This window comes from Solanum lycopersicum, chromosome 5 (assembly GCF_036512215.1).
Source record: "Solanum lycopersicum chromosome 5, SLM_r2.1".
Taxonomy (NCBI): Eukaryota; Viridiplantae; Streptophyta; class Magnoliopsida; order Solanales; family Solanaceae; genus Solanum; species Solanum lycopersicum.
In genome coordinates, this window is record NC_090804.1 from 11033671 (window position 1) to 11105759 (window position 72089).

Here is a 72089-nt window from a genome sequence, read left to right on the forward strand (position 1 = left end):
TTGAGCTTTTATGTGTGGTGACTTGAGTTGATATGAGTAATGTTATTAAAATATGTTGAATGGAGTTGTGAAGTACTCCTATGAGTTGTGACTCATTATATACATGTTTTTTGTTCGGTTGCTAGTATTGAGTCTATCCCTTCCATCCAAAAGATTTTAGTGTCATTCGGGGACGAATGTTCCTAAGGGGGTGATAATGTAATACTTCGAAAGTCTATGACCTTAATTAGAGATTCACATGTTTATTTAAGGTTATTAGCACTTTCATAAGGCCTAAAATAATGTTAATAAACCATTTAGGAAGTTTTGGAGTCAAGACATCAAGAAACGTCCATGACGTCCGGAAGCTAGTCTAATTTAACTAGTGGAACGTCCTTAGGTTTTGGGAAGGTTTATAGGTGTTGTATGAGGTCCAAAACATGTAAAATGATTTCAAATAGGTAAAACCTAGTATAGAGAATGAAAACGTCCAGGTTTGACCCCCCAAGGGTCGCCTTAGGGGTCCATGAAAGGACCTCAAACTCGGCTTGGCAAGCGGCCCATGCAGCAGCCAAAATACGCATAGAGGGAGTGAGTCCGCGTCGTGGACTTGGGTGGCTTTTGGTAAAATCTCAAGTTTGCATCGCGGGTAGGTAGAAGACTTCACTGTCTCGAAAAATAAATTAGAAAATCATGCGAGAACAGCTCTGCGTCGCGAACATGTTTCCCGACGAATATTTGGAATTTGGATTTGAAGTTTGACTTCATTAAATGGTCAACTTAAGTGAAGGGTCTTTGGGTATTTCATGGGGCAGAGAGGTATATATATTTATTTGCAATCAGTTTTCCCTCACATTTACACACTTAAATCAAATCCCCAAATCAAAACCCAAAAGCTCTAACCTCTCTCTACTTTCTCTCTCTATTCATCCTCTATTGAAGGAAGAAGAAAGCTTGAAGAAGAAGGTCCATTTATGTAGAAATTCACTTCAATTTCTTGGATTAATGTTTATTAATGTATGAGTTCTTCATTCTTGGGATTCCTTTCCCAAATATGTCCTCTCAAAGTTGATAATTAAATTACCTAATTCCAAGAGTTTTTCTATTCCAATGGGTTTTCCTCTAAACTTCAAATTGATGATTGATCTTGATTAATTGTGATTGCCTATGAATAATTAGTTAAATATTGATGCTTATTTGATACTAATTTATTGAATTTCATGTCTATCATGTTCCTTACCCAATTCCAAAATCTTGGGTCTTGATTGTAAATCGATAGGAATTGAAGTATGAATTGATCATTAGACTTGTTTTATTTATTCTAATTGATTCATGAACTGCCTAGAGTTATGTATTGTTGGAATTGGATCTGATTCTTGAAGAATTCATTATGAACCCTATTTCCCTTAACCCTAGGTTATGAATTGATGTTAATTGAATAGTAATGATGCAATCGACCTAGTTCTTGTGTTAGTTATTATTATTTGATGTTACTACACCTATTGTTGGATGTAATTGGTTGATTGATGGTAAGACCATGATGATGGCTATTGAAGGAGATTGACTTAGTCTTTATGATCCTAACCTTTACTTCAATTATGATGGCTTGTGATTGATGATGTAGTTCAATTGAAGCATGACTTGTGATTAGCCTAAATAGGTATTGGTATGATGATGAATTGAAATATCTTGACTATGTGATTGTGAGATTATGTTTAAGATGAAATGATATAAGATTGTTTATGAAGTACTTATGTGCCTTATTATGACATGATGACGAGGTTATGCAAATTTCACATGTGTGAATTTTAAAGAAAGGACAATACTCATACAATTCCTATTGAGCTATGATGATGATTATACAAGGGATAAACCTTATGACCTAACTCTAAGATATGATCATTAATAAAGGTATTAAAGACATTTCAAAAGGGACTCTATCTTAGCACCGAGTGAACTTGTAGGTGAGGGGTGACGCCTTCCCAAGGAGGGAAGGTAGAGTTCACCAAGGTTCTCACGGGATGGATAGCCTCATAGTCCAAAAAAGGCATAGAATGATGTTTCGATAACATCCCCCAAATTCCATAACGATGTTTCCACCATAGGAATACTAGTTAGTGGATCCACCTAGATGCTATGTTTATATTTGGTGCTACTTTGGCCGGTAGACCACCTTCTATTGGTGTAAGGTTTTATAACATCGAATTCTACACTTAGATCTTGTAGTCTATATCGGTTAAGGCAAATGTTCCCAAAGTAAAATAAATAATGGACTATACACTAACTATGATGACTTGAGAGGTTTAACTTAGCCTCAGTAGGGGTATGGGACAATACCTATGCCTTACACTAGGTTGCCTTGAAGGAATCCTTAGGAGGTTGTTATTGTGTTATTATATTGTATATGCTATGAATATGATGACTTCACATGTTGATGATCCTATATGTTGTTAGTTTCATTTATAAACATGCTAAATTGGTCTATTTTGCTAAATTTGAGAAGGATTACTCTTGATGTTGTGTTATGTGAAGTTAGACTTTACTTATGGTCCTTTATTTGGTTTACCTTATTAACTAGGGGTATGGGGCTTTACTTGGTCATTGCACTTGTAGGCTAAATGTCGTGTTGTGGTTAAGGGACTTGATTATGTTATGATATTATGAACTCTTATATGTATTGACTTATCAATACTTGATGATGTTGGATTTGTATGGTATATGGACTTTACTTAAGAGTTATGTGTTAATTGGTTTATATGGGTTCTTGGATGTTTATAATACTTTTCAAAGTAAACTAGCATGTTTTGAATAAGTATCCTCTTTTGCATGATTTTACTTTTTTATATGCATACACACATACTTAGTACAAGTGTGTACTAACCCCATGTTTATGTTTACTACAAATTGTAGGGTTCGGCTGTTAAGCTAAGTTGAAGGCCATTGAAGACTACTTGTACATTTCCCAAGTGTTTTGGTAGGTCTTCACTTTTCGAGGACAATGCCATTATCAAGACACTAATGTTTTTTTAGTTTTAAGACATATATTCTTTCCTTTTCATTGGAGACATTTGTTGTAATAACCTATATGTGGCTTCTATCATTGATGTATGGGCTATGTTTAATTGTTATACTCTTGTTTAGATGGTTATGATATGAGACATCCGTTTTAAGACAATAATGTATCTTATATATATATATATATATATATATATATATATATATATATATATATATATATATATATATATATATATATATATACACACATATATGTATATGTGTGTGTGTGTGTGCGTGTACGCGCACGCAATAAAAGTAGAAGACTATTTAATCTTCCTATACGAAGGGTCTATGTATACTCGTTATAAATATTAGTGTACGTAGAGGTCTATGTAAATCTCAATGTAGAAGTTAATTAAAGGTTTTAAATTTTTCACATTTTTAACATATGAATGTAATGATGTAAGCTAAGAGGCTAGTCTTAGTCCTCAAAGAGGACGACGACGCTGGTTACATCTAGGGGGTGCTCCCCGGATGTGGGACGTATGTAAACCAAAAATACACATTAGTTTGATAGGTAAAATTACCAAAGTACCATTATTTTAGAATTAATTTACAAAAAACAGACATGTTGAGAAGTGAAAACTCGGTTAAGAAGATCTTATCTTCTTTCTAGGTAATAGACAAAAGATGAAGCTTAGTCAAATGTGTTAAAACTTTCAAGCAATATAATCATTAATCATCTATTTCATCAAAAGAAAAAGAAAATTCAAATGAGTACAAGAAATCGATAGGCGGAGAAAACATTTAACAATAACAATAATTGTGAACGACAAACAAGTAGAAAAATATCTCTACAACATTGAAGTTTTTATCTCATGAAATCAAACAAATGAAATACTAACGGGCTTAAAGAAATAACATCAACCAACCACTATCGTCATTACTCTCCTTTTAGAACCCATCGTGTTCCGACAAATTCTCTATTTGGCTGAAAATTCTAACATTGAAACTTATTTTACTGTCAAAGTCATAAGTATATAATCTTACCTCAGCATTAGTTTATAGAAAAGAGTTTAATACAACCGAACATATTTGTCCATATACAAGTAAGATTTTATAAATAAATCAAATTTACACTATCTAGGATCTCCTTTATCTCAATGTGCAAATATGATCTCTAAATCTTTGTCACCTACAACTCTATTCTAAAATCTTAGTGTCTTATTTATTGTACATTTCTTTATCATCTTAGTTATCAGTCTAGGCACATTTCATATTACACTTTTAAATTAGAATATTAATGTGACTGAATAATATACATCTTCAGTGAATTTGTTCATCGTGTCAATCACTTAAAAAACTATCATTAACAACCAGCCATTAGCTCTCACTGTAAGAACTACTACAATAAGCAGCAAAGGCAGGCTGAAATAGACTATGACAAAGGAAGACCGAAGTGTATTCTCTACACACGTCTTCCATCTTTTCAATAGTCCATAGATTCTCTACTCGAGTGTGTACTATTTTCATCTTCAGATGCAACTTTTATCCATTTTATTTTTACTTGATAAAACCTATGGTAAGATGCACATAGATATGTTGATGAATATGAGGCCTCAACAAAATTAAAAAGTTTTTGAGAGGGTAGAGTGAAGCTTTTCCACGCTAAGAAATAGTCTCCAGTCCTTTATGTTCTTTTGATGCCCCCATAATTCCAACATGCTTAGAAGATTAAGTAAAGATGTTGTTTCATAGTAGTTATTATGATAAAATATAAGTTTTGAATTGAACTTCACTTACTTTGGTGAGATATCCTATTGTTTTTAATTCAGCTTCCAAGGATTAAGTGCAAGTAAGGGATTTTGTAGTCTTTTTGCAACCCGTATGAGGTGATAGTCGCACGTATGGTAAGAAGATAGGTTCGCGTGTGTACGTGTAGTGTGGTGTGGTGTGTCATACTTAGGTCTATCCACCGTATTTGTTCCGTATATTTTTTTCTGCAATAGTCAATTGACATCAAATAAAAAAGCGAAATCGTGCTATTTGATAAACACATGTACTACTAATTTGATCACTCCTTTATGTAGGTGTGTATTCTCCTGTATCTTAGTTTGTAGAGAACTGTTGGGCGTACAAAGATAAAATTTTATCCTTTTTCACACCAATTTATGAATTGATTCCAATGTTATTGATTTAATTTGACAACGAAGTATCTCACTGAGTTAGGTCCATGACATGAATATGTTGGAATGTATGCGTCGACTTATATAGATGGGACCAGATCCTCAATACAATTAAGTCAGAAAGAAAAGAAAAAATGCAGAATCGTAAAGATCGACGAGCAACTTTACGTGGCAACCTCCTTGCTCAAGGGAGGAAAACGACGACCTGTTCTCAATAGAACTTTTCAAACCACTTTCACTAATCTTATACAAGAAAAAGTAAAAGTCAGCTACAACAAAAGATTAGTCTTCTAATCTCCCTACTAAGTAATACTCCCTATTACTTAGCTGAGCCTAAGAAGATAAAAGCTCTCAAAAGTAAAAGCCTAAGTTACCCGTAACTTAAGCCCTTACAATGATTCACAGAGTGTTGAAATGTTTCTATCACTGTTTAAATGAATCCGACAATTTAAGAACAATTACAAGCAAACAAAATACAACAAATACAAAAAACAATGAAAGCACTTCGATCAGCTTCCTTGCTATTCATGAGGCTTGTATTTCTCTCTTTGAATGAATGAAGTTTGTTGTTGTTTGTTTGATATATACCAAGAAAAGTTATTACCCATCAAACAAACAACCTAGTCGTCACTTATTGGTGATGTGCCCTGTTGTTTCACCACTTTCTTGACGAAGAGAGCTTTTACAGCTGTCCAGCACTTTGAAGCCTGGACGAGTTTCATAATCCACAGAGGACCTGGTCCCTGCATTTGTGAGAAAATCATCAAAACATCTAAGAGCATAAACACTTATCAATTTCCACCGTTTTGATGATGAAATACAACCTTCATAACTCCTCACGTGAGTGTACAATCATTAATTCATATGACCATAAACAATAAGCATTTATCATATGACCAATGAAGTCTCCTTCACTCTATCAAGTCCCTTTGTTGAGTTGAGCAGAGTTCTTCCTTGAAGATGACTGTCTCTTTCTAAGCTTATGAATTTTTAGAGATAACACACAAATATACCTCACACTGAGTTTATCATTCATTTCATTGTTAGTGATCCCAATAACAAGGATATGATTCTTTGTTATATGTTTAAGTTTGTTAAATCATCAAAACTTAATATCAGCTCCGAACTAACATTTTCCTCCTTTTTAATGATAACAGACTTATTCACTAGTTCCCCCTATCAACAAGAACTCTTGGGATTACTGGAGTTTCATCATCCCGAATTTTTTAAACTCACCAAAACATTAACATAGCATTTTCCCCCTTTTTGATGATGAAAAACTTCTTTTCCCCCCTATCAACAGGACCAGGTCCTCTTCAGGTAGCTAGCATTTATTCCCCCTATCAGCATAACCATATCTCTTCAAGTAGCTACCATTGATTTCCCCTATCAACATGACCATATCTTTTTCCATCAGTTATGACACCGTTGATCTCATATCTTACCTTAAAAACTTTTCCCTCTTTTGACATCATAAAAAGGGTTAAAGTAGTAAACCAAGTTGACAAAAATGCAGTTCAAGAAAATTCATGGCCACTTGGGCAACACTAAGCATGAGTAAAAAGGCATAAAGTAATGAGACAAGTCAGTAGAAATAAGAATTTTTTCATCCATAAACAAAAGAGTAACCATCAAAGCGTTGCAAAAACATGATTACAAATGAAAACCAAAACAATGCCTAAAAAGCGGAATGAGGACTGACATAGAGAGGTAGCAAGAGAAGGGATGACTTAGAGTCAAGGGATCAAATGAATAGAATTAGTAGAGCATATCCCTTAGCATGGTATTTTAAGAATTCTCTCATGAAGTTCACATTCTTTGTTGCCTCGCCTTAATGTTGAACCTTTACGGTTGCCATTTTCTCCTTTTTTTTGGGTACCTAGTCCCTCTAATAGTGTTGTTTCAGAAGCAAAGCCTTTAGGAAAACCATTTCAGTATCCCTGTTAGCAAGAGCAACTATCATAAAATCCAATGCAAGTCTGAGTTTGTCATAATAGAAAGATTGGTAACACAAACTCACTCAAGGCCTCTGAGATGAATAGAGCACTAGTTATGGAACCAAGAAGAAAATTTCATTTCTATTTTTTTAAAACAGACACCTTCTTTTTCAGATTACCTTGAGTTCGAAGAATATCAACTTATCCCTTTTTGAACATCCTCTTTTCCACTTCTTCATTTTTTTTCTTGGAGGACCAGGTCCCTCTTCCAATAAGAATAAAGGGGTTAAAAATTTGAAGTGTGTTTTGACAGAAAAGAAAAGGGAATTTCAAAACACCCTGATATTTGGAAGGTAAAATGATTCTTTTAGGGAAATAGAAAGAAATATGAAATATATAAAAGTGAAAGGAAGTATCATTTTGGTACTCAAAAGATGAGACAACAATCAGATTCTTAAATGATAGACATGCAATTGCAATGGCTCTCATGAATAATTCAATCTACAATGTTAAGAATACTAACCTTCGAGAAATAACCAAGTCCCTCTGTGTAGTTTGAATGTCATTGCCTAGATCTATCCTGACCTCCCTTTTCCTTCAACATTTTTCCATGTGTGTATTCCTACAAAAGGTATAAAACTGAACTTGCTAAAACATACATAACTGAAAAACAAGGAAACCTGCTCCCTTTGCATAGTCATGAAAGAGTTAATTGCTTCAGGCAGGATCTATTCAAGAAGGTTTTAGCATTTCCATCATCAACTTTATTAATTCACCTAGATTTTATGAGCTTCAAGATGTTTCCTGATCCACAAGAGTTTAACCCATCAAGTTGCACTTGCTACATTCTTGCCTAAGTTGATGAAAGAGCAACTGAATTTTTGCCTTTTATTTTCACTTGATTGAGAGATCATCCTATAACATAATCCACTCTTGAGGTACTCTTTCCATCAGCTTGATACCCAACACAATCAATCAACACCATATATTCCAAATCAAAAAGTTTGTTGATGGACAGAATAGGATCAGGTCCCCTGTCTTCTTCAAATATCTTCAGATCCTACTAGCGACCTTCAAAAGTGATTTCTTTGTACATGAGTAGAGTATTTGAACCCACTTCATTAGCATCCATCTTCAAGTTAGTGTCCAAGAACGTACGAATTTTTTAGGCAACTAAAATATGAAACCTTTTCAGCAACTTCTTTCAACAAGTACTAGGTCCCTTCCTATGTTCAAATAGCAATTGCCCTGATCATATTCTATCTTCTTCTCTTCAACTAAGCCACTATGAGTACATACTTATTATTGACAAGTTGTACCTTACGTAAGCCTAGGGTGAAGATGTCATCCACTTGATGCTCCATTTTGCAAGACTCCATGATGACATCGCCCTTCTTTCTCATTGTCTTGACATCAAGTATGCTAAGCTATTTGAGCAACTCAATGATGTATTATTCTTGACAAACAAAGGTATCTTTTGAGATTTGCTTGATCTACAGCTCCAAGAAGATATTCAATTCTTCCATTATGCTTATGAGTTAAATAGAAATAAACTCTTCACACAACACCTCAAAGATTGCCTCAAAGATGACATCATGAATATGTACCTGAATAATAAGCAATTGCTTTCATATTGAATTCAAAGAGAGGGGTTTTTGACAATTTTACCTCTCTTAAAGCCATTATTAAAGAGAAACTTGGAAACCTAATTAGCTTGTTGGGGAACCGACAGTCAGAATTTGCTTCTTTCAAATTGAGCTTGATCATCTTCTTCATTCTCACCTTTATAATTCACATTATCAGTTTGGACAACATCATCTTTGTTCAGCGATGTCTAGAGGACTGGGTCCCTCATCAGGTACATCATCTGCATTGGCTTCCTTGAGATTGTTGGGTTCATGAAGAGGATGTGCTTCAGCAAGCTTATTGTTTAGATCATCTCTCCAAATCTGAAACATCTCTTCCATCTCAAATTTTTCTTTGTTTTGCAACTTGCTTCTCATTTCTTCAAAACATATCAAAAAAATCACATGAACATCTTTTTCAATGCACACAAATTTGACACACCAGATAAGACTTGTTGGAGGAAGAGTATCCCACAAATACACTTTCAACATCATTGAGATTACACTTTTCAATATCACCATTTCGTTCACAAAACATGGACTATTAACCATTTCAGCTTGAAGGTCCTTTGGAATATTAACTACCTGCATATTTCACTTAAAGAGCAGTTTGATATTCTTCTCTTTCACACCATTGTCACAATGTTTGTCATCTGTAAACTTCATTTTGTGCAGACACTTGAATTACACCTCAGCATTCTAACCTTGAGCATTAAGTTCAGTGAGACTGTCACAATGAGTAGTAAATAAATCAGCAATATACATGTTCATGCATCTCTTTTCTATCAAGATCATCTCCCGAGAGAGCAAGTTATGGCCACACATTCTTTCTGATAAGAACTTAACTTTATTTCACTCATCACAGATCTGTGAAACACTTAAATATAGTACTTCCACTATTTGTAAACTACATATCCTAAATAGTGTGTTCCATAGATTTCCTAAACATATCTTTCCAAAAAAAATGCCCTTTCTTGCCAACGCCAAATAAGACATCTCCACCTTGAAGTGCCTGGAGAGAGAGGATGTTTTTTTTTTCTTTTCAGTTTTCCGAGCCATGTTCTTGGAACATCTCTTATTCATGAACTACCACTGACTGCTGCTACTTCCTCTCACCTCCATACCATATCACTTGTTATCCTTGGGAACTCACTTTATTTAGAGTTCCCAATAAGCAAATAATGGGTTGACAAGAAAATCTTTTTACCAGTGAGGCAGACTGATTTCTTCAACTTAGGACCATGAGTAGGAACAGGTCCCTTCTTCAGCCTATTCCGCTGTATGGAATAGTTTGACGAAATTTCTTCAATTTTTTTCAATATTGGATAATCTTTCGTAAGATGTCCATCTTGACCACAATTCACACATAACACATTATCAGCATCAAGAATAGATTTGTTGTGAGGATCGAATAAGGAATCTATCGTGTCATGTCCCAACCCTCTTCTATTGTTGTTGCCTCGACCAATCATATTTGTACGAATCTTAGAGGTATTTGTCCATTTGAGGGATTTTTCCAGTTCCTCTTTTACAAGGACCAGGTCCTCTCTAACTCAAGATTTCCTTTTAACGCCAATTTAGTCTTGATTTCAGCAGTGTGAAGCTTATTCTCAAGCTCCAACTTCAAGTTGATTTCCTCGTTCTTTCCTTTAAAAGTTGTATTAGTTACCCCTTTCATCTCTTCCTTCAATTCTAGATTTTCAGCTTCTAGAACAACCATTTGACTTTAAATATCAAATATTTGGGTAACTAATGCAATTTTTTCATCTTGAGAGATGTCTATACTGTTGTTTATGAGATCCTTCTCACTTGTCAGCTCACTTATCAAATCAAGTAATACAATAGCTAGCTTTCTCAACTTTCTAGTAGAAAATGTATTCAAGTTTTGCTTGAACTAAGATACAGTTACCTTTTCATCAGCATCTTCCTTGAAGAATTTTCCAAGACTTCCAGAGCTTTCTTCACCACCCGATCAGCATTATCCTTTCCCCACTTATGACGGATGACGTTTTCATTTTCTGTTCTATTGGAGTTTCATTCTTCTTGAAACCTTCTATGTCTTTTGACTATTCTTTGAAACCTTTTAGTCAAATAACTCATATCTTTTTTGTCTTCAGAAGTATCATTTTGAGAAACCTTTAATTCTACAGACTTCTCCTTTTTTCTGTCTATTTCATCATACTCTCTTCTACACTTACGAACCTCTTGAGTTAACCATCTTTTCTTCATGTTCCTTGTAGGAATGTGAGTACCATCAAGAACCAAGTCCCGCAGCTCACTATCCTTCACCATGATATAATTGTGTAGCCTGTTCTTCCACCATCGATAGCACTTAGGTTGAAATGAGGACATATGGTGGAGTTACCTTCTTCTATACTAGGTGAGGACTCCATTCCATCATTATCTGTTCTTATATTGTTAACCATAAAGAGAATCCAATGCTCTGATACCAATTATTGAAATGTATGTGTAAACTTATATAGATGGGACCAGGTCCTCAATACAATAAAGTCAGACAGTAAAGAACAAATGCAGAAATGTAAATATTGACAAGCAACTTTACGTGGAAACCTCGTTTCTCAAGGGAGGAAAACCATGACTTGTTCTCAACAGGACTTTTCAAATCACTTTCACTAATCTTCAACAAGCAAAAGTGAAGGTCGATTACAACAAGAGATTAGCCTGCTAATCTCCCCACTATTACCTCTCACTGTAACAACCATTCCATAAAGAAGCAAAGGCAGGCTGAAAAATACTATGACACAAGAAGACCAAAATGTATTCTCTACACACGTCTTCCATCTTTTCAATAGTCCACAGATTCTCTACTCAAGTGCGTACTAGTTTCATCTTCAGATGCAACTTTTATCCAATTTATTTTTACTTGATAAAACCTATGGTAAGATGCAAACAGATATGTTGATAAAATATGAGTCCTCAACAAAATCAGAAGTTTTTTGAGATGGTAGAGTGAAGCATTTCCACACTAAGAAATAGTCTCCAGTCCTTTATGTTCTTTTGATGCCCCACATAACTCCAACATGCTTAGGAGATTGAGTAAAGGTGTTGTTACATAGTAGTTATGATGATAAAATATAATTTTTAAATTGAACTTCACTTACTTTGGTGAGATATCCTATTGCTTTTAATTCAGCTTCCAAGGATTAAGTGCAAGTAAAGGATTTTGTAGTCTTTGTGCAAACCGTATAAGGTGAGAGTTTCATGTATGGTAAGAAGGGATGCTCGCGTCAGTACCTGTAGTGTGGTGTGGAGTGTCATAAATAGGTCTGTCTACCCATATTTTTCTGTACACTTTTTTTCTGCAGTAATCAATTGACATCAAATAAAAGACCAAAATCGTGCTATCCTACTTCTTTAGTCTTGCTGACAACTTTTCTCCTTGTCTAGCGGCTATTTGATATACATATGTACTACTAATTTGATAACTCTTTTATATAGGTGTGTATTCTCTTGTATATTAGTTTGTAGAGAACTGTTGGATATACAAAGATAAAATTTTATCCTTTTTCACACCAATTTACAAATTGATTCCGAAGTTATTGATTAAATTTGATAACGAAGTATCTCACTGAGTTATATCCATGATATTAATCTTTTGGAATTTATGCGTCGACTTATATAGATGGGACCAGGTCATCAACACAGTAAAGTAAGAAAGTAAAGCACAAATGCGGAAACGTAAAGATTGACAACCAACTTTACGTGGAAACCTCTTTGCTCAAGGGAAGAAAACCACGTCCTGTTCTCAACAGTACTTTTCAAACCACTTTCACTAATCATCAACAAGCAAAAGTTAAAGTCGGTTACAACAAAAGGTTAGTCTGGTAATATCTCCACTAAGTAATACTCCATATTACTTAGCTGAACATGAGAAGATAAAACACTGCTCTCAATAGTAAAAGCCTAATTTACCCGTAACCCAAGACCTTACAATAATTCACCCAAGGTTGAAACGTTTCTATCACAGTTGAAACGAATCCTACAATTTAAGAACAATTACAAGCAAATAAAATACAACAAACACAAAAAGCAATGAAAGCACTCGATCAGTTCTTGAGGCTTAAATTTCTCTCATTGAATGAATGAATGAAGTTTGTTGTTGTTTGTTTGATATATACCAAGAAAAGTTATTACCCATCAAACAAACAACCTGGTCTTCCCTTATTGGTGAAGTACCCTTATGCTTCACCAACTTTCCTACGAAGACAGCTTTTACAACTGTCCAGCACTTTGAAGCTTGATCGAGTTTCATACTCTACAGAGGACCAGGTCCCTGCATTTGTGAGAAGATCATCAAAACATCTAAGAGAATAATATCAATTTCCACTTTTTTGATTATGACATACAACCTGCATAACTCCTTATGTGAGTGTACAATCATTCAATCATATGACCATAAACAATAAGCAGTATTCATATGGCCAATGAACTCTCCTTCACTCTATCAAATCCCTTTTTTGAGTTGAGCAGATTTCTTCCTTAAAGATGGCTTACAGTTTGTAAGATAATGAATTTTTAGATAGGAGAAAATCCAAATTTAGTTTGCCGAATATTGAGTTTGTCTTATGTATTTAGAGATTATATCAAATACGCACAAACTCCTTGGGACCGCTCATTGGCTGAGAGTCTGCCATTCTGGAAGGACGAACACCTACCACATTAGAAGTGGAAGATTTTCTGACAACTCTCTTGTCGTCCTTTCATATACGCAGTCTTACAGGGACCAGGCCGGTCTCTTGCAAACTTCTTTATGAATTCTTGAAAGTCTTGTTGGCTGACTTTCTTCTTTGAGTGAATGTATTTAATATGGTGTTTGTCGTGTTGAAAATATCAAACATAAAGAGCCTTTATACGTTGGACAAACACTCTCGTCCATTCTGATTGGTGTAGTACAATAATGCCTCACCAATCTCTGACATGACAACTTTAAAGTTGTACCCCATTATAGATCCGGATGAGCGAACTCAGACAGGGACCAGGTCCCTTCATTTGTGAGGATCATCAAAACACCAAGAGTATAACATTTCCCACTTTTTAATAATAACACACAAATATACCTCACACTAAGTTTATCATTGATTTCACTGTCAGCAATCCCAATAACAAAGATCTTGTTCCTTATTAAATGTTTAAGTTTGTTAAGTCATCAAAACTTAATATCAGCTCCGAACTAAAAAAATCTTCCTATATAGTTTTTAGTAAGAAAGATGATATGCTTCAAAATATGTACATACTTAAAATCAAATTTAATTTATATTCTTTACTTTTAGATGTCTGCATTTTACATAAAAAATGGTGTTGCTCTGTTTTCCAAACATCTGTATTCCTCTTAAATAAAATAGTTCGGATAAAGAACAAACAAATATTCTCCACATTTCTTTCTTGCATAAAAAAATAGTTCACTTTGAACCTAAATTCATTTTCCCTCTTCTTCCACAGGTACGTTGACTACACTAGAAAGAGTCCAAAATGCAGCAATACGTAAATAGTGTAAATATCTAGTGCAAATAGTAAGAATACAGCTACAAATAAAATGATTGTCAACTATATATATTAAATCTCTATATACGTCTATGTGCATTTATCCTTCTTATATATGTCTATATGTGAACATCCACCTTATAAAAATATATTAAGCACGAGCCATATCTACCTAGTATTACAAACAAAGGACCAAAAAGTTACTAAACAACGAAGCTAAAAAAAAGACCAAAAAATATGTGGCTATGGTGGGTGCGCACACAACCTAGCCTAGGAAATTTTAGCAAAATACTAACTATACTACATTTTTCTTCCATCCTAGTGTCACTTATAATATATACTAGAAAGAGATGATCCATATTAAGTTTTTTTAAAAAATTTTAACGTCGAATTGAACAAAAGAAATTTGATGAATCTAAGGTGTTATTTGTTATGCAAAATATTGATTTTTCTATATTTGATCAGTTAATGTGATTCACAATAATAATTGAGGAACATATATTAATTTATTTGATAGTACATACTAAGGGGAGCCTAGTTTACAAAAGAGATCAATGTCAAAAATACATCTAAACTATTCACTTTTTTTAGTTTCATACCTTAACTATTGAGAGTGTGAGTTTCATACCTAAAGTATCACTTTTTTAGTTTGAGAAACATACCTCAGTGGTGTGTGTAATACACTCTCTCTCTTTATTTGAGAGGAAGTGATGGCGTGGTAAGAAAAATATTTTACATTTTATTTTATAAAGAAAATACTATTTTTTTATAATAGTTTTTAAATTTTTAATTTTAACTAATACTAACAACTTATTTAATTTTTGTCAAGGTTGAATGTTTTGTCCACGTGGAGTGCAATATGGAAATTCTTTAAAATAAAAGAGAGAGTGTATTACAATACCATGATGAGAGTGATATAAAGAGAGAAGTGTGTTTCTTAAACTAAAAAGTGATAGAGTTTAGGTATGAAACTCAAAAAAAGTATTATTTAGGCGTGTTTTTGACACTTAACCAAAAAATAGAGACCCGTTACACAAAAGAAGGTTGAGACTAAAGTAAATCACAATCACTTAAAATGATTAATAATCAAAATGAATAGAATTATGGTCAGTTTCAATCTTAATCTCACCTTCTATATTACATGTTAGAGATCTCAATCTTATGTATAAATATCTCAACCTTAACCTCAGGATGGAGCAAATTTTGTTATTTGTATATTATTGGCACCAACTATCTTACATAACTCAAGTTGATTAACAATACTTTTTTTTTCTGAAATCTCAAAATAAACTCATGAAGTAAAATCATAAGAAATGTTAGAAATTATCACCTTGAGAAACTTGGTCCTTTTATCAATCTACTTTCTTATATTGTTACTGAATAATTCTAATTGATTGCCTATGATGTAACCAAAGTATCATTAATAATGACATCACAAGAAACATAGTTAATCCAAGTCTTATATACCCGTTATAATATGAATACAATTGAAATAAAGACAAAAGAACAATAAATCAAATTGAGGTAATTAATAGAAACAAAAATAGATTAATGCCTATTGATTCTCCAAATTCGGGTGATAAAGACCTTTGAAGAACTGTGATGAAAAATAAGATTGATAGAAGAAATTTTGAGGTCATGTGTATTTAGATAAATTCACGTAGTTATTGTATTGGTCAGAATACCATAGGTACAAAACTTGTGAGTTCTTGTTCTTACTCCTTTAAAAGTCAAACCACGTGTCTACTACAAATTGATGTAAGAAACGTATGCAATCCATAAATACACATTAGTTTGACAAGTAAAATTATCAAAATGCCCTTAGTTAAAAATGAATTGAAAAAAAAAGACATGTTGAAAAATAAAAATTGTCTCTTCTAATATAGATTGATAAATATACACCCTCTATGCTTGTGTCACGTGACATTCCTTTCCGCTTCCTAAATTTTCCCTGTTCACAAGAAACATATGATCACTAGAAGTTATAAAATTTTAATAGTCTTCTTATACATACAACTGAAAATTTTTAGAGAAGTTCTATATGTTATATGTATACCGCGATTTTCTATGAAGTTTCAATATCATAAAAGAGGGTGAATCGATATTTAGAATTAGAGATTTTGATAAATGTTACAAATCCTCTCAAATATATGTAATAACATTTAGTGACGTTTATAAATGCATGTGACACTTGATTGTGAAATTATCACAACCCACCTCTAGAATTGGTGATGAGTCAAAGATTTTGGACTAGTTCAATATTCTAGTTCACAAAAGTATGTCCTCCTTGTCCATTTATGTTCTTTACTCATAAAAATGTATTTGTATTTCAATTATAAAAGAATAAGGATGGCATGGAGCTAAAAGAGAGAGAAAGAAGCCAAAAACATAAAAAAAATAGGGAGAAGGCGACGATAAGGATTGCCAAAGTTGATTCGGTGCGTCGCCGAATTGAATAAATGTTGTCAACTGTTATACTTTTAAAACCCCCAACTTCATATCAAGTTGGCGATGAAGATGAAAAATCTGTTGAGATTGCCAAAAGTGACAGACACTTGAAAGGTAACTCAGACTGGGTAAGCTAAATTGACGATGGAAATGACAATTTGGTGTATCACCGATCAATTTAGAGGCCTCGACTATGCTCACTGATTATACCCTAAGCAGGAATTCTGTGAACATATAAATAGATCTTTCAATAGAGAAAATGTAACCTTTATACTATTTTTATTTTTTGAGTACTCTAAAAACCGTTTCTATTCAGGAAGAACTTGTACGAAGATTTGAGAGAAGCTTCTTGAGATTGAAGGTCTTCAGGATTTGATTTTTAGGATTTCAGTTCAGGTAGCAATGATAAGTAATAATTTTGGTATTATTCTCTTACCTTTTATCATGAGTAGCTAAATCTCCTTATTCTTGAGGTTGTGCACTGTATGGATGATTAATTAACAATTAGTTGTTGTTTAATTACTCATTAAATGTTAATTTGATATTGGTTCAATTGTCTCTTTATGTTTTCATCTATAATTTGGTGGCGCAGACTCTTATTTATTTTGGATTTCTAACATTTCTTGTGAAAGATCTTTAGAGTGTAAAGAGTTGATTGATAATGAGTCAATTAACTTATTTTGATAGATGAAGAATGAAATAAGCTTGGTTGAATTAAATTCATAGATTGATTTTAGTTTTATACATATTAGGGTTTAATAAAACACACATGATTAATAAGTAGTTATCATTACCTTAAATCTAGCTTACACATTGACAATCAACTCCTTTATTGAAAAATTATAGTCCATACAAGCACACTCCTAAGAGTCTCCAATTTCGTGTGATAAATAGATGTTTTAAGCTTTGTGATTGAGAACTTGTTTCAATCAATCAAACGTTCTGAATTCGTATCTTAATTGTTACTTAATCCTCCCCCTTCCCCCTAATTTACTTTCATGCATAAATTATGTCTACCCCAACTCACTGTTGGATTTTAGAAATTTTCATGAATATGAGACTTTGTTGGACTAGTATTTTATTGTTGTTTACTAATACCTATTTCTTGTTTTTTTTAAATCTATAGGTGACTACATGAGTTCTCAAAGGAGTCATACTGTCAATTATGATGAGCAGTTTACTGATGAGGATCAATTGAGAGATGCGGGTCGAGCTAGCACCATATGTCTACCACCAACCATGGGAAACACCGCCTTTCATATCAACAGACCTATGTTACATTTAATTTCTTTAAATGAAATGACTCTATGGAGGAAAAGATCACGAAGATCCACACAATCATCTCAAAAACTTTATTGATATGTGTTGTTCTTTAACTTTGAAAACATAAGGCAAGAATCGATTCATATGAGGTTATTTTCTTTCTCACTCACGGGAGAGTTTACAACTTGGTTGGCTGAGTTTACGGATGGATCTATCACATCTTGTATTACATGTATATTCTTCCCACCTTCTCGAATGTTGCAACTCTCAGATGTGATAACAAACTTTCATCAAAATGTTGGTGAACCTCTTCATGAGGCTTGATTGCATTTTCGGAAATAGATACTCGAGTGTCCAATTTATGGTTTTCCAGATGCATTACTTTTGAAAGTTTTCTATAAGGTAATAGATCAAATAAACAAAAATATTGCCAATAATATTGTCGGCGGTACTACCATGACTCAAACTTTTGGTCTAATCACATTTGTTTTTCTTGATTGGATGGCGAAGACAAATCGAGTTTGGCATACTAGAGAGGTCAAAGTAGCAAAGGGTGTTGCTTCCTCTTCGTCTATTACCAATGAACAAAGGTTGAAGGATAAAGAGAGCGATGAAAACATTGGCAGGATGATAACACAAATGAACCTCTTGACTAAACATGTGACGAGAGGTGGTTCAAAAAGTGTGAATGCAGTAGAAAACAAGTGGAAGTAAAAGTTATTAAGTTGATAAATTTGAGGCGAAGTTTTTTTTCAATCAAACCAAGTGTGTGGGGAGGGGAGGGGTTCTTTTCCTACATTCCAAAGGGTTGTTTTAATTTATTATTTTGTTCCTGCTAGATTATTAAGGTGTATAGTTAGAATTTTTGATATTGTTATGTTCTTATAAACCTTAACTATCATTTATTTCCTTGCTTTTCATTATGCATTTTCTTTTCAAGATCAATTAGCCTATGATGCCTACTGGGTACCTGCTATTTTGGTACTCATGTTACATTTTGAATCTATTTTTCCTAATGCAGATCCGAGCGCCAACTTACAATGATAAATTTTATAATGCAATAGGGGCTTTCAAATATATAGGTTGACCTGATGGCATCCTAGTTTGACTCATCACCGTCTGTACATAGTTTTTTCTAGTCTTTTGTATCCAAGACAAATTTGTACTTGTTTTGTTTTTTTTGCAGATTGTACTCATTTTAGTAGCTTTGTACCTTCACACTAGGTTGTGCATTGGATTTGTATCTTTGCATATATCTATGTCATTTCATTGTTTCTATTATTTATTCCTTTTTATTGTTTTTGTCTTCTTGTCGTTTGTTGATTCTTCCCAAAATGCATGTTACTTGTCGTTGTGGATATGATATGGCTTAACTATCGGTTGGTTTTGGTAGTTGTCATCATGACTTAAGTTTTTGGGTCATAACCTGAACACTTTTTTCAGAGACTTAATACTTTTCTTATTTTTATTATGTTTAGATATTTTGTAGTTTGTTAGATAAATTTATTGTAAATAGCTCAATTTTGTAATTTAGATGTTGTTTTAACGATGTTTAGCTTTTGTATGTGTGTGTGTGTGTGTGTATATATATATATGTATGTATGTATGTATGTATGTATATATATATATATATATATATATATATATATATATATATATATGTATGTATGTATGTATGTATGTATGTATATATATATATACATACATACATACATACATACATATATATATATATATATATATATGTATGTATGTATGTATGTGTGTATATATATATATATATATATATATATATATATATATATATATATAGAGAGAGAGAGAGAGAGAGAGAGAGAGAGAGAGTCATATTTAATAGTCTTTCTGAGTTTCTTTTCCGACCTTGTAGTATATTTGAAACCATTTGCCATATTTCATTGTTGGGGGGGGGGGCATTCTTATGTTCTCATTTCTTCAACATTTATTATTTCAAGATATCGCTAATAATCTTGGGTTTTTGCTTGCCTAATAGGGGTTATGAGAAGGTGCCATTATAATTCGATTTCATATCCTGACATAAAAACATGAAAAATACAAGCAAAAACTACCTTTAAAAGTTATAAATTAAATTGTGTATCCCATTTATGACTTCTAAGTAGTTAATCTTATCAATTGAATAAAAAATGTTCTTATTGGTAAAAAAAATATCATCTAATTTAGTGGTATCTTGACTTTGTTTTAGACTTTGATGAGTAGAATTAACTAGATCATATTGCTTTCAATTTAGTAGTATCATCTAATTTAGTGGAAAACTTTCATCCTTGGTGGCTACTATTTATTTTTTTTATTAAGGATTTTTTTTGTAGAACTGAAAAGTGAATTGGTGTGGAATCAAAGATTCTCAATCCTAATTTCAAATTTCTCAGTTTTCAGTGAAAATTTTCTACAATTCATATTAATTACTGAAAGTACTTTTATTAGTATTTCTAGTTTTTTCTCAAATAATTAATATATTTTATTTATTCATTCAAAAAATCTATATAATTCATTTTCTCCCATATCATACTCTTTCTTTTCAAATGTTCTCCTTCTCGTTTCTCACCACCCGTAAGACAAAACCATCGCCGGCATAATTCTTGCTGGAAAGTATGGTCAGTACAGATCTGTACCAGATCTGGCCAATAAAGATCAAATTGAGCAACGTCCAACTATTTCTGGCGTCTTCCAGTGATTTTGGGGGATCTCCAGGAATCTGACAACATACACTCCAATAAATACCAGATATGGAAACATCCATCCAATTCTGGCGTCTTCCAACAATTTTTGGTGACTTGCGATGACATCCAACAATTCCGATGACTTCCAAATTTAGGTTTGTTGCTATTTTTAAACCTCTTGGTACTACCAAGTGTAACTCAATGTTCTCTTGATCTTTGTCTTTGTAGAATGTATTAGCGACTCTATGCATTAACCTACATTTATCCTATTTGGAATTCAGATGCATATTTGTTATTGAATGCCTGTGAATGTCAGAATCTTCCACTGAATTGTTTCCATAGTATAATATGAGTACAACTGGTGCTACTTTATCATTGTGTATTTACATAATTCTGTATTTCTTCTTGTCAGCTTAGTTTAGCCTTAGTGGCCCTAGTAAGAGATGATAAAATATGGTCTTATCAAAGGTTGGGGTCAGGGTCGGGAATGTGATTAAGGGGGATGCAAGGTTGATATTAGGGTCTTAAAACATAGGGAATTTTTTCATGAAGTCCTTTGAGTTAGTGAAAATCCTGAAGAAGAGGAAGATCAATATAGCTTACATTCAAGAGACTAGATGGATAGGTTCTAAAGCTTGGGATGTGGATGGGTTCATACTTGGTTACTCAAGAAGTCTGAGGCCTATAGGGAGCAAGTGGTAGATTTCAGAGGATAAAAAATAGATTTTTGGAGATCAAGCTAGTCATTTGAGGGCTAATATTGATGTAGTTAGTGCATATGCTCCACATTCAGTCTTAGACAAAGAGGTAAATACATGTTTTTGGGAAGGATTGGATGAGATTTTGGGAGGGTTTTTTGAATCATCGAGAAGGTTTTCATTGCCAGAGATTTCAATATACACATTGGTATCTCCTAGTGGTTTTGATGATGTATGGAGGCATTGGTTTTAGGCCTAGTAACTATGGTAGAACCTCGCTCATGGATTTTGCTAGAGCTTTTCAGTTGGTGATAGCTAAGTTGTGTATCAAAGAAGGTTGAACACTTGCTTACCTTTCGTAATGTGCTGGTTAATTCACATATCTATTGCTTGCTTATAGGGAAAGTCAATAGAGAACTTCATATAGATTGTGAAGTTATTTTGGGTGAAAATATTACTTCTCAACATAAGCTTTTGGTTATGGACATGGAGATTCAGCAATAAAAAATAAAGAAGAAGTTATATGTAAGGCATATGAATAAATAGGGGAGGGGGTTTGTCTGTAGGATAAAATAGCAAGCTAGTTGTAATAGGGAAAAGTTAGAGTGGTGTTTGGGGTGTTAAAGGGTAACTTTGGTGGACACCGAGGGTATTGATTGTGGAATGGAGAAGTTACAAAGTTGAAGCCAAAAATGGTTAAATGCGAGTCAACGACATGGATGAGGAAAAAAAGTGGGCAAATTGAGAAATATGTATAGTGGAAAGGACAAAGGCTAAGTAATCAGTTGCTATAGCTAAGACAAAATCTTTGTAAAGATGGTATGTTAAACTAGGAGACAAAGGTGGAGATAAAAATTTCTACATGTTTACGAAGGAAAGTGATAGAAGGCTTGAGACTTGACTTGGATCAAGTGAAGTATATCAAGGATGAAGAAGGCAAGGTTCTAATGAAGGAGATCCTTATTAAGAAATTATGGCTATCATACTTTCATAAATATTGAATAAACACGGTGACGAACATATTGCGTTGGGTGATTTGGAGATTTATAAGAGACATTTTGTGTTTATGGGTATTGTAGGCTTATTAAAGTTGAAGAGATGAAATTTGATATTACTAGGATGACCAACGGTAAAGAGAGAGGTGAAATGTGATATAAGTAGGAGTACCAATGGTAAAGAGACATGTCCATATGATATCCCAATAGAGTTTTGGAAGAGCATGGATAGATAGGTTAGGAATGGTTGACTAGCTTGTTCAATGTCTTTTTAAGACGGCTAAGATGCTCGATGAAAGGAGGTAAATTACAATGGTTCCATTGTAAAAGAAAAATTATGATATAAGAAATTACAACATATATAGGGATATAAAATTGTTAAGTCACATTACGAATGTATGGGAGAGATTAAGATGAGTGTCAGAAAGGGTGACTCTATCTCCAAGAATCATTTTGTAATCCTGACCAGGCGTTCGACCATAGAATCCACCCATATTGTAAGGAGGTTGATGAAAAAATATATATCAAGAAAAGAAGAGAGACTTATATATGGTGTTTATTGACCTTGAGATTGCCTATGATAAAGTACCGAGATACGTCTTGTGATGTCTTGAGAGAAGAAGTGTGTTGATGCCTTAATTTATAATGTTAAAGGATACATATGAAAAAGATAAATAAGGGTAAAAATGATTGGAGGAAAATCAACGCACTTTTGTGTGGAGATAGGGTTACATAAGGGATCAACTCTTAGTACATGTTTTTTACCTTAATGATGGATTTATTGATGTAAGACCTTACAAATGAGGTTCCATGGTGTAAGTTTGGATTGCATAGTACTAAGTGATGAGACACACAATGTAGTTAATTATAAGTTAGAGGTGTGCATGGACACTAAATTTGGAGACTAAAGGGTTCAAGTCGAGTAGGGCAAATACAGAATATTTGGAGAGAAAATTCAATAAGTGATGCTTGAGGTAGGTATGGAAGTGAGACTTGACATACGAAAAATCCTCATGAGAGATATAGTCAAGTATCTGGAGTCTGTAATCCAAGGGAGAGGTGATATCAATGATAATATCACATAACATATTAATATGGTGTGGATGAAATGGAGGCTTGCCAGCCACGATCCAAAAATCCCAGTCATGATGAAACCTACCAATAGTTTAAAGGATTAGACAAAAAACACAGTGGAATGAGAAGCAACTATAATATAAACAAAGCAGTAGTACAAGATCCAATCATATGACTTGGTGGACTATAGTAAAAAGCTACTATACAAGTAGATGTTCCAAAAGTGGATCAAAAGTACACATTTGTGTCAAATACAAAAGACTAGTCGAAAACTATATACATGCGAAGATAAGTAGAACTAAGACATCATCATCTCACCCTCTATCTCTGAGCATATGCTCTAAGAAGTCCCGAATACTCATTGTCAGACTTTAATCATTGTCAAGGCATTCTGACTAACCCAACAGAACCATCATGTCAAAACAAAAACTCGACTAGTAGAAGTGTACCGGGACTTAAAATGTGGTCGGTAGAAATGTGCGTAGGCCTTGACTCGTGGCTAGTAAACACATCATAGGGAGAAATCATAATCACCAAGGACCACTCCAGGTTAAACTTAAAGATCGATCCAATACAACCAACATAGCCAGAACTCGCAAAAGATTATAATGGGGACGAAACATACGAGAAATCGTGGATTAACGGTTACAAGAGCAGTTGCCGCTAAGCTAAAAGTTCATACTATCAAACCAAACTCGGCTATATCACTCTACAGAGAGCTAATCTGTCCAAAGAAATGTTAGAGAATTTCTAAGGAAAAAGAGTCCAAATTGCAAGTATAATACAACACTAGCCTACACCTAGGATAAGGAAAAGAAAAATCTACTAAACCATACAATCCACAATAGATAAACCACAAGGAATGACACAATCAATGCAACTAAAGTAGCATGCTTGATTCCTCGAAAATAAGGATTAGGCCAGCCTTCTAACGAATAAACATGATTCAAACTAGAAACCCATGCATAGACTAGTTAATGAACATGAATTTACTAGTACAACTCCATCTAATGATCATTAAGTTGTAGCCTACCTCAATTCGTACCGCACACACTCCAAATCCACTACACTGGAGCTTACCGCTTCCAAATTACATCTTATCACTACCATGGTGACAAATATATGATTAAAATATCAATATGGATGTTATTAAATCCAAATCGCAACAATTGAACACATGCCCAAAAAGGAGTCAAAATTGCTTTATTGGACTTGCATTAAGAAATATGAAAGTGAGTCCACTCATTAGTCTCATATATATTTAGAAAATTGTACCCCAAGAACGGGAACGTATTGAGCTTTTACAACAAGACAAAATAGTTCATGCAATAACGAGGAATATAATTCACTATTAAAGAGGGAAGGGAAGGTCTTCAAGACAAGAATTTACAGCAATGTAATTCCCTTACATCGTCTGGATGGTCCAAATATGTAGTTCCAGATATTCCCAAGAAAATGGAAGTAAATAAACTTAATTAGAGCTTCAAACCTTCCCCTGAGCTCTAGAATCTAGAAATACATTTTCATCTCCGTAGACAACAAATAGGGGTGACTTCACATTGTTTCCTGACACACCTATCTTTGTTTTAGGTAAATCCTCTCCCCGTTCAGGCGGATACCATAGACACAAAATAATTGAACTCACAGATTTGAACAATGATCAAATTTTCAAGACTCATCCTTTAAAGTGGATCAATTAAATGACTTTTATGATCGTGATAGTCAATATGGTGAGGCCAACCCTGACCTTTCTTCGTGAACATGGAAGCCCATCTGAAACGTGAATGGTCAAGGTCCCACTTCTCCATGAACGCGTAGTAGAGCATGTGAATGTGGTGAGTAGATCTCTTGGTCTGTAAGAATGCAGCTCTAAGACCGCATACGTGATGAATAAAATCATGGTGCACCAACAAAGGTTACCCAAGATTAAGTTGGATTTTGTGAAATGCCTTGATAGAGCCTCATGATTTGTTCAGAACCCCACGCACACAAACATACTATGCTACACCAGAAAACTCAACATTACAAACTTAAAGATGTCAAAATTTGTAACTAAGGTTGTCTTTACCAAAGGGGATCCTACACCCTAGATCTACATGTGGCTCAAAATAAGCCCAGAATCTCAGGGTATGCACCAAAGGTCTTTCTAGATCAAACTCAATGTTTTGAATAAAATTAAACCATAAGAATTGCATTTTAAGACCATATACCTAATGTTTTCACTGAAATCAACCATTCATATTTCAAAATCTCCAATACATAAAAACTCACATAAAATCAAACGCATGACTAGGTGACTAAACTGTCGATCTCATCAAGTCATAAATGACTTGGTTCGCTATAGAAAATCTCTAGATGCTGAAAATAAAGAATAAAGAGAAGATGAACTAGTGGGTCATTAAATTTCCACTACTTGAGTGATAAAATGGCACCACAATAACTCAAAGGTAAGTTATGCAGAGTAATGGTTAGAAGTACATTTTTATTGGGACTTAGTGTTGGCTAGTAAAGAACTCCCATATCTAGAAGATGCCTTTTAGAGGGATAAGGATATTGAGGAGGATGTGTTATCATACTAGGAGTGATAAGATTAGAAATAAGGATATATTCGGGAAATGGTCGTAGTGGCACTAGGAGTGGCTTCTATGGTGGATAAAAAAAGGAAAGCAAGACTCGGATGTTTTGAACATGTGAAGAGTAAATGCATAGACACACTAATGATAAGTAGTAATAGGTTGGTAATAGAGGGTACGGTAAGAGGTAGAGGCCGACAAAAGAAGTATCCAGGGGAGGTGATAAGTCAAGATATGATACAATTTTAGGTTATGTAGTATATGACCTTAGATAGGAGCGTGTGAAGGATGAGTTTTACGACAAAAGGTTAGTAGGTAGTGTAATGTTATCTTGCATAGGTTTTCTAGTGTTTGCTATGGTACTAGTCATATTATTTTAGTTCTTGTTTTTTTTATCATTGTTTATTATTGTTTTAAATAATATATCCTATTCTTTTGATTGTGTTTCAATTATTCACATTATTTTATTGTTATTTTGTCTCCTATATGGTAATCATTGCACTGTTTCCTTGTTATTTTATATATTCTCTTGAATGTCTCCTTCTTCGATATATCGGGATTTATTTCATTTAAGTCGAGGATCATTTGGAAACTGTATGCTTACCTTCATAAGGTGGTGGTGAGTTTTGCATTCATTCTACTTACCATAGACCTTAACTTGTGGAATTTCAATAGTTGTATTATTGTTGTTATTAGAAGACATCCTCCCGTCCCCGCTCTTAAGACTATTGCTACAGTTTGATCAAAACTAAAATCTTAAAATGCCTTCTTGTTAGACATTATGTATGGCCCCACTTCATCAAAATGAACTCAAAAAATAAACTAAAAAACACAAAAGTTTCAACTAACATAAGACAAAACAAGAAAACATGACAAAACCCAACATATGAGTATTTCTTAAATCAGGGTAAAATACTATTATAGAAAACATATGTTGTTGTTGGTGAACTGATGATTCAAAAGTAGATCTCTATTATTGTTAATAATCGAAAAATAGAACAATAACTTCTCTTTTGCGGGTTTTTTTAACCCAATCGTCCTTTGAGCGAACCTTTGTTTGACCTTCTATGGCATGGCTTGAAGTAAGGAATTGCTTACAATCGATGCATTAGTATAATAGAAGGAAGTGTCAGATGAAGTGTCTCACAATAGGGGCTAGGTTCCGACTACTCTCGCTTCTTCATGACCCTAAAAACTAATCACTTTTATCAATTTGGGTAAACAAAGCTACCTTATCATCAACCGATAAGTATATAAATCAAATAAGGCATATGATGACAATGAAGTCTCCTTTTGATGGGCACACTTTTTTTTACCTCCTACAAAATAATTTCACATAGATTTCACGAAAGAAACAACTGAATTCCTTTTCAATGTTGAAATCGTGTCAAACACAACCTTATAATATCATATATTTGCATGGAAGGTCCTTGAAATATTCTAGGCTTGTAGAGTATTCTAGAATGGGGTATTATTTGTAAACATGTACAAAATTACAAACAAATATTATTTTTATTTTAGCGACAAGTGACTAATATAAATATAGATTCATTCATCACTAAACGAATCAAGCAAATAATTCAAGTTCTCTCAAATATAAATCTCCCTCGCAAGAGAATTATGAGGGAAATTTGTATTGGAGAGATTTTAAATTATTTGGTTGATGTGTTTACATATGAGTGTCTCTGTATTTATATTTCTATATATAAGTTCATACATATTTACAAATAATTCTCCATTCTAGAATATTCGTCAAGTCTAGAATATTTCAAGGATTTTTCATACAAATCTATGGTATTCAAATGTTGTAATTGACATGAGTTCAACATTGAAAAGGACTATAGTTTGTATAGTTTCCTAGATAACTATGTAGAGGTGGAAGAAACGGTAGTTAAGAGGGAGTGGCAATTGCTCTTTGAGTCTCTCGCTTGTTTGTTTCCTGAAATAGTTCATGAGGATTTTACTTCCTAGCAATCTAGGATGAATCATAAAAGTATAAGGCGTTGATAGATATCTATCCGTTCTTAGAAAGTGGTTTGGTTCATGATGTAGCGATTAATTGCACGATAAAGGTCATAAACTATATGTTCTATGATTCTAAAAAGGTGTTGGGTACTTAATTTGCTTATCAGGTGGAAACAAAGAAGATCAATGCCCTTATATTGCTCAAGTTATTGGTCGGGCCGGATGTCTTCATGGCCCACGTCTGATAGCATAATAATGAATAAAGATCTGACATTCAAGCTAAGCATTGGTTTAACTTTGTGTGTTCATGCTTGATTCCTTCCGAAATGATACCAAAATAGCCATTCACAGGGAAATATTTTTTCCTTGTATCTTCAATCAGATCTTGATAAATCTAGGTGAAATTATTGGGGAGGAGATAAAAAAAGGTGTGCCCGTCAAAACGAGACTTCATTGTTAAAGAATGACAAAGTCTCATATTGGAGATTAATGAGTTGGTTGGAGTCCTTATAAGAATTGGGAAATCATCCTCCCTTTGACCTAGTTTTTTGGGCGTGAGATAAGCCTATGACCTAATTTAACATTGTATCATAGCAGAACCCCTCTCACCCAATATTGGGCCCCTCAAAAATCCAAAATGTACACGCACTAGATATTAAGCACTGCGTGTGAGGTGGGGTGTTAAAGAATGACAAAAGTTCCTCACTGGTGGTAAATGAGATGAGTTGATTCCTTATAAGGCTTTTGCAGTCTTCCTCCCTTTGAGCTAGCTTTTGGGGTCTTAGTTAAGCCTTAGACTTAATTTAATAGTATCTAGTTAATTGTGCAAAACTTTTTATTTTCTATATTGAGTAGTATAAATATGGATGTAGTTAATGATTGTAATAATTTAAAGTGGTCTTAATAGCCTATATAAAACTTGAGCATTCTCTAAGAAAGAATTCTCCTTCTATATTTTTTACAGATACATGTATCTCAAATAACTAGATACATGTATTAGAAAATCCTAAAAGACGTCCTGAAAAATTAAGAAACAATATTGAAAGATAAATTTCAACATGTGAATGCATTAATTCCAATAATCCCCCTTAATGCATATATTTGACAACCCTAATCCCTTCTCGAAGATGGAAAAACATTTCTTTCAAAAGTGTTTTAGTGAAGATGTCAGCAAGTTGTTCTTTTACCTGGAAATAATTACAATTGAATTAATATCTCCTTCTTGATTGAGTTTAGTTTTATAAATCCACTTTAGACATATAAATTCTCTTTCTTTGGGTATATCATACACACCCAAGTTATTTGTCTAAATCATCCGTATTTTTTCTGTTAAGGCCTTATTCCAAACATCATATTTATTGCCTCCTCATAATCTTCTTTCTCAACACAGAAAAAGTTGCATCTTTGATAAATGTCACTCAACATTTTTGTACGTCTTATATGTAGTTCTTCATCATCTGAATATGAGATTTCTCCCCATTGAGGGTCATCTTCCTCTTTCTCATCTTCTTTTTAACTTGATAAATCTTAAGATATGATAAAATTGTTCTCTACCTTAATATCAATATGCATCTGTGGAAGGTCTTGCACCATGTCTTTTTGCTTGAGAAGCTTTCAAACCTTGAAAATTCAAGTGATAAAATCTATTGTGTCAAAGTCATGAATCATCTACAACTTCATTTTTGAATGTTTTGTAATGAAACTACAAAGGAAATTCTCTTTTAATCATGTGTACTTCGATAATGCCTTGATTTGTCTTAATTTTATTATTAATCTTTCAATAAATATATCTAAACAAAAGAGTAACCATTTTTCATGAACTGACCAACACTAATCAAACTTTCGTGGGTATTATTATCAACTACATGTATCTATAGAACATATAAAAGGAAAATACTTACTTAGAGAGTGCTCAAGTTTTATATGGTCTATTTAAGGTTACTTGAGATGATTACAATCATCAACTACAACTCTATTTATAATAATCATAGTAATAAACAAAAAATTTTGCACAATTAACGAGATACATGTATTACAAAATCCTAAAAGACTTCTTGAAAAACTAAGAGACAATATTGAAATACTAAACATCAAAGTGTGAATGCATTAATTCCAACATTCATTGCCATTCATGTGTCTTATTTCTATTAAATGCTTGAATGTTAAGATAACATTGTTGTCCCACATTGATAAAAATGATTAGCTTTGACTTTGAGACTTATACCTTAAGGAGAAAGTTGGAGTTCTAGTGCAAATGCAAATGTGAGGACTAGTTTAAGGAGGCATCAGACATTAATGTTGCTCTGTTAGGTCCCCATGATGTACCATGGTTCTAGTTAGGTAGTCCATACTCCCTACCTTCATGTATGCTATATTTTATGAAATAGGGATAATATATAATTTTTTAGTTGGGGAGTTTATTTTTGTTATGATATTATGAGATTTATTGATGATGGTATCAAGTTCAGGCTTGGTTGTTGTTTTGAGATATTCTGGATACATTTGTATGCCTTTGGTTGCATGATTCGTAATTATTGTATGCCCTTATGGGCGATATTTCTACTTGATGTCTTTGATTCTATTGATGTATCGATTCCTCTCACTAGGCTTATTTTAATGGTATATGTAGTCAATCCTAATTTTCCTCTTATGAGAAGATTTCAGGAAATAAACAACTAAATTCCATTTCAATGTTTAAATTACGTCACTCGCAACCTTAAAATATCATAGATTTGCATGAAAGATCATTGAAATATTCTAGGCTTGTAGAGTATTCTAGAAAGTTGTATCATTTGTAAATATGTATGAACTAATAAAATAAATTTTATTTTCATTTTAGCCATAAGTGACTAATATAGATATCGATCATTCATCACTAAACGAATCAAGAAATAAATTAAAGTTCTCTCTAATACGAATCTCCCTCGCAAGAGAATTATGAGGGTGATTTGCATTGGAGAGATATTTGGTTGGTGTATTTACTGATGAGTGTCTCTCTATTTATATTATTTACTTGGGGATAAAATAAAAATAATATAGTTTTGTGTATAATTCATACATACATACAAATAATTCTCCATCCTAGAATATTTGTCAAGTCTAGAATATTTCGAGGATCATCCATGCAAATCTATGGTATTCAAAGGTTGTCAGCGACATGAACATTTAAAAGGACTTTTGTTTGTATGGTTCCTAGATAACTATGTGGAGGTAGAACAAACAATAGTTAAGAGGGAGTGTCAATTGCTCTTTGAATTTCTCGGTTGTTTGTTTCCTGAAATAGTTTATGAGGGTTTTGCTTCCTACCAAGGTAGGATGAATCATAAATACTATAAGGCGTTTGTAGATATCCATCTGTTCTTAGGAAGTGTTTTTTGTTCATGATTTAGTGGTTAAATTCACAATAAAGGCCATAAACTATGTGTTATATGATTCTAAAATGTGTTTGGTACTGAATATGCACATCAGGTGAAATCAAGGAAGATCAATGCCCTTATATTCCATAGGTTATAGCTCGGGGATGTCTTATTGGGCCAAGTCTGGTAGCACAACTATGAAGAAAGATTTGACCATTCAAGCCAAGCATTGGCTCAACTTTGCCTGTTCATGCTTGATTTCTTCCATAAATGATACCAAAATAGCCATTCACAAAGAGATACTTGTGGCTTCTACCTTCAATCACATCTTGATAAATCTAGGTGAAATCATTGGGGAGGAGATAAAAAAGTGTGCCCGTCAAAATGAGACTTAATTGTTAAAGAATGACAAAATCTCATCTTGGTTGTTGATGAGATGGGTGGAGTCCTTATAAGAATTGGGAAATCCTCCTCCCTTTGAGCTAGCTTTTGGTGTGTGAGATAAGCCTATAAACTAATTTTACATTGTATCATAGCAGGGACTTTCTCACCCAATGTTGGGCCGCTCCAAAAATAAAAAATGTCCATGCACTAGATATTAAGCACTGCACGTGAGGTGGGGTGTTAAGAATGAAAAAAGTTCCACACGTTGGTAAAAGAGATGAGTTGATTCCTTATAAGGCTTGGGCAATCATCCTCCATTTGAGCTAGCTTTTGGTGTCTGAAATAAGCCTTAAACTTAATTAAACAGTATCTGGTTAATTTTGCAAAAAAATTTGTTTTCTATTTTGAGTAGTATATTGTAATCATCTCAAGTGGCCTTAAGTTGCCTATATAAAACATAAGCACTCTCGGGAAAGAACTCTCCTTCTATATTTCCTACAGATACATTTATCGCAAATAACTAGATATATATATTACAGAACCCTAAAAGACTCCCTGAAAAATTAAGAGACTATTGAAAGACAAAACATCAATATGTGAATGCACTAATTTCAACAATGCCCCTTAGTGCATTTATTGGACAACTCTAATGCCTTCTCGAAGATAAAAAATCTTTTCTTTCGAAAGTGCTTTAGTGAAGATGTCAGAAGGTCATTGTCTTGTCTGACAACAATTATAACTGAATTTCATCTTTCTCTTGTTCTTCCCAATATCTCCTTCTTGATTGAGTTTGGTTTTATAAGTCCACTTTAAACTTATAACTTCTCTTTCTTTGGGTATATATTCACATACACTCAAGTTATTTTTCTAAATGATTCAAATTTTTTATGTTAAGACTTTCTTCTAAACATCATGTTTTATTGCCTCCTCATAATTTTCTTTCTAAACAAAAGCAAAATTACATCTTAGATAAATGTCACTCAACGATTTTGTATGTCTTAGAGGTGGTTCTTCATCATTTGAATCTGAGATTTCTCCCCCTTGAGGGTCATCTTCCTCTTTCTTATCCTCTTTTTGATTTAATACATCTAAAAGATATGATAAAATTATTCTCTAACAAAATCTCAATATGCATCTGCGGAAGGTCGTTCACTATGTCGTTTTGCTTGAGAAGCTTTCAGACCTTGAAAATTCAAGTGACAAGATCTTTTGTGCCAAAGTCATGAATCAGCTACAACTTCATTTTTGAATGCATTGTAATGAAATTACAAAGGAAATTTTCTTTTTATCATCTGTACTTCGATAATGACTTGATTTGGATCAATTTTATAGCAAATCTTGCACTAATTATCGCTAAACACAAGAGTAACCAATTTCCATGAACTGACCAATACTAATCAAACTTTCATGGGTACCATTATAAACTACATGTATCTATAGGAAATGTAAAAGGAAAATACTTACTTAGAGAGTGCTCAAGATTTATATAGGCTATTTAAGGTTACTTAAGATGATTACAATCATCAACTACAACCCTATTTATACTACTCAAAATAATACATTTTATCTTTTGCACAATTAACGAGATACATGTATTACAAAATCCTAAAAGACTTCTTGAAAAACTAAGAGACAATATTGAAACACTAAACATCAAAGTGTGAATACACTATTTCCAACAATTCCACTTAATGCATTTATTTGACAACTCTAAGGCTTCTCGAAGATGGAAAAACTTTTATTTCGGAAGTACTTTGGTGAATTTCGCCTTTCTGTTGTGCTTTTGAATATCTCCTTCTTGATTGAATTTGATTTTATAAATACGTTTTAGACTGACAAAGTTGCATTTTTGATAAATGTCACTCAACATTTTTTTTACCTTTTGGAGGTGGTTCTTCATCAGAATTTAAGATTTCTCACCCTTGAGGGACATCTTCCTCTTTCTTATCGTCTTCTTGATTTGACACATCTATGAAAAGCCTTTTTAAAGATATAAAACTTATGTTTTAAAAGAGCTCACGACAGTGTAAATTGTTATATGTGCTACAAATGACATTTCTCAAATTACTAAGAGTTCAAGTCTTCTTCTCACCTAATAGGAATGTATTTTCTTGAGGACAAGAAATAACTTATGTTTGGGATTTTAATAAGTTGGTGTTTACCAACTTAATGAATCTCTTGGAAATTGATAATTTGGGGACCGGAGTTGATACATAGTAGAAAAGAAGATCTAATTCTACTTTTAGCTTATTTGAGAAGAAAATTATACAACTATTAAAGCTTAGGATTTATTTTACTTGAATTGAAGCGATCTTGGGAGGTATTTTTTAATTCATTGGCACAGATTTCAATGTACACATTGGGAATCTCTAAGTGGTTTTGATGTGCATAGAGGCATTGGTTTTAGGGCTAGAAACTGTGGTAGAACCTCGCTCATGGATTTTGCTAGAGCTTTTGAGTTGGTGAGAGCTAACTTGTGCATATTAAAGAAGGTTGATCAATTGCTTACCTTTCTTAGCGCGATGACTAAATCACATATAGATTACTTGCTTATGAGGAAACAATATAGAGGAATTTTTATGAATTGCGAAGTTATATTTGGTGAGAATATTACTACTCACATAAGATTTTTGTTATAGGCATGGATATTAAGCAAGGACTGATAAAAAAAAGTTATAAGTCAGTCCTAGGAATAAATAAGGGAGGAGGTTTGACAATTTTCCTCTCCAATGAAATTTGGGAGAAGTTTATGATGATTGCAGCTTGGAGGAGTAGTGGGGAAGCGGAAAGAATGTAGGATAAGATAGCTAGTTGAAATAGGGAAAAAGTTAGAGAAGTTCTTGGGGTGTTGAAGGGTAAATTTGGTGGACACCAAGGGTGTTAGTGGTGGAATGGAGAAGTTCAAGAAAAAGTTGAAGCAAAAAAAGTTCAATGCAAGCCAACTGCACAGATGAGGAAAAAATATTGGCAAACAAGGAAATATATAAGGTGGAAAGGACAAAGTCTAAGTGATCAGTTACAACAGCTAACAAAACATCTTTTTAAAGACTGTATATTAAATTAGGAGACAGGTGGAAATAATAAGTTCTACAAGCTTACAAAGGCACGTGAGAGAAGGCTTGAGACTTGACTTGGATCAAGTGAAGTGTATCATAGATGAAGAAGGCGAGGTGATAATGGAGGAGATCTTCATCAAGAAAAGATGGCTAGCATACTTTTATAAACTATTAAACAAAGAAGACATACTTATTTTGTTGGGTGAGTTGGATAACTCAGAGAGACATTAGGTTTTTGGGTATTGTAGGCATATTAAGGTTGAGAAGGTGAAATGTGATATTAGTAGGATGACTAAGGGTAAGGTTGTAGTGGCACTTGGAGTGGCTTCTATGGTGGATAAAATGAGGGAAGTGAGATTCAGATGTTTTGAACATGTGAAGAGTAAATGCAGACACACTAATGATAAGGAGTAATAGGTTGGTTATAAAGGATATGATAAGAGGTAGAGGCGGGTCAAAGAAGCATTCAGGAGAGGTGATAAGACAAGATATGATACAATTTCATAATATTGAGGATATGACCTTAAGGTAGGAGGGTGTGAAGGATGTGTATTAAGACAAAAGGTTAGTAGGTAATGTAATGTTATCTTGCACAGTTTGATGGTGTTCGCGATGGTACTATCATATTATTTTAGTTCTTTTTTTATATCATTGTTTATTATTGTTTTCAATAATATGTCCTAGTTTGTTGTTGATTGTGTTTTGATTATTCACATTATTTTATTGTTTTTTATCTCTTATATGGTAATCGTTGCACTGTTCCTTGTTATTTTATATATTCTCTTGACTGTCTCCATCTTCTTTATATCGGGATTTGTTGTATATTAGTTGAGGGTCATTTGGAAAATGTATGCTTACCTCCATAGGGTGGTGGTAAGTTTTGCAAACATTCTACCTTCCATAGGCCTTACTTGTGGAACTTCACTAGCAGCGACAGAACCACCATATCTTTAGGATATTTATCCAAACTCCCTTCGGTGAAAAATTATATTATTTTTACATGGTTAAAATAATTATTTAGGTATATATAGTATATGTCAACTTCCTTCGGTTATTTCGTATGTCTATTTCTTCAGATTTTAACCCCCTTATCGAAAATTCTAACTTTGTCACTGTTCAATGGTTATATTATTGTTGTTGTTAGAAGACATCCTCCCCGCCCCCTCTCTTAAGACCATTGAGTCAGTTTGATTAAAACTAAAATTTAACAATGTCTTCTTGTTAGAGAGTATGTATGGCCTCACTTCATTAAAATGGCCTCAAAACATAAACTTAAACAAAAGACAAAAGTCTCAACTAACATAAGATAGCAGGAAAATAGGAAAAATCCTAAAACCACAAGCCAAGGTCCTTCAAAAACCTAAAGCATATGCTCTAAGTCAATCTCCCCAACAAAGGAAACAACATTGCTCTAGATTGATGTACGGATTAATTAAAGAATCCTGGCGGCCAATGCACCATTCATATTTGATTCGATTTTTATATAGATGCAGTTTCTTAAAACCACTTATTAGAGACAAATCCAACATGTGAGAGTTTGATAAATCAAGGTAAGATACTATTGTAGAAAACATATGTTGTTGTTGGTGAACTCATGAGTCAATTGTAGATATCTATTATTGTTGATAATCGAAAAATGGAACAAACACTTCTCTTTTGTGGGGTTTTTAACCCAGTCGCCCATGGAGTGAACCTTTGTATGACCTGCTATGGCATGACTTGAAGTGAGGAATTGCTTGCAATTGATGCATTAATACAATAGTAGGATGTGTAGGCTAAACTCTCTCACAATAGGGGATAAGTTCCTCCAACTCTCGCTTCTTCATTGTTTTATTTCGGAAAATATTTTTTTTGCAAGTTTTTGACTTTTTTAAAGTCGCCACTTAATTTTTAAAGAAAAATCAAGAAAACTTTTGTTTTCAAAAGACTTGAAACAGGAAATCAATTGAAAACTTTAAAAGAGTTCGAGAATTCTTATTTATATTTTAGAATGGTTTTTACGGCACCTAAAACACTCGCTAAATCGCGATTATCCGACAACTAACTTGTTTGGCTAAAAATCTAACTTAATTTTGAGATAGAAATCATTTAGAGTTTGTTTGAAAGCAAACCATTAATTTTACTATCTAATTGAGATTTTCAAATTTTTATTTTTATTATTATTGTTGTTGTTGTTGTTGCCGCTACTGCTGTTACTATTACTATTACTTGATTGATTTAGATAAGTCATTAAAACGAGGTGGCATCTTGCGGGCATTTGAAATTTCCTAACTTAAAACTAGTAGCAAATATCAACAAGCAAATAGACGAAAGCAAATGGAGGGAGAGAGAGAGAGAGAGACAAAGTTGGGTCCAAATTCGGTTTCTGACCGCTTGTATCGATATTTGGACCTATTTTTGTTTTGTATATGTCCTAGACTAATCAGACAATTAATAAATAATAAATATAGAAAACAAAAGACTACAGGGGCTTAGGTAGGCCCAAAGATGATAAAATACAACGTTAAAATAAATCTGAGATTCTTGGCCCAAAATCTTCAACTTCTTGGAGTTTTGAGTCCTTCCGACTTTAGGACATGTACGCCTTTTTCGGGGTCAACTCGAAGGTAGCAATTTGAGTTTATGACGAACACGGACAAATTCACATGAAACGGACAAAGCAAAGGGAAAGGAATTAGCATAGGGTAGGATTCAATCTCTTGGCAAAATATTTTTAAAACACAAGTTGCATAAATGAGGCAATCCACGTAGTATATACCAAATAACTCAAACAAATTTTAGCTAGAGGCATGATTACAAGTATACGACAAGCAATTAATGAATAGAAGATGGAAACTGCAAAGATAATTAATCGACCAAAGAATAATCGGGAAGCGAGGAGACGCAAAATATTTCTCACAATTTAACATCACAAAGCAAATCAATTGAAATACAAATGGTATTAGTAACACTGCCGAAAGTCATTTATTTATTATTTTTATTTATCTTTTTTTTTAAAGAAAAAAAAAAGAAATGAAGGCCTCAAATTAACAGCATGACAACTATGCACTTTCATAACCGTGTAAGCAGCAAAAATTAAACATTAATCAACAAGATGAACAAATACAGACAGAGGGAACAACAAAGATGAATATTCTCATACTTAAGTTATGATCTTAATCACAAATAAATCACACTTCATATTTTTTTTTAAAAAAAATGCAACTATAAAAACCCCTTCTTACATTGATCCAAACATTGAAACAATAAGAGATTCAATAATTTTGAAGCAAAGTAATAAACCTACAAAATGAAGTCTATCTAAAAGAACCCGAGATTGGACTATACAAAAACCCCAAACTCAAAGGTACTACCAAATTACCTTGCTCATAATTTTAAAGTGATTTGAATTACTGCTTCATCGACAAACACAACATTTAATAGGTTTGATATGAGAAATAATGCAGCAAACTTCAGTCCGAGAGGCAGACAACCAACGGACGTTTAAGAAAAAAAAACTACTTGAGAAAGTCACCCTGATGCCTTGATCACATGAGAACGCTACTGACACAAACTCAGTCAACAGAGAGGTCACAGCATTGAGCATAAACCCATGGAAAAGGCTTTAACTCGACATTGCGACTCAATTGCTGAAACGACTAAGAAAACATATACACATCCCATCATCAGCAAGCTTGCAGGTATTAACAATGAATGGTCATAAGACCAAAACTTTTCAACATTTTGAAAATATCACATGAGGAACGAAGGTGAGAGGATACCGAAAAGGAGGGAGTATTACATGAAGTAAATTATTTCGACAGGTTCATATTAAAACTATGACAAAACAGACCACTTTTTTGAAGCAAAAATGAGAAAGACAGATCACTTACTTAAGAGACCACATCAGATAAGTTAGTACGAAGTTCTAATCTCAACCTCCTCGGACATGGGTCTTGGGGAGATTAAATTAAAGGGTTAAAATGCACAAGAAAGAGCTTTTACTGATCTGTAAATGATTCTTTGTGAAATGCTAAAGAGCAGCCCCGGAAACACTTAAACAAAGATGACGAATAGCCTTAAAATAAGTACAGAGAAAAAGGTGATGAATATAACATAATGCTACTATTGATAGACCACGAAATCTCTAACAATATAAGTACAACATTATCATGTCCCCAAACTTAATCACCAAACACTTCCAAATATGAAAGAGAACACTGTAGCAGACAATAAAATCACGTGAAAGGGAAGCTATTACCTACTTTTTTGCAGCGATACTGGATATAGACGAGTAGTGATAGCGACTCCACAACCTCTGAAAACGCGAAGACGAATGAAAGAGTGTAAATCTGGATAGCAACTTAATTCAAACGTGTAACTGTGAATCACTCTTTTTTTTTTCGAAACATATTCAGCACACATTCAAAGAGACGCTTTTGCTCGAATTTTCCTTTTGTATTTTCTTGCTAAGCAGAATCAAACTAAAATTCCTTTCAATAAATTTTTCTCCATCTTCTTCACTATGAATAGAAAAGAATATATATGGGAGAGAGATTAGGGTTTTTTCGGATTTTTTGGGGGGAAATGGAAAACGGATAGATCAAGTCCTATTCCAAAAAATTCAAATCTTAAGAGAAAAGCTTCACCATTTTTGGGGAAATCTCTTTTTCTGGAGTTCTTTTACCACAATCCGAAAGAGCAAAGGGGAACGGACAGCTTGATCGATTCCATCATCCGTCGGGTGTGACTGAGAGTGACGTTTGGAGAAGAAAACAAAGTTGCAACGTACTACCTGTACCGCTCGTCTCTTTATGAACGTCGGCGTGGCTGATTCCGTCAACTCTCTCTCGCGTGCGTGCAGGGTTGATTCGGGGTTGCTTGGACGTTCACGCGTCGTTTTCCGTTTACTCTGTTCAAAAGACACTGATGAAAAGAGCAAGGTTGGGTCGGGTTATGGGTTATTTGGGCTGGGTCAAGGTGTTATGACGTTGTTTGGTAGGCTGGGCTTGTAAATTGGATTAAGGCAGCTGAATTTGAAGTTGATGTTGGGCTGTTGGGATTGAATAGAAATGGGTTGCTTGGAGTTTGGAAATTGAAAGAGTGGGTTGAGAAAAATGGCCCAAATCAGATTTTGAACTTATAAATTTGTCTTTTGGGTTACGATTAAAACCAAATGAATTTAGAACGTAACCAAACTGAGTAAATTAGCAAATTTGGCTAAAATTTAAGTAAATGAATTGATATTAATTAATTAACAAACCTCTTAACTTTAACAAGATAAAGTAGCAAACTTAATTATAAACTAATAACTCAAAAAATGTAAACTAACAATTTAGACAAAATTAATTTAATAAAGTATTAGGTGAAAGAAAAATCCTTTGAGACGGTTTTCAAATCTTTATAAAATAAACTAACTATACACAAAACATATGAAAATATATATCACTTCGAAACTATAAAATTTGACTAACACTACATTAAAATGATTTGAAAAACATTTGGTCAACTATTTCAAACTTGTTTGGAATTTAATAAACTCGTGAATTAATTTGTACAGGGGAGGGCCAAAATTGGGTGTCAACATTCATGACCCCCAAAACCAATCACTTTCTATCAATTTGGGAAAATAAAGTTACCTTACCATGAACCATAGGATATATAAATTAATTAAGGCACATGAATAACAATAAAGTCTCATTTTGACGGGCACACATTTTTTTATCTCCTCCGAAATAATTTCACCTAGATTTCAGGAAAGAAACAACTGAATTCCTTTTCAATATTTAAATCACATCACTCACAACCTTAGAATACCATAGATTTGCATGGAAGACCCTTGAAATATTCTAGGCTTGTAGAGTATTCAAGAAAGGGGTAATATCTGTAAATAAGTACGAACTTACAAAATAAATATTATTTTCATTATAGCCACAAGTGACTAATACAAATATAGAGTCATTCATAACTAAACGAATCAAGCAAATAATTCAAGTTCTCTCAAATACAAATCTTCCTCGCAGGAGAATTATGAGGGAGATTTGTATTGGAGAGAACTTAAATTATTTGGTTGATGTGTTTAGTGATGAGTGTCTCTCTATTTATATTACTTACTTGGGGCTAAAATAAAAATAATGATTTTTTATGAATAAGGTCATACATATTTACAAATAATTCTCCATTCTAGAATATTTCAAGGATCATCTATGCAAATCTGTGGTATTCAAAGGTTTTCAGTGACATGATTTCAACATTGAAAAGAACTTTAGTTTGTATGGTTTGCTCGATAACTATATAGAAGTGGAAGAAACAGTAGTTAAAAGGGAGTGTCAATTGGTCTTTGAGTCTCTCGGTTGTTTGTTTTCTGAAATAGTTCATGAGGTTTTTGCTTCCTACCATGCTAGGATGAATCATAAAAACTATAAGGTGTTGGTAGATATTCATCCATGCTTAGGAAGTGTTTTGGTTCAAGATGTAGTGGTTAATTGCACAATAAAGGTCATAAACTATGTGTTTTATGATTTTCTAAAAAGGTGTTGGATACTGAATATGCATATCAGATGGAAACAAGGAGGATCAATGCCCATAAATTGCAGATTATAACTCACGGATGTCTCCTTGGGCCACGTGGGGTGGCACAATAATAAAGAAAGATATGACCATTCAAGCTAAGCATTGGCTCAACTTTTTGTGTTCTTTCTTGATTCCTTCCAAGAATGATACAAAAATAGCTATTCATAAGGAGTTACTTGTGACTTGTATCTTCAATCACATCTTAATAAATCTAGGTAAAATTATTGCGGAGGAGATAAAAAAAAGTGTGCCCGTCAAAACGAAACTTCATTGTTAAAGAATGACAAAAGTATCATGTTGGTGGTTAATGACATGGGTGGATTCCTTATAATAATTCGGCAATTATCCGTCCTTTGAGCTAGATTTTGGGATGTGAGTTAGGCGGAAGATTTAATTTAGCAGTATCTAGTTAATTGTGCAAGACTTATTATTTTCTACTTTCAGTACTATAAATAGGGATATAGTTAATGATTGTACTCATCTCAAGTGGCCTTAAATATCCTATATAAAACTTGACCACTCTCTAATAAAGTATTCTCCTTCTATATTTTCTGCAGATACATGTATCACAAACAAGTAGATACATTTATTACAAAATCCTAGAAGACTTTCTGAAAAACTAAGAGACGATATGGAAATACTAAACATCAAGGTGTGGATCAATAAATTTCAACACTCCCCCTTAATGCATTTACTTGACAACTCTAATGCCTTCTCGAAGATGGAAAAGCTTTTCTTTTGGAAGTGATTTGGTGAAGATGTCAGCAAGTTGTTCTCTAGTCTGACAATAATTACAACTGAATTTCGCCTTTCTCTTATGCTTTTGAATATCTCCTTCTTGATTGAGTTTGGTTTTGTAAATCCACTTTAGACTTACAACTTCTCTTTCCATGTATTATTTTTTAAACCATCCAATTTTTTTCTACCAAGGCTTTCTTCCAAATATCATGCTTTATTACTTCCTCATAATTTTCTTTCTCAACACTGGCAAAGTTACATCTTTGATAAATGTAGCTCAACAATTTTGTACCTCTTGGAGGTCGTTCTTCATCATATGAATGTGAGATTTCTCCCTCTTGAGGGACATCTTCCTCTTCCACTTCTTGATTTGACACATCTAAAGATATGATAAAATTATTTTGTACCTTAATCTCAGTACGCATATGAGGAAGGTCTTGCACAATTTCATTTTCCTTGAGAAGCTTCAAACCATGAAAATTCAAGTAACAAAATCTTTTGTACCAAAGTCATGAATCATCTACAACTACATTTTCAAATGAATTGTAATAAAATTGCAAAGTAAATTTTCTTTTTATTATCTGTACTTCAGCAATGACTTGATTTAGCTCAATTTTATCATAAATCTTGCAATAATTATATATAAACACATGAGTAACCATTTTCCATGAATTGACCAACACTAATCAAACTTTCATGGTTACAATTATCAACTACATGTATCTGTAGGAAATATAGAAGGAGAACACTTACTTAGAGAGTACTCAAGATTTATACAGACTACTTAAGATCACTTGAGATGATTACAATCATCCACTACAACTCTATTTATACTACTCAAAATGAAAAATAAAAAGTCTTGCACAATTAACTAGATTTATGTATTACAAAATCCTAAATGACTTCTTGAAAAACTAAGAGACAATATCGAAACACTAAACATCAAGGTGTGAATGCATTAGTTTCAATATTCATTAACGTTCATGTGCCTTATTTCTATCAACTGCTTGAATGCTAAGGTAACGTTGTTGTCCCACATTGATAAAAATGATTAGCTTTGGCGCTTATACCTTAAGGAGCAAGTTGGAGTTCTAGTGACAACACAAAAGTGAGGAATAGTTTAAGGAGGCTTCAGACATTACTGCTCCTCTGACAACACCCCATGATGAACCATTATTCTAGTTCGGTAGTCCTTACTCCCTACCTCATGTATGCTTTACTTTATGAATTAGGGACAATGCATATTTTTTAGTTGGGAGCTTATTTTTGTTATGATATTATGAGATATATTGATGGTGTCAAGTTCATGTCTGGTAGCCCAATAATGAAAAAAGATCTGGCTATTCATGTCAAACATTGCCTCAACTTTGTGTGTTTTTGCTTGATTCCTTCGAAGAATGAAACCAAAATAGCAATTCACAAGGAGATAATTGTGGCTCGTATCTTCAATCACATCTTGATAAGTCTATGTGAAATTTTTTCGGAGCAATTAAAAAAAGTGTGTACCTGTCAAAAAGAGACTTCATTGTCATACATGTTATGATATTATGAGATACATTGATGTTGTCGAAATTCTGGATTGGTTGTTGTTTTGATATCTTTTTGACACATTTGTATGCCCTTGGTTGCATGATTTGTAATTATTTTATGCCCTTATAGGTGATGTTTCTAATTGATGTCTTATTGATGTGTTGATTGATCTCACTAGGCTTGTTTTCATGTTATATGGAGTGTATTCCTAATTTGCCGCTTATAAATAGTGTGTCAATAAACTCCATGGATATGTTTTCATGACATCGTTCTTTTTCGAGTTGTGGATTTGTTTTATTGTATTGATTTTTTATTTTCGAATCGAGTGGTTTTTCCAATGATTTATTCGAATGCTTCTTATTTCGAAAAAATAAGAAAAGAAAGGAGATATAAGGGGTGTAAAGAATATAAAGTTGGTGCATGTATAGGCTGACAATTTATGTTTGAAAAGAGCTTACAACAGTGTAAATTGCTATAGATTCTACTTTTAGCTTATTTGAGAATAAATTTACTTTAATTGAAGAGTTATTAATCATTAATTATTTACTTAAGAAAAGGGTAAAATTTGTAAGAAAGATTCATTAGCAAGGACTTGGGCTTTTGCCCATTTGATAATTACTGCTAAAAATAGAATTATTTACTCGAGCTAAATTGGTTATTTAATTAGAAACATTTTGGGGTTTGAAAAAAATAAAAGTGAATTGCCTTTGTACATTGAGAATTGTAAATTCAGGCAAAGTCAATGTTACCCATGTCAATATCATTTGATAATCAAATGTTATAATCCAATTGGATGATATAGACTCATGTTATCACATCCTTAGGTTCTCATTCTCAACTGTTTGAATCAGATTTTGTAATATAGTTCAATTTAAACATGTTAAATAATTTTGAACTTTTGATCAAGATCATCCATTCAAATTATAAAAGCTCCAAAACATGGAAACTTACACAATAACCAAAGGAACAACTAGGTGATCGGACTGTCAGTACCACCGAGTCATAAGATATGATAGAAACGGAAGTTAAAGCAAGAAATTCATGAGTGTACTAAGATAAAATTAACCCAAGTCGTTTCTTGAATAAAATGTGACCAATTAACCAACCAACAAAACCACAAGTACATATAATTAACACTACAATAAAAATAACTTTAGCGGCAATATATATTGACAATAATAAAGATAGCTAAAATTTTTACTGAGTTATTTAAGTGCAATGAGAATCAATGTCTCTAAAGGTTTTAGGGACATATACAAATAGTGCTAATTGTCGTTAAAAAAATATATTTAGCGACATTTAACAATTAATTGCTACTAATGATCATTCTCAATGTAGTTGTAAGCTTAACTGGACATCATAAGCAAAGAAGGTACACTGGTGCGCAAGTTAAGTAAAAAGTTAAATGGAACCCCTTAAGTCTAGTGTTACACTGAATAGTTAAATCTACTAAGAATTAGTCATGATGATTTTAGAGTCGGAGAAGGCAAGTAACGATAAGAGTTGTCCAAAGCTGAGGGGTGTAGAGACCGGACCTTGAACCACGGATGGTCACCAAAAGAAAAAATAAATTGTAGCCAAAGTGTATCGACTCTATAGAGGATAAAGAGCATCATGACTAGACCTTAAATCTACGACTAATAGGAATCAAATCCATATAGAATAAGGAGCAGTGACCCAACCTTGAATTCGCGACAATAAATGGTTGTTGAAGGATCTTATGTAAAAGCATCATCATAAAACTGATGTAGGACAGAGTTCACTCTCATGTAATAAAAAATACTCCAAGCTTGAATCAACTCCAATCCCAAGTCACCAAGTGAAGCCCAAAATCTAAAATATAACACACGGGATTGTAGAAAGAAGGAGGGTGAATATAACGTCATCAAACCTAAGTCAACACCTAATCTAAGGCTCATTCTATCAGACTCGAGTCTGCTACTCCAATTTTTAAGGAGGTAAATCATCTTAAATGACTTCGAGGAAAAACTAAAGGCCAAGCAACTTCAAATATTGCAAGTCTATGGAAAGCACTATTCTAAGCCTAGACTAAGGCCAAACAAGCTAAAGCATTCAACAATATAATCAACCAAGGACAACCACAAGGTAAGAATGATCACGTAACTCACCTAAAATATGTTTACTCCCGATGATCCCGATATAAACCTAAAACATTGTTTCCAAGTGAAGTAGCATGATCAACTAGTTACCCGCCCCTAATTCACTCAAATCAACATGATTTCACATTTTTATCTCAATCTAAGGAATGGGAAGTTGTAGCCTACCTTTAGATCAACCGTGCAAGCTCCAATTCATGTCTTCTAACAATGTCACGCAATCAAAATTAGGATCATAATTTTAATATGGTCATTTAGACATTAAAATTACATAAAACGAAGACAGATATAAATTAAAAAAAAACAGAAATTATAGGACCCACATCAGAAATTTAAAAAAGGACTCTATTTAAAGGTCCAATTTAATCTCCCGAACTTGTTTTCCAAAATGAAACATAATTCTGGGCTTGAAACAGAAAGAATCAATACATGCAACAATTCACACTTAAAGGACAAGAATTAAGTTAAGGCATGCCCAAAAATATTGATTTCACCTCCAACAACGTTTCCTCGATCATGCACCTTAGTATTCCCAAGCTCAAAAAACACACAGGACTTTGAATCACTGGATTTTGAACTAAGATGGAGGGAAAACTGCACTTGGAATTAATTAAATAATTATTGATCGAGTTGCTCTTAAGACAGTTGCAGGTGCCGTAAAAGGGGCGAGGCACAAAGGGTGGTTCTAGCCAAAGCAGGCCCTAGCCAATAAATTGTACGTCACTTAAGCGAGGCCAGAACTTCTTAAGTGACAAATCCCAATCTAGGCAAGATTGTTAAAGCACCTATCGTCTGGTTGCCTAGCCCACTAAAACAGAACTCGAGCCGCTTAAGAGACCCCAGGATTGCAAAACCGATTGCACTAGCATCAGGCACCAAAAAAATTAAGCTAAGCCCTCCGGACTTTGCTAGGGGCCCAAAATATGTTTAGAACCTTGTGCACGCAAATGGAATATGCAACCCAATTAAATTCAAAATTTTGGACTCAACAGAGCAGTCAAAACATTCATTTGAGTTCATCTTGACAAAAAGTGGGTCCCACACCCGAACTCTATTTTAAGTTGATATCTACATAGGGGATCAAAATTAACTTGGAAGCCTCGGGATCCGTACGAAGGGTTGTCCCAAATAAAACTCAATATTCTGGAGCTGAAGGCATTGACAGTTCTCATTCGGGCACGTTTTACAAAGAATTTTGACTAAGGTCAAACTAAGGGCCGAAACTTAAAGCCTAAATTGCCTAACAACACAAACTCGTACCGAAAGCCTTAGGACCCGAGTCATCCATGCCACTTGCCTAAAATGACCCCTTCCGAAGTTGATGGAACCGTCAGAATTGAATTTTGAGGCTATTTTTATGAACTTTTAGTCAAAAATCAACTTTTCAAGATTCAAAAGTTCCAAAACACAAAAATTCAGATAAAAACTAAGCGAACAACTAGGTGACCGAGCTATAAACAATGAAAAAAAAAGGGCATAAACACATAAATAACCTAGAAGGTCATTATATTGATTCGAAATTGGGGTTTCTATTGTCGGCCTAGTTCTAGCTTAATTCATGCTTTCACGTGTCAAATGTCAATCGATCCTCTTGTGTAGCCTGAATTTCACAACAACTATTATTATTATTATTATTAGTATTAGTATTAGTATTATTATTAATTAAATAATAATAATAATAATAAGACACATAGGATGTATAGGTATTAACTGTCTCGATTCAACCTCGCTCTGCATAAAACACTAGATCTATTTTAATTAACAAGTTTTTTTTTTTTAAAAAAAAAACAGATATCATCATTTGCGTATTGTATGTGGAGAACACCTTGTCTAATTGTTCTTTTGTGCAATATAAATACCCATAAGAGCAGAGAAAAGATGCCTTTGTACTATAGATTTTTGGTCAAATGTGAACATTCTAGATAGTATGTTACTTCAAATAAATTTTCTTTTCACTTTAAATTATCAAATAAAGTTGGAGATGAGACCGAAGGTGGGATAATTCTATTATTATTATTATTATTATTATTATTATTATTAAAAGAATTGTTGGTTGAATTAGTACTGAACAATTCAAGATGATCTCACATAGTAGGACCAAACAATCTTGATACCTAGCCAACGTTCTTAAATGCTTTAAGGGTCGCTATCTCTAGCAATAACTATATAACTTTTTTCAATTTGATTCCTCTATGTTTTTGTTAATTAATCATTAACAAATTAATTTAGTGAGTTGTTGCACTCTCCGTATTGCTTTTAGTCAACTTGTGATTGGTTTGTGTCCGCTTCAATGAAATTATTATATTAAGAAACCAATAACATCAACCTAAATGACTGTTTTTAAATTTATTTAATGACTAAATGCCAACTTATTAACAATACAATATATTGTAGTTGATTTGTTGAAACTTTATCACTAATAACTATGTCCCCGCTAATTAATTCATAAACTTTATGAAAACTAAAAATTATCTCAAATTTATTTTCTTATTATCGATGTAAGAGAATAGTTAAAATGTTTGAACATTTAACAGGATAACTACATACTATAATTTTCTTTGTTAATAGGTTTAAAAACATTAACAACAAAAGAATCTTTATATTATTATATAATATATAAATTAGATACCTTCTGTAAGGTCATTTCAACAACTTAGTGAATTGGTTTTCTGAGGATTCTATTAAATTCGATAAAAAGAAAAAGTATAATATGATCAATTTAATTTAATTTTATTTGATATTTATGTATATTTTCTAATTTTGAATATGAACAAATGAACAGTTAAATTTATATAAAATTAAATAAAAGTATACAGTGACATAATGTACCGTCAAAATACTCCTTTCACATAGATCAGAAGAGTAGAAAAGATAAATTGGACCGAAAGAGTGGTAAGATCTACTCAGACACTCCATTTTTTATTTATTCAAAAAAAGAATAGAGTGATACATTTTTTATTTAAAAACAATTTAATTAGGTTCTTGTGCACCATTATTCTTCTAAAAGCTTCCCTGTTTCAGTTCCTGCTTATTTTGTTTAATTAAAATCAGTGTGCAAAAACATCACAACATGGGAAAAGACGCCCAAGAAGAATTAACCCTAAACAAAGATAACAAGGTATGGGCTCTTCTATAACTTGTGATTAATTATGAAGGTTTTGGTACTAATCAAAGTTTTAATTTCATGATTAGGATGGTGAAGTTGTAGAATATTCCTTGTTACCTCCTATACCAAAATCACCAATTAATAACAGACCAAACAGCATGGTGATTAAGGCAAGTTCAATTTCTATGCTAATTTTAACCATAATTTTGTTGTTTTATATTTTAGATGTGGTTGGAATGACTTGTTTTATCTAAAACACTTTATTGGGAGAGTGTAAATTATTTCTGAAAAGATATAGTATTTATTAAAGATTTATAGTAAAATTGGCAAACTTGATGGTTTTTGAAATCCTTGAGTATGAAATATTGATACCAATCTTTTGTTTACGTTGGTTAAAGTAGTGATGTCACGTTGAGAATTGAGATAATTGCGATGGAAAATGATAACCAAACGTGATATAAGTTATATTCTGGATTTTTTTTTTTTGTATGATATTTAAAAAGAGTTGATAAATGAACAGAAAGCAAATACTGTAATTCCAGCACATTTGGTGGCAGAAGCAATATCAACACTCCATGGGCTTGATTTAAGATGGTCAGGTCCAATTACACCAAGTGAAATGCAATATGTTCAACAATATGTTTTAGCTAAGTACCCTGAATATTGCAATGGACTTGTGGAAGAAGGGGATAAAATCGATCTTTATGCACTTTGTATGAACGAAAAGGGAAAATCCCCGAGGAGAGAGTCTTCATCGCCTTCTTTTGGTACTAGTAATTCAGAGTTGGGAAAAATCCAATTGGAGCCATCAAGATTGCTTGATATCCTAACAAAGAAAACTTCGTACCAAGGGAATTTCATTTCAATCCCAGAAATACAAGTTCGTAATCGAGCATTGCAACAATGTGGACTAAGTGAAGAGGAGTATTTAGTTGTTTTTGCACTTACATTTAAAGAAGCCATGATGATGATTGGAGAATGTTACCCTTTCTTCAGGGGAAATTACTATATGACAATTCTTGGTGAAGAGTATGACTGTATACGCGAATTTGTTACTTTTAAAGATTCAAAAGTGATTGCAGCACCAGAAACATGGCTTGATTTAAGGATCAAAGGATCACAACTAAGTCAATATTTTCGGAGAAGATCAAAGCATAGTCCAAAAGGGCTATTTGCTTATCCTGCTTATGTAGAAGAAACACGCTATTCAATGCATTGGATCTCAGAAGCTCATAGAAATTCATGGCATGTTCTGTTAGATGCTTCTGGTTTGGATGCAGGAAAAGAAAGATTGGCTTTAGCATTATATCGACCCGATTTCGTGTTATGTACAGTTGATAATACACATGCTCAGCCCTCTAAAATCACTTGCCTTCTTGTAAGGAAACAGTCCTTCGAAACTGCAGCTTCTTCAGCATGTTAATTTACTCAAGGTTGACAAGTGAGACGCTCAAGTGGTTAAGCGACTCTGTTATCATCCGGTAGGTAAAGGGTTCGAGTAACTATACATGATAAGTGGAAACACTATTGATCGTATCACAGGGTGATGTAGTGTGTGGGAAAAACATAAATGTTTTCTCAAGGTTAGGGAAGAAAGTTATAAAACTTTGTGTATGTATAATTCTCTGTTTACTTCTGTTGGAAAGAGAGACCATTTCTACTAGTTTTCATTTGCTTTGAATATGGTTATACATCATTGAGCTGTTACATTTTCTTGCCTAACTTCAGTGTGGGTGGATGATCTGATTCACATAAGTTTAATAGAAGTCATAAAAGTATACAATGTTTTATTTACATTACAACTAGTTAAACGTCATAAAAGTATACATTGACTATACACTATAGCTTGGCAAAAGTAAACGGAAGTATACAATGACTATATAATATAATGTACTTATACATGGACTATACACTACGATATACTCCAAAAACTCAATATAGCTTTCTTTGCTTCTTTTTTTAGAAAAAAAAAAGGAAGGAGGGTTGCTCATTGTCACGTAAACTTAAAAAAAAATTCTAGATTCATAAAACTAGAAGCAACCAAACAAAATTTAACCAAGGTCATTTATGAAGTTGCCCTTCTTCACTCGAATCCTAATGTTGGGCTTGCCACATTCTTCAAGATGCATGTAATCTTAGAATGAAGATTTATGGCCTCGATGAAAAAGGTAGTTGTTTCGCGATGTTAAATTATATTCGCAAGCAAATCGTTTGTAGTGTTACATTCTCTGAAGGTGTGAATGAAAAAGAAATGACCAACTGAACTCATGCATTTGAATTTATTTAATGTCATCTTTGGTGAGCCAAGGGAGGTTAATCATATCTTTAATTGTTTGAATAATCAAAGGGAGTTGGACTCTACATTAACTCTATGAAAATCATGATGTAGACGCCATCTTAGGCTAGTCTTAAGAGATAGAGTCTCGACTGTATTATTTGAGGAGTTAACCCATTGATGGTCCCCTAAAGTTGGCATCATGTTAATTTGTTTTATATGAGACAATTTCTACTAGTTTTCATTTGCTTTGAATATGATTATACATCATTGAGATGTTACATTTTCTTGCCTAACTTCTTTGTGGGTGGATAATCTGATCCACATAAGTTCAATAGAACACTATACACAAGTTCACATGGTATATTTATATTACAAATAGTCAAAAAAAGTCATAAAAGTATACATTGACTACACACTATAGCTTGACATAAGTAAACAAAAGTATACAATGACTATACAATATAGTGTATTTATACCTGAACCTACACTATGATATAGTCCAAAAACTCAATATAGCTTTTTTTGCTTTTTTTTTTTTAAAAAAAAAGGAGGGTTGCTCATTGTCACATAAGCTCTCAAGAAATTCTAGAATTCATAAAACTAAAAGCAACCAAACAAAATTTAACCAAGGTCATTTATGAAGTTGCACTTCTTCACTCGAATTCTAATGTTGAGCTTGCCAACTACATTCTTCAAGGTGCATATAATCTTAAAATGAAGATTTATGGCTTCAGTGAAAAAAGTAATTGTTTTTGGAATGTTTAATCATATCCACGAGTAAATTAGTTGTTATTACCTTCTCTGGAGGTGTGAATAAAAGAGAAATGACCAAGTGAACTCATGAATTGAATCTGTTCAATATCATATTTGATTTGCCAAGGGAGGGTGGGGGGGGGGGGGGGGGGATTGATCATACCTTTAATTGTCTGAATAATCAAAAGGGAGTCGGACTCAACATTAAGTCTAGGAAAATCATGATCTAGGCACCATCTTAGGCCCGTCTTTGAGAGCTACAAAATTGTATTATTTGAGCAAAAGCTAAAACAGGCACGGAAAGTCATAATGATTTCCTTCATTACGAACATCCGCGTTCAGTAACTCAATATAGCTTAACTATATATGAATTATACATTCACAATATATACGTGAAGTATATATTGATTATGCAATCACGATTAACTCGAAATCACCTCTAAACAGTTCTAAATTATAGATATAAAATTTTCTTGATACTTTTTTTGATATATAATTTACTTGAAATGGTTCATGTTTACGGTATTGTTAAAATTCTTTTAGAAAAGAAGAAGATGCTTTAGCAAGAAAACACAAAAGAAAAGTGTGAATGGTCATTTTATGATAATATTTTAGGGAACTTTCGCATCTAACCACTAATAGTTTAATTACACTACATAGCGATAGTTTGCTAATCATGATCTGTAGCTACAAGTTATAGGGAGGAGAATGACGAGCGAGATTGGCAGAGGAAGAGATCAGAGGCTAGCGAGATAGAGCAGGGAGTGGAAGAGAAGCGAGCGAGATTGAGAGAGGAAGAGAAGAGGTGAGCGAGATTAGGAGAGGGGGGGGGGGGGGGGGGGGGGGAAGAGGCGAGAGAGAGCAATAATTTGTATAATTCACATTTCGCTTGTATAATTCACGGGTGAATTTGTATAATTTGCGTTTTTTTTTATATAATTGAGTAAAACAAAATCCGGAACTACACAAATATGAAAAAACTTGAAATAACGAATTGATACAAACATAAACATATGAACTTTAAACAATTATACAAAGTATATCATACAAAATTCGAAACTACACGTTTATATTAACTCTATGAATAAAGATTATGGTGATAAAACTGAAAAATCAAAGAAAATCATCATCATATACAAATACAAACTATTGTGTACAAATCAAGCGAAGAATTATTTATTGCGAATTATACAATATGACGAACCTGATTGATTATATTAACTCGAAGTGATTCAACGTAATTAATGATTAATTAAAATTATAAATGATAATTATAAAAACTATAACTATAATTACTAATTAAATAATATAAATTTACTTAACCACATAAATTTCTCAATAGTTTATATAAGAAATATAACGTAACGAATATTGTCTACTTTACCAGTTTCTTATGGGGATAGAGCCATAGTTTCTTATGGGGATAGAGCCATAAAGTTTGACTTGGTATGTGAGGAATTATTTTATTTTTATATAAATAAAAGAGTATATGGTCCTACCCTTTCTCCACAGCCTTCCTCTTTCTCATTTCTTTATTTATTTTCACTCATTTTTAAATTAAAAAAAAATCTTGTCTCTTCTAATTTTTCAGATCAATTTTCTTTAGTCTATGATTTTTATTTACCTAATTCTAGAAACTTAGAGAAAATATTTATTATTTATAGCAATAATTTTTTTATTTGATTATTTTTAATATATTTATAATATAATTTTAATATATATTAAAAAGAACAGTTTATTATTCACATACAATACAAGTTTTATTGATGGATAATACATTTATTGCACATTTTATTACATTTATAATTCAATGTGTCAACTTTTTTTACCAAAGAAGCATAATATATTTTTAAAAAATAGTTATAATACATATATATTGCATATATAATTCATTTTTTTATACATATTGCAGATTGAACATAGTATTGTTATATATTGCTATAAATAATAATAATAAATAAAACGTATCACTAAAATTGATAATTATTTATTAAAAGGTAAGGAAACAAAAATTATGAAAATGAAATTAGAGAATTTATAAGCAAATAGCAAAAAGCATAAAGTTGAATAATTCACTTGGTCAAACTGCTCCCTAGTTTCGTACGTACCAGCAAACTAAATGCATACAACATAATTAATTCCATTAAAACAAAACAAGACGATCAAGCTACAACCAAAAACTTTAAAGGAAATTAAAACCAAAAGTAGGTTTGACAATCAAAATACAAGTAGGTCGGTAGGAGCTAAAAAGATTGCAACAGCCACAATTGTTCCGGTGACTGAAAGTTGAGGTCCGTTCTTGTATCCGTCGGAGACGTCTTTGTTAGTATCTGGTGATGACGATGCGGATGGTGTGGTGGATACAGGCGATTTGCTGGTGGCATTGGTGAAGATGGCATAGTCAGGAGAAGTTGGAGGAATGTTGAGTAGCTCTGCGTTCACCAAAAATATGTAACAAAAAAAATATTTTGTATATTTTATTTAGCATCATAATTAATTTTTGTTCATGGACCAAAAATATATAAGAAATTTTTTTAAAAATATTGTAGGCTAAATATTTTTAATAAACTTGACGAGTAAAATAAAATCAAATGGATAGCTACTTAGCTAGCTAGCTAGCTAGCCCAAATTGAGACACATATTCAAAAACTCTAGGACATATAGAAGACTTTACGGTTAAAATCATTCAATGAAAATAAATTTTACATAATTAAGTTATATTTATTTATTTTATGAAGTTGGTCAATAAATATCCTCGAATACATTTTACACTTTGATATATAAAAAAGTAAATATTTTTAAATTATGATTTTAATAAAGGATTATTTATATCAATTTTCATCAATGTATTATTAGGACCTGTACTATTGAAAACATTATGAAATGGTCCATAATTGATGTAGTGGCTGAATTTGAGTAGTCAGGTAGATAAAGGTTATTTTCAGGTACACTTGGTCAAATATCTAATGCCTAAATACATTGAACTTAATATCTATATTTAAGTTATGATGCACTGTGTCACTTGTCATTATAACCAAACAGAAAAAAAGAAAGAGTAAACAATATGACTTATCATGTATTGGTATGAACGTGTCATCTTATTTAAGGTTTCATATTCAAGCTTTGGATATAGATAAAATTTGGATTGGAGCGTCAATCCCAAATAGATTCTGTCAAGTGCAATTCGAATTTAGTTGAAGCTTTGTTATGGACTTGAATTTTGAATGGAAAGAAATAAAAAAACAAAGTAACCTTTAAAAGAAACAAAGATTAATTAATTTATTTATTTTTAAAAAAGGAAATAAGAATTTTTGGTCATTTAAAATTAAAAAAAAAAAAAGAAGATAAAATACATTTTTTTCTTCAAATTTTTAGGTATAAATCAAGATCTTTTGTTTTAAAAAAAAAAAAGATAATAAATTTTTTTCAGAAAAAAAATAGTCAATTCTCCCCGTCCAAATTGGTCCAGCTGCTTCTTAAATTCGATCACTGTTGAAATAATGAATATCCTTCACTATCGATTAAGGTAGAAAAATTCAAACAGTTGGATTTTGAACAAGTTGATTATAAAGAGAATGAATGCAAAACAATTAGTTTTGTAATTCACAGATGCTACTCTCTGTCCCAACTACTTGTTCATTTAAATTATATAAATTTTGATTTTAATTAAGAGAAATATATTTTCATATACTTTCTTACTATTAAATAATCATATACAATATTATTTATTAAATTAGACTTAACACACCTTTTAAAAAAATACTTTTGAAAAATAAGAAATAAAAGAAAACAAATTATTTTTTGTATGAGCATGTGACTCTTAATAAAAAATTGAAAAAGATACTTCCTCCATTTCAAAAATAATAACATCATTTTCTTTTTAGTTTGTTTAAAAAAAATAATTTCTTTCTTTTTATGGTAAGAACTTTCCACGTGGCGTATTTAAGGCCACAAGATTAAAGAACAATTTTGTATATTTGATATAATTTTTATTTAGAACCACATGATCAAAAACCATTTTTATTTTCTTAAACTTCGTGTCAAGTTAAACTAGATCATTCTTTATAAAATGGATAAAATATTAAAAACAATTCTAAACTTAGCGTGTATTTCGCTCGTATTCCAAGTTAAAAAGTAATTCACAGCATGTATACCTTATAAGTCAAATATTGACTATATATAGTATGGCATGACCAAGAACGTACGTGTCACATGAAAATAATTATGTCACATAACTAATTTTTCTCTACACATAACATGCAGCTCATATATTTTTTTCTTATAGTATATAGTATTTTTTTTTTTTAAAAAAGAACTTACTAGGACAGTTAGAGATGGTAGCATTAGTGAGTTTGCAAGCAGAAGGAAGCTGAAGCAATTTTTCTTCTTGAATTCCCATACTCTTCAATTGAGGACTTGATCCTTTATGGATCTGTTCTATTATATAACACAAACAAACCGGGTCATGATCTTTGATATCTTCCGCCGCATCGCAACATTCCTTCGATGGCGACGGGGCCTTCCCCGTCGCGTACGTTAAACATGCAGCCACTTTTTGAAACTCCGTACCACACTTATCGCCCAAGCTCTTATCATCATCACCATTAGCTATTACTATTCCAATAGAAACTATTAGTAAAACTACTAACTTATATGCACTTGCCATTTTATTTTTAGGGAAGGAAAGTAAGGTTTTGTGTTGTTGTAATAAAATGTAGTAATATTTATGTATAAATAGGAATAAATGGGGGTGAATGAATAATAAAGATGGGTAGTTGGGAGTGTAATGAATTATAGGCTGATTGGGTTGTCAGCATGTGAAACGGGATGGTCTTAAATGAAGTAAGCTGCCGTATCTGTATCTGATTCATTTCCCGCAGATTCTGTTGGAAGATTTTCATCCGTTGATTACTACGTGAGGGGACTTTTTCGATACGGTGATAAAGTGTATTAAAAAAATAATGCATCATGTCATATATTTTATTTAATATTATGCTAGATATAATTAATGCATGAAAAATTACGATGTTGGCAATATAAATATATGTATTAGCATGATTAAAGATGTAATTATCTCATGAATTCTTTTCCACTTTCTTTCCACAACTTATGTAATAATAATTTTGTTTGCTTTTTTGTTTTTTTCCTCCAAATTTTCCCCGACAAAGGGTCTACCATTCTTTCATTTAAAAATAAAAAAATATCAATAGGTCTTAACTTACCAATGTTAATGAAGTACCTAACTTCTACTAACTAACAAGCATTATTAAAATAAGAAATAGAAATAACTAAGTATTTTGTAGCTGTTACAGAGTTTGTAATACACTATATGATGATATTACGAATGAAGATGCTTAAATAATGTAAAAATATGACAATCAAGAAGAAGGTTGCATGATCAGTCTCAAACTTTCTATTACGAAAGTATGAACTTAAAGTATTTTCTTATTGTCTTTCTTCAGACCTGTCCAATAATTTATACTTTTTTTCTGGATTTATTGAATCTTGTTGAACCTATTGATACAATCAAATGGTTATGCTTTTTATGTCGCTTCTGTAGGTGTCTTAAAACAAACTCCTCAATCACTATACCGTCCAAACTATATTGCATTTCATGCGTCTTCTTTTTTCTTTTGTTGCTTCCACTTCTTTGTTACTTAGGTTATAAATTCTCATCTCTGACCACTCTTTCAAAGCATATGTCCTGCTCTTTCTCATCTTCACCAAGAAAATCCTCGCGCAAATCAATTGTATTTGATGCTAATGCTCCTGATTCATTCTTCTTTGTAATTACACATTCAAGCATAAATACAAAAACTTTTGGGCTTAATTTTCTATTCATAGCAGGTAAAACATGCTCTTCTTGGACCAAATGACTATCATTCTCTATTGAACTTACTAGTTGTCAAGATTCACCAAGCGACTCCTAAGATGGGAAAGAGATCTTATGATTCGATGTACTCAATGTGAACATGAGTGGCTTATCTGCTGGATTGATTTAAGTAACATGACATCTTAGATTTTATTGAATAACTTAGCTACTCGGGAATTAGATATAATGTTGGAGTCATTATATTACCATCTTTTCCAATAGTACTTAATAAAGTATTAAAGTTATTTGAACATAACATGTCTATTGAATCATTAAAAATGTTTTGTCTCTTCTCACCATCATGACTTTGAGTCGCACCCTTTTTCACTACATGGAGGATAATTTTGACTTGTCGGGGAAAGGGTGTGACCAACTTTTAATTGCATTCTCGTTTTCAACTTGCAAAACATGCTTCTAGAAATTTTCAACATTTTCAATGTCAATTCTATGCATTAATTTTTATCCTGAATAAACCCGTGAAGCATCACCCCAAATTATTCATGTTTCCCCTATGTCACGATTCATTGAATTTGTACTAATGTTGCTCAGAAGTGGGAGAAACCAATTGCTGATCTAAAGTAATAACTGAAATTCAAGATGGAGTGCATTAAAATTTTCTTCAGTCAGCTTCTTGTAATGGCAAATAGACTTACCTCCACGTAGTCGAATGGATAAACTGTAATAATAGTATGCAGTAAGTAAAAACATATAGAGTTTTTATACTGGTTAGAAACACTAATGTGGTGCCTATCTTCAGTCCTCTTGAATTTCACTTTAGAGCTTTGAAGTGAACATCAGATGTACAGCTTCTATAAATTTATCATGTCTGATATGCAAATCAGATGTTCTATCTTGACACTTTCTCTACCGGTAAACCTACACTTAGAATCTTTCTTTCTCTTTTCTTTTCAATTGAAATCACTCAGGTGTTTACAAAGATTTATGAAAGAGAAAAGAAGATTGCACTATAAGCTCAAGTGAAGTTGCGTACTTCACACCTAAGTCTGAGGGAGGTATATATATGAATAGACTTGTGCTCTTTACTAGTATCTTTAAAGCAGCTTCAATGGTATCGTCAATGTTTTTGTTATTTTAATTTCTTTTCTAGATCAAACGACAAATAATTCCATCATGGCTTTGGTACATACAATAATTGCAATACAAAAGTAGATTATCATATACAACCTCCCGAAAAACTTCGATCAACCTACCAGATTTTCCTATCATAAACTACAATCTTATACAATTTGATAGCTTTTCCATTAGATCATGTATAACCTTGACCTTAGCATGGCTAGGTATTGACTTTATTTGAGTAGCTTTATCTATGACTATTGATTTTCCAAATGTCGATCTATAGATAGCAAAGACTTCTTTGCAAACAATTCAGGAGATTCTTCCTCCTTGTTTTCCTCTTCTTTGTCTTCATCCTCCCTCTCTTCGTCTTCCTCTTTGTATTCCTCTTCTACTACAATTATTTCTTAAGCATTATTTAAACAATCATTAAAAAAATGTAATCTTTCTTTTGTTCAACATCTTCTTCAAGTGAATTGTGTGTATTAGTATAGTTAATTTCTTTGCATTAGATCAGAATCACTAGAAAAGAAGTCTGGCATGGGTTGGTGATGCTATTAGAAAGATGAATTTAGTAAGAATGAATTTTAGTATTAATGTTAGAAAGATAAATCTTAAAAAGGGATAAAATGTCATTTTATAATTAAATTGTTTTAGTATTGATGTTAGAAAGATAAATTTTAAAAAGGGATAAAATGTCATATTATAGTTAAATTGATATGAATGGAGGGTGCAAGATCGCAAATGGAGGAGTTTTTTGTATGAAGATATTATTTTTGTCTACATAAATAGTATGAACATGAATCTATCTATTAAATATAATGTCACATCTCTAAGCTCCACAACGATTTATCTTTTATATATATTATCCTTTATATATATTTCGCTATTGTATTCTATTTATGAAATTTATTAAATAGTTTATAATCATATTAATTTATCGAGTATAAATTATTATATTAATTATTGAATATATTATTGAAGAATCGAAAAGGTCACTGTTTCAATATTCCGCATTTTCTCTTTCTATATATATATATAGGGGATCTCTTCCGTTAAAATTTTCTTCCGTTTTTGCTCAATGGACAATTGCCAAATGTTTAATTTACATTTTTGAAAACTGAGATCAATTTTAATTATTAATCGAGAGTTGGTAAACAGTCAGAAAAATATAGTCAGAATTTGGTCAAGAAAAACGTATAAAGACTATTAATTTTTTTAGTTTAAAATAAAGAGAAAATATTTAAAGTGTTTGTCATTTTCTAGAAATATAATTTAATTAGAACACAGATTTATAGGTTTAGCATATTAAAAGTTCCATTGACACAATATTTTTCTTTAATTGTAGCATGAACTTGTTATGAAGTAAAGAGAGAAGAAGAAGATGAAGAAGGAGACGGCTTAACAGAAGAGAAGAGAGGATGAACTAAGAAGAAGAAGAGTATACTATAGAGAGAATATCTCAGCTTTTCATTATTTGATTGATTCAACATTAAGATACAATGAAGTGTTTATATAGAAGACTAATCAAGAATCTTTTCAAGTAACTAACTTCTTGAATTGTAACTAACTACTCTATAATTGTAACTAACTAACTAAATTAACTAATTACTTTTAACACTCCCCCTCAAGCTAGGTAGTGTGAAAATGTTACAAGTTCCTAGCTTGGAATTGAGATACAAATGTTGAACTGTATTAAGACCTTTTGTAAGTAAATCAGCCGGTTGATCTTTTGTTGATATGTACCTTGTTGCTACCAATCCTTTGTCTATTTTTTCCTTTATGAAGTGGCAGTCTATTTGAATATGTTTGGTTCTTTCATGATACACTGGATTAGCTGCAATTTGTATAGCAGCTTTGCTGTCTGAGTAAATATCAACAGGTAGTTTCAAGTTTACTCCCAACTCTTTCATCAGACCTATAATCCAAATTAATTCTGAAACTGTGGCAGCCATGCTCCTGTATTCTGCTTCTGCAGAGCTCTTTGAAATGGTTGTTTGTTTCTTTGACTTCCAAGTTAACAGAGAATCTCCAAATTTAACCAAGTAACCTGTCACTGACCTTCTTGTATGAGGACATGAAGCCCAGTCTGAGTCACAGTAGGCTGTAAGAGTTGTATTCTTGTTGCTGGACAACAGAACTCCTAAACCTGGTTGATTTTTCACATATCTTACAATCCTTAGGGAAGCTTCCATGTGTGATTTCTTTGGTTGTTGAAGAAACTGACTTAAAGTATTGACTCCAAATGCTATATCAGGTCTTGTTACAGTTAGGTATAACAACTTTCCTATCAGCCTTTGGTATGCTCCTTGATCTGCTAATTGATCATTTGAGTTGAACTTTTCTGAATTTCTTAATCTGATGTACTCATCAAGCTGCTTAGTTGTTAACTTAACATTTGTATCCATTGGTGTTGCAGCTGGTTTAGAACTGCTAAGCCCTGTCTCTGATATAATCTCCAAGGTGTATTTTCTTTGATGCATAAGTATACCTTGATCAGACTTGGCAAACTCAATGCCTAAGAAGTATCTTAGTTCTCCAAGATCCTTCATTTTAAACACCTGTTTTAACTTATCTTTTGTTTCTTTCACAATTCTTAGACTATCTCCTGTGACTAATAGATCATCCACATACACAAAAATAATCACTATTCCAGATTCATCTTTTTTTATGAACATAAACTGATCATACTCACTCTGTTTAAACTTAAGCTCCACTAATGCCTTAGACAACTTAGCATTCCACTGTCTAGGGGCTTGTTTCAATCCATATAATGACTTCACAAGTCTACATACTTGTTTCTTGTTTCTCCCCCTGACTTGTGAACCTTGAGGCATTTCCATATATATTTCATCAAACAAGTCTCCTTGTAAGAATGCATTAAACACATCCATTTGGTGTACACACCATCCCTTTTTTGCAGCTAGTGCCAATACTGTTCTAACAGTTTTCATCTTTACTACAGGAGAGAATGTTTCTTGGTAGTCAATACCTTCTTGCTGGTTGAATCCTTTAGCTACTAGTCTGGCTTTATACCTTTCTACCTCTCCTGTGGATTTATATTTGACTTTGAATATCCACTTGCAGCCTATTGGAGTTTTTCCTTCAGGAAGAGTTACTAAATCCCAAGTATGGTTACTTTGTAATGCTTCAATTTCTGACTTCATAGCTTCTATCCATATTGAATCTTTAGCAGCTTCTGTGTAAGACTTTGGTTCAGTATGATTTGAGGCTGCAGCTATGTATGCACTATATTTGTCAGAAATATTCTCATAACTTATATAGTTTTGAATGCCATAGTCTGATTCCTTCTGAATATTGAGAGATACAAAGTCTTTTAACAAAATAGGTGGTTTGCTGCTTCTTCCAGACTTTCGAGATGGTTGTAAAGGAATCTGTGTTGTATCCTCATTTAATCCAGTCCTTAACTCCTCTTCCTCATTCTGTTGGCATGATTCCCTACCTTCATATTGTATGTGTTGCTGAACTTGTTGAGTAGGTGTAGTAACAGGAATACTGGACCATTGACATGCATGATCTAAAGTTGAATGGGTGTCTTTAAACACAGGTTCTAACTGTTTTCCTTTACCAAATGGAAATGTTGTTTCATTGAATATGACATCCCTGTTAACAAAGAACACTTTATTAGTTAGATCATACAAAATATATCCTTTTTGCACCTCTGAATATCCCATATGAACAGACATCATAGACCTTGATTCAAGTTTATCATGTTGGTTTGGCATTCTAGCAAAGCATAAACACCCTAGAACTCTTAGATGAGCTATAGAAGGCTCTTTTCCATGGAGTTTGTTAAAGGGAGTTTTTCCTTTTAACACAGAACTAGGAAGCCTGTTTATCAAGTAAGCTGCAGCTAGGACACAATGTCCCCGGAATTTTATAGGTATATTAGCCTGCAACCTAATGGCTCTAGTTATTTCAAGAATATGTCTATGTTTTCTTTCAGCTACCCCATTTTGTTGGGGTGTATACACACAAGTTGTTTGATGAATAATTCCTAATTGTTTAAATAATTGTTCACATAATGAGTTAATGAATTCAGTTCCATTATCAGTTCTAACTATCTTATCTATTTTACCAAACTGATTTCTAGTAAAATTCATAAAAAATTGAAGAGATACACAAACATCACATTTCTGTCTCAAAAGAAATATCCATGTATCTTGAGTAGTCATCTACAACTGTTAAGAAATATTTGTGTCCATCATATGTATTGGTTTTATAAGGACCCCATAGATCTAAGTGAATCAATTCAAAACAACTACTACTTTTTATACTACTATTCTGAAAAGGTAATCTACACTGTTTAGCACAAGGACATACTACACAATCTCCTATCTGAGTTCTAATAGAAGTAAGCTCAATGTCAAACAGTTTATGTAACACTGAAGTAGATGTGTGTCCTAATCTTTTGTGCCACAGATTTATCTTGTCTGTTGACACATTCTTAACATCTTGAGCAGCTAGACTGATAGATCTTCTTGCATCTTTATTTAGTAGACAATATAGCCCATTCTGCTCTCTACCAATCTCCTTCACCTTCCCAGTGAAGAGATCCTGCAAAATAAAAAAGTCAGGAAAGAAAGAAGCAGAACACTGTAACTCTTTTGTTAGTTTCAAAACTGATAACAAATTAAATTTGAATTCTGGCACATACAATACATTAGATATAGTACTACCATCAGATATACTACTTAAGCCAGTATGAGTAACTTTTGATTCATCTCCATTGGGCAATTCAACAGTTCTATTATAGCCTAACTTATTAACTGATAACTTGTTTAGTAACTCTCAGCTTGAAGCCATATGATTTGTTACTCCTGTGTCCACAATCCAATTAGGTTTGTGAGACACATTCATAGCGATTGAGCTAGTCATACCTACTGTGTTTGCAGCTGTGTTATACATAGAATTCTGGTTGACTTGAGGGCTGTGTTGTGCTAGCATCTGTACTATATGATTGTATTGTTCTTGTGTAAAGTGATTAGCCTCAACTTGACTTGGTTTGGACTGAATTTTATCCATGCTACTTGAACTTTATCCATGACTGAACACATTCGTATCAGAACCATACTTGAACTCAGATTGCTCATTTCCAGCCTGAAGTACCTCATTTTGAGTGTTTTCTTTTGCACTCACATTGTAAGCTGCACTTCCACCTTCAGAGAATTTCTTCTTTTTAAACTTGAATTCAGGGGGATATCCCACTATTTTCCAACAATTATCCTTATTGTGTCCTCTTATTTTGCAAACCTCACAATACAGATGAGAATTTATTGTAAACTTTTGATTACCATTTGTTCTGCTGTACAAAGCAGATTCATAGTTGCATGTATGTGACATTGGATTTGCACCCAAGATTCCATTCATAGCTGACACAGACCTTTGACTCTCATCACCCATCACCATAGCATAGGCTTGATTGATTGAAGGTAATGGACTCATGAGCAGTATCTGACTTCTTGCTTGATTATATGAGTCATTCAGCCCCATCAGAAACTGGAACAGTTTCAGTTTTTGCAAATGCACTATGAACTCTTTAGATCTTTCACAATTACAACCAGGTGGTGGTACCAAAGCCTCAAATTCCTCCCAAAGAGTCTTAAGTTTGGAGAAATAGACTGTTACAGAGTTTACTCCTTGAGTTAGGGTGGCTATTTCCTTATGCAGGTTGAAGGTTCTTGAACCATCTATCTTGGTGAACCTTTCTTGTAGATCTTGCCAAACTGCTTTAGCTGTGGCTGCATACATAATGCCACCTAGTGAACTCTTAGAAACAGAGTTCATCAGCCAAGATTGAACAATGGCATCAACTCGATCCCAGTGATTCCACAGATTTTCACTATATTTTTCTTTATCACATGATCCATCTACCATTCCTAGTTTATTTCTCCCTAGCAGAGAAATGCGCATAGATCGAAACCAGATTGCATAGTTTTCCATACCTGTTAGCTGGAATGAAATGATCTGATTTTCACTAACATCTGATGGAGATAAAAACAATGGATGATTGTAGTCAATTTCTTGACCAATGTTGGCAGCTCGATTGGCATTCTCTTGAACAATTACTGGTTCATCATCTCCAGCCATTTTTCCAGAGATTTCGATTTCTTCAATCTTTTTCATGATCGATTAGCGGAAGCAATTCATATTTCATAGGGTTAGATCCCCTGCTCTGATACCATGAACTTGTTATGAAGTAAAGAGAGAAGAAGAAGATGAAGAAGGAGACAGCTTAACAGAAGAGAAGAGAGGATGAACTAAGAAGAAGAAGAGTATACTGTAGAGAGAATATCTCAGCTTTTCATTATTTGATTGATTCAACATTAAGATACAATGAAGTGTTTATATAGAAGACTAATCAAGAATCTTTTCAAGTAACTAACTTCTTGAATTGTAACTAACTACTCTATAATTGTAACTAACTAACTAAATTAACTAATTACTTTTAACATAGCAGCTATTTCTAATAATAAAACCATCCCACGAATCGAGAGAAAAATTGAAACAAGAAAAGAAGCAGAACAATATTGTGAAAAAAATAAAAAAGAAACATGTTATACAACACATTCGTATTCTTATATGGCGTTAGTACTGCTAAGGAATTCTGCTAAATTCTTTTTCCTATTCTTCTCTACTCGATCATTTCTCCAAAAAAAATATGAATATAGCTGAAGTCAGGGAAGAGTTATACAGATCTTTAGTGTAAATTGAGAACACTTACGTGAAGAACTAAAGCGTTGGATCACTTCTTATCCTCAATATTACGTCGATTTGATAAATTGTGAATAATTACTTACATTTATTACTAAAATGACCTTCAATTAAGCATTTTTTTCAAATTATTATGTATAAATAAAAATTAAACTATATATTTAAATAATTTTAAATGTAGTTAGTAAATATTGAGGTGAAGATATCTCAAAATACATTAAACCAGGTAAATATAGATAATTATAGAAACCATGCATAAATTTCATATGTGTCGAATCAAAGAGAGTCATACATTGATATTATTAATCATACAAGTCTTTCCGCCTATATTACGTCAATTTGATTAAGTTGTGAATTAACGATTTTCCATTAAGTAATTTTTTTAAATTATTATGTTTAAATAAATTTAAGCTATATAGTTTAATGATTTTAAAATGTAATTTATAAAATATTGACACAAGGACAACTCAAAACACATTACACTTGGTTAATATCGATAGTTATAGAAATCATGCATATAGTTCATATGTGTCGAGCCAAAGAGAGTCAGACACTGATATTATTAATCATATAAGTTTTATTTCTTATATTATGTCAATTTGGTAAATTATGAATCATTACTTATGCTTGTTGCTAAACTGACCTCCAACTATGTAATTTGTTTACTAATTAAGTTTCAATAAAATTAATCTATATAAATAAATAATTTTTAAATGTAATTTGTAATATATTGGGATAAGAACAACTCAAAAAACATTAGACCTTGATAATTGTCAACACTTATAGAAATCATGTGTATAGCTCATACATGTCGAACCAAGATAAAGATCTGGTCAAGTATAATTAGGTCAAGTAATGTTCATGCCATGTGTATTATATAATAATTTATGGTTGAAATCTATTTAAATTATATACTCATTAACTATCAAATAAAGCAATTATGTATACTCACGCTAATATTTTCAAGAAAAAAAATTAAGATGACGGGAATATGCAAACTTTCTGGATTTTTATCTGACAAACTTGTTCATGAGAAATTTCACACATGCTTTTTCCAAATTCTGAAGTAATCTTTAAGAATAAATCAAACTTAAAAACATAATTGAGTTCTAAATAATAATTCAACTAAAGAACATGATAATACATTTTTTTAAAAACAAATACTTAATTGAAGGTTTTCAAATAATTATAAAAAAATATTTATTTAGATTTTTCAAAAATGTCGGATTCTTTGAAATAGTATAATATAAAAAATTCAATACAAGTACGAGATTTGACAGGTAAAAAAGACAGAAAGTCCACATATTTCATAAGTCTTATTTTTTCTTGAAAATATTAGTTATGGTACACTTAATTGTTTTATTTGATAGTATTAAAAAAGTAAAAATATTATTAAGATGAATATATAATTTAAATAGATTTCACCATAAATTATTATATAGTACACATGGCATTAATCTATAAGGCCATTGAACATTACTTGATCTAATTATACTTGACATGATCTTTATCCGTCGAACAAAAAAGAGACATATATTGATAGTATTGATCAAACAAGACTTATCTCCTATATTAGGTAGGCTTGATGAATTGTAGATTATTACTTATATTTATTACTAAAATGACCTCCAATTAAGTAAGTTTTATAAGTATTATATTTAAATAAAATTAAACTATATATTTAAATAATCTTTAAATGTAATTTGTAAAATGTTGAGATAATGACAACTCAAAATACATTAGACCCGATAAATATCGATAATTATAGAAATCATGTGAATAGTTCATATATATCGAATCAAAGAGATCAAAATGTTAATATTATTAATCATACATGTTTTATCCCTATATTACGTCGATTTGATAATTATGAATCATTACTTATGTGTGTTACTAAAATGACCTTCAAATTCTAATTAAGTATTTTTTTAGTTATTATGTTTGAATAAAAAAAATTAGTGTTAAGTAAATTCAGTTAACACAAATATTTTGGCCATAATATGTTGTAATATCAGTTAAATAATTTTTTCTTATAATACAATTAACAATAATATAATGTGATTCAAAAAATATTTCTTTTACTATTAATGTCATAATTATTATTTTTAAAACATAACTGAAAACATTTTTTTCACATATTGATCGTCTAATCTACTTAATGATCAATGTGCTCATTGGTAGAATTGTAGTACATAGAAATTTCCTAGTACATAATTAATTATGGAATCTTCAATAATTGATACAATTAGTTATTTTTAATATGTTGGAAACATGATAAAAGAATGGATTCCCTGAAGAATATATTTGATTTTTAAGTTAAAAACGTAAAAATGTCTTTAAAAAACTAGTTTATGAATGCTATTTTTTACAATTCTGACCAAATTATGGCGAAAAGGATTTTTCCTTGTTAATCATTTCACCTACGGTCCAAAAGCACACAAATGGATGAACTAATTTGTTTTAACTGATAAATAATTTAAATCTACATTAGATTAATTGAATTAAATCTAATTAGTAAAGGAGCGTTCACAACCGTTAGAAATATTTTTAAAAATATACATTGCAATCCTCACTCTTGATTCTTCACGTTATTCATCCTCTTTCATGCTACACATGATATTTTTCTTCGATTCATCTTGATTACCTCAATCTTTTAAAAATTAAATGACTAATTAAAAGAAAAAAAATAATAAATAAGGTTGTTACGACTTTTAATTTATGTAAAACTAATGTTAGGAATCAATCGATATGAAAGTTCATTTCAATAAAAATTTGATATCAAACAAATGAAAATTAAAAGAAAAACAAGCACAAAAAGAGAATATTACAAAGCTCAGATTTTCTTTTGAATTCAAATGGATGAAAAAGTACACTTAAGATTTTTGCTAAAAGCTGCAAAATGTGTGAGAAATTAGTTTTGGGGACCGTTGTGATATTATTAATAGTCTAAACTAATCTCAGCCTTCAACATATAAATTAAACACTTTGGCTATCATCCAGCATTCTATTGAGAAAAACTTGAACTAGATACTGAAAGCCACGGACCCAATATATATATATATATATATATATATATATATATATATATATAATTAATTAATTTTTGAAAAAAAAATATTACTATACTTTCGAGTAAACATGATAAAAATTATTATTTTAAAATTCAGTGAGCGTTCTTGGTTTACTTTATTACTCATTTGTATATTTTATTTATCACACTATTTTTTTTAACAATCTTTAAAAAGTATTCAGTTAAATTATTTTTATTTATTATTTATTTTAATTTAATCTACTTGTTTTTAGTAAAATACATCAATTAGATTAACTTGATTCCAATTTTGGAAAAGATCTCAAAAATAAAAAAAGGAAAATGGTCTTGAATGCTACTCTAAGTTTTACCAGACACTTTTTAGGTGTAACAGCTTATTCTAGTAAGTTGCCTATTTTTTTGGGAAATTCAAGCACTATCTCTAAGGCTTTCGTTTAATTTTTAAAAACAAATTAAGGGGTGAATACGATTTTGAATAGTTTAATAGAATAGTCTGATTCAACAATGTAAACAAAGAAACTTAGAAATTTGAAAAATCAAATAATAACATTGGGAATGGAAAGGAAGTGAAGAAAATTATAAAGTAAAAGCTTAGATGCATTTCTAACAAAAACTATCTCCCACATTGGACGCTGGTGGAATCTCAAAATGCCAAAGCCTTCCTACCCCTTTGACCAAATATTTTCTACACAAGAATAGTTCTGCATAAACTTTCTCTACTTTCCGTTCCACATCATGTAAAAACACATGGGTAACGCCTTTTCCTTTTCTGTTTCTCGCCATAACCGCCGCCGAATAGATGGCTGCCATTCTACCTGGTGCTTCTGCAAAATACCCTCGAGGTGCATCGATCATAATCAAATCCCATTCCTTATCGTAAACCTCATTCGATAGCATATCTAGTGCTAATTTACATCCATGATTGCCGCGTAGAAAAGATTTCTTCGCTGAACAATCTGGCTCTTTACGGTAATGCTCAACTAAATCATCTGCCTCTGATAACATCGTTCGATATTTCACTGTCTCCGCGTGCAGAAACGGGGCGTCTTTTACGATTGTTTCCACCCATTTCGGATCTTCCTCTAAAAACAATGTGTTCCCACGGGAATTAAATGAGGCCCACATCTGTGAATCATGACCCAAACCAAATACAAGGAAATTACAAGGAGTGCGATTTTTCAAAACGTCAAACGATATTCGGATTTCGTTGATGTTTTGTTGAGGTATCACTCGCGATGTGGCATAGTGTAAAATTGCATCAAGCAAGATTTGCTGTGAATTCAACTTATCAACAAGAAAATTGTCCATGGTTGGAGCTTTATTGTTGTTGCAAAGGATCCAATTGTTAGACGTTTTGAGAAACAGAGAAATGAAGAGTAGAACTGCAACTAATGCTGTAACGAGGCACCATGATCTCTGTGGCTTGAGATGGCTATGACTCTGTTTTTGCATATTTTTTAAGGGATGAAATTGATATGTGATTAGTATGAAACTTTGTTCAAGAAAATAGACTTTTATAATATCAGTTTTTCCATCAGAATTAATACTAATATTGACTTTTCCATTTCCCATCGGAACTAATACTAATATTGACTTTTCAAAAAAGAGTTGTATCGACGTGATTAGTCATGGATATATATAGATAATCCTATAACCAATGGCACTTATTATTTTATTTTTTATCTCCAACTATAATGATAGTTTTTATCCTTTTTCGATACGGAAATACGTATTCAGAATTTCAGTTATATGGGTGTGTAATTACGAAAAAATATATCTTAAATATAAATTTGATCGATTTAACTTTTAGAATTCGTTTGGTAGGCCGTATTAGGTAGAATAATCCATGGATTAAATTTTAGTCCATTTAATACATTGTTTGGTTACTTCATTTAATTTAATTCATAGATTGTTATCCATCATATGTGGTATTATCTTATCCCTAGAAAATGGAGAAATAACTAATCCAAGGTTTGTTAAACCTTGGATAAGACCCCTAAATGACTAAACTAACCTCTTATTCTTTTTTCTTAACTTCTTTTGTAATTTACTTTTTATTTATATTGGAATGATTATAAATGTTCTTTTCTAATTCTTCAAAATCCGTTTGGTGTAATTTAATCATTTCACTAATATCTTTTTCTCAAATTTTCCTTGTTTTTTTTATTATATTCAAGATGATTTGTCAATTACTCACTTGAACTATTTGTTTTAAAAATAAAAATAAGCTTTATGTATGAACAATTTAAGTAGTCTTAAAATCTATTTTAAGCTTAAGATATATATTTGACCAACAAAAAATTAGAAATACATTGTGTCGTCAATGATCTTCTTAGTGATACATCATAACTAAAATTAATAACAATTTTATGTATACATGTATTTGATTTAACTAATTAAATGGAATACATAATTCTTTTAAAAAAATTATCCGCTCCGGTGGTTATCTACCTTGATCCAATTACATGAAATAAACACTCATAATAACACAAGGGTATAATAGGAAAGACACTTTTAGTAGAATTATAAATTAAACACAAAATTAAGTGGAAAGTAGTGAACCAAACACTTGACAAAAAATAATCCCTGCATTACTAATCCCTACATTATTAATACATGCATTACTAATCGTTGCATTATCAATGTTTGTACTAAACGACCCCTTAGGTTCTTAATATGAACCATAAAATTTTAAAAGGTATAGGTCCAAAATATATAATACTACTAGTTTTTGTTAAATATATTGTATTATGGTAAATATCTTGTATTATGGTAAATTAGTTAGGAGTATATTTTGTAGCCTTATTTGTTGCTATCTTTGTGTATAAAAGGATCAGTAAAATAGAGAGATGAGATTGAGGAAAATATTCTTTCATGGTATCAGTTGCTTAGGGTGCTTCTTCCGTATACGCCCCTAATTCCGCCCCCTTTTCTTCTTCCCCTTCTTCATTTTTTTCGCCGGTAATCTTACAATGTCGGATAATTTTTTTCATCTAGCTTTGGCTGTCTCTAATATCAAGAACCATATTTCCATCACTCTTGAGATGGAAAACGTTCAATACTCTACGTGGTCGAAATTATTCAAAATTCATGCTTGTTCTCACAGAGTACTAGCCCATATTATTCCTCCGAAAGAAGGTACGTCCAAACCACCTTCAACTGATCAAGAGAAGAAATTGTGGACTACTTTGGATGCCACGGTTCTTTCATGGATGTATGCAACTATCTCTAATGATCTCCTGCAGACCATCATTGAGCCTGATTCAACTGCTATGGAGGCCTAGGATAGGTTGCGAGACATATTCCAGGACAACCAACATTCCCGTGCCATTGCTCTTGAACAAGAATTCTCCACCACTTCTATGGAGAATTTTTCCAATGCATCCTCTTACTGTCAGCATCTCAAGTCTCTCGCTAATCAGTTAAAGAATGTCGGTGCGCCGGTTTCTGATAGCCGGATGGTGTTACAGTTGGTTGGTGGCCTTACCCGAGCCTACTGTGGTGTGGGCACGCTTATTCGTCAAAGCAATCCGCTTTCTCCCTTTTAC

General features: G+C 32.4%; 4 protein-coding genes, 1 long non-coding RNA gene, 1 other non-coding gene and 1 pseudogene across 6 annotated transcripts; 2 read left to right on the forward strand and 5 right to left on the reverse strand.

Annotated features, from left to right (window-relative positions):
• Nucleotides 1-18203: 18203 nt before the first annotated feature.
• Nucleotides 18204-18308, reverse strand: LOC112941598 (small nucleolar RNA R71). Its single transcript, XR_003247021.1, has one exon. It is a non-coding gene; the product is annotated as a small nucleolar RNA R71 (small nucleolar RNA).
• An 18775-nt stretch (nucleotides 18309-37083) lies between these two features.
• Nucleotides 37084-39631, reverse strand: LOC104647348 (uncharacterized). The gene is made up of 2 exons (XR_741414.4): nucleotides 39366-39631; nucleotides 37084-39034 (listed from the first exon to the last, which is right to left on the reverse strand). It is a non-coding gene; the product is annotated as an uncharacterized lncRNA (long non-coding RNA).
• Nucleotides 39632-48534: 8903 nt separating this feature from the next.
• On the forward strand, nucleotides 48535-50443 carry LOC101244665 (uncharacterized). The gene is made up of 3 exons (XM_004239165.5): nucleotides 48535-48792; nucleotides 48867-48950; nucleotides 49301-50443. The coding sequence occupies exons 1-3, from the start codon at nucleotides 48745-48747 to the stop codon at nucleotides 50201-50203; spliced, it is 1035 nt and encodes a 344-aa protein (XP_004239213.2). The 5' UTR covers nucleotides 48535-48744; the 3' UTR covers nucleotides 50204-50443.
• A 3402-nt stretch (nucleotides 50444-53845) lies between these two features.
• Nucleotides 53846-56615, reverse strand: LOC101244954 (non-specific lipid transfer protein GPI-anchored 1). Its single transcript, XM_004239166.5, has 2 exons — nucleotides 56132-56615; nucleotides 53846-54243 (listed from the first exon to the last, which is right to left on the reverse strand). The coding sequence occupies exons 1-2, from the start codon at nucleotides 56475-56477 to the stop codon at nucleotides 54029-54031; spliced, it is 561 nt and encodes a 186-aa protein (XP_004239214.2). The 5' UTR covers nucleotides 56478-56615; the 3' UTR covers nucleotides 53846-54028.
• Nucleotides 56616-63815: 7200 nt separating this feature from the next.
• On the reverse strand, nucleotides 63816-64904 carry LOC138348643 (uncharacterized). The gene has a single exon (XM_069298203.1). The coding sequence runs from the start codon at nucleotides 64902-64904 to the stop codon at nucleotides 63816-63818; it is 1089 nt and encodes a 362-aa protein (XP_069154304.1).
• Nucleotides 64905-69010: 4106 nt separating this feature from the next.
• LOC138348515 (arabinogalactan O-methyltransferase 1-like) lies at nucleotides 69011-70088 on the reverse strand. The gene has a single exon (XM_069297928.1). It carries the CDS (start codon nucleotides 69991-69993, stop codon nucleotides 69145-69147), a length of 849 nt encoding a protein of 282 aa, XP_069154029.1. The 5' UTR covers nucleotides 69994-70088; the 3' UTR covers nucleotides 69011-69144.
• A 1425-nt stretch (nucleotides 70089-71513) lies between these two features.
• LOC101268473 (uncharacterized) overlaps nucleotides 71514-72089 on the forward strand; it is a 1262-nt pseudogene continuing 686 nt past the window's right edge.

Coding starts and splice junctions, on each gene's coding strand:
- LOC101244665 (XM_004239165.5), top strand. CDS start 48,745: ATGGGAAAAGACGCCCAAGAAGAATTAACCCTAAACAAAGATAACAAG. Junction 48,793..48,866: donor CCCTAAACAAAGATAACAAG/GTATGGGCTCTT, acceptor TTTCATGATTAG/GATGGTGAAGTTGTAGAATA. Junction 48,951..49,300: donor CAAACAGCATGGTGATTAAG/GCAAGTTCAATT, acceptor ATAAATGAACAG/AAAGCAAATACTGTAATTCC.
- LOC101244954 (XM_004239166.5), bottom strand. CDS start 56,477: ATGGCAAGTGCATATAAGTTAGTAGTTTTACTAATAGTTTCTATTGGA. Junction 54,244..56,131: donor TACCATCTCTAACTGTCCTA/GTAAGTTCTTTT, acceptor TGGTGAACGCAG/AGCTACTCAACATTCCTCCA.
- LOC138348643 (XM_069298203.1), bottom strand. CDS start 64,904: ATGAAAAAGATTGAAGAAATCGAAATCTCTGGAAAAATGGCTGGAGAT.
- LOC138348515 (XM_069297928.1), bottom strand. CDS start 69,993: ATGCAAAAACAGAGTCATAGCCATCTCAAGCCACAGAGATCATGGTGC.